Source organism: Prinia subflava, chromosome 4, assembly GCF_021018805.1.
Source record: "Prinia subflava isolate CZ2003 ecotype Zambia chromosome 4, Cam_Psub_1.2, whole genome shotgun sequence".
NCBI classification, from domain to species: Eukaryota; Metazoa; Chordata; class Aves; order Passeriformes; family Cisticolidae; genus Prinia; species Prinia subflava.
The window spans coordinates 8,949,810-9,006,208 of NC_086250.1; the positions used below are offsets into that span (position 1 = coordinate 8,949,810).

Consider the following 56,399-nt stretch of genomic DNA (forward strand, 5'->3'; position numbering starts at 1 on the left):
ACTCCTAGCAGGATACCTTTTTAGCTCCTCTTCTGGGATGCATCAAATGTTGGTGACCAAATTATGACCCTTTCCACCTCCCTTACTGAAAGCATAGCATTTTTGCCAACAGCCATCAGCCAAGGTTTTGAAAAATATAAAGCACAGGATTATGCCTAAGTTACTGAAGCAGCTTCTCCACTATCAGGCAGGTGGGTTTTTAGCAGTTTAATGTGACCTCAAAGCTGTCAGGTACCTGTTACCTTAAAAACAAGATATGACTGAGGCATTTGTATGGTTTGAGTAGCTTGGTGTCACCATCCCTCTCTCTGAAAACTTCAGGCTGGTGGCCTGAGCTCTGACACCCTTCACTTTCCTTACAGAGAGGTAGTGGCTTCTTAAAGTAAGTAAGCACCCCATTTTCAACAGCATTTAATCTGTACAGGAATTGTAGTGTCAAATTTTAATGTTGTTATGGCACAGAGAGAATCTTGAGCAATTTAGTCTACTTTCCTAATCATGGTTTATGCTCATGGCTTTATCCAGTGATACACTCAATATTCCTTGAAGGAAAATGAGGCAGTATGTGTCACTAAGGCCCACATAATTTCAGCTGAGCCACTGGGATCTATTTCATTCTGTTCTTCTAAGTGGGCAAAGAGTGATAATGAATGACCTGACAAAGATTCATAGGTAGAGCTTAAGAACCATTGAAACATTTGTTTCAACAACTTTACAGTTTATCCAAGGCTTTCAGCCTTTCTTGTTCTGCATAATTGAGTGGGATGGTTTATGGGAGTAAATTTCCTTGTGAGATGAGGGTCAAATTCTCCAGTAGCTACTCCAGAAAAATCATCAAACTTTCTTTGTCCCTCCACTTTTAAAAATAGGCTGGACTAAGGAGCAGGACAGAGGTGGAAGGATGCAACATAAACCTTCCTGAAAAGAAAAGCACAGGGGGATTTTTTTCAACAATCTTTTCTCCCACTTGTTCTGCTCCAGTCAGTCGTGAGAGCATCTGCAAATCTAATTTTGTCTTCTCAAAAAGTAGATTAAGTTGTATTGGGAACCAGATATGTGATTGCTGAAAGAGAAGGTCTCTGAAGCACTTCAGAGGAGTGCAATTTAGATCATGGGGCAAAACCTGGAGTCCAGTAAAGTCAACAGGCTCTTGACCATTATCTTCAGTACAGTTTCACTGCTGACACCTTGATACACTTTCCCTTTACTTCTAACTTTCCCAGAACAAAACACAGAAGGAAAGCACTTCCCACCCCAGGGACCTTTTGCAACAACTAGGTAGGAAGAAAATGAAGCAAACAAGTGTTTTGTGTCTGGGTAGTGCAAACACTATTTTTAAATTAGACTTTAATGTAGGCTGCTTTTTTCACTTTTGACCACTTCTGCATCTGAGCAAAACCAGTAAGGATAACAGCAAAATTTGACCAGCCACTATCATGAGGTGAATTTCCATGAATGCCACCAATGTGGCTACCAAAAACTTACTCATTAAAATGACTCGATGATATACAGAATCAGTCAAAGGATTTTGGAGTTATTCTTGATGAAATGGTTAATAATTTTTTTTCACCCTCAGCTGCTCTGTAACAGCTCTTGGGAATCCTAAAACTGAAAAGTCTGTGTCTCATTTATGAATATATTTTTATTTCAGTGGGGCATACACACTGCTCCAGAAATAGTGAGTTGTTCCCAGCTGAGGTGCTGTTCAAGGGCTGCTGTAACACAGTTCGTGTGTGCCACAGTGTGAAGATCAGTTTGCTTTAGGGACTGGTTACATCTGCTGAGATACATGACACACTGGCTGGCACTGGTTTTGATTTTAAAATCATAACAGAAAAACCACTAACAACCTTTAAGCAATGCCTCAACTATTAAGGCTGCATAATAAGAAATTACAGAAAATTTGTAAACTACATAAAACCCCAGTAAAATGTCAAAATTTATTACAGCTGCGGGACTAGGAGCCAACTAGTTGAACTGAAGGGACTTAAATTAACATGTTTTAATTAAGTTTAGATAAACTATTGACTTAAAAGCAGAAATCTATGATGATGAACCAATAAACTATCTGAAATAAATGTCAGCACAACCACCTTAAAGAGATTTTTTTTCCTTAGTATTCATATCATTAGCATAAAAGATGGTGTTAAGAAATCTGAAGAGAAAGTGCAAGAATAAATGGATAACATCTTAGCTACAGTCTTTCCATTGGAGGAAGGCTCACAGCTCACAGGGGAAACAAATTGCACAACAGCATCCCCCATGGTGCAGTTGAAAAATTAATGCCTGATTGATTGCCCTGTCAATCAGATGTCTATCACTGGATCATCTAACCAGCTTCCTTACCAGGCACTATACTGCTTTCTTCAAACATATTTATTTAAAATAATTTGACACCTCCTACCCCTGTGATGTGTCCTCCTTTTGAGCGTAGTGTGTGGTTCCTTGCTTTGCATGGTCAGACAAAATTTCTTCTTTAATACATCCAGAGACTGCAGATTGACATTGATCTTGTTTTACTTCAGTACACTGAAAATGATTAAAAAGAGTGAAAAAAATGGACTGAGCTACCGTCATCTTCAGTTCTGCTGTAGAGAAATGTAATATCAAATCCTTTTATGAGAATGTATGACAGATTCAAGAAACTCAACAAACAGGCTATGGCCTAAAACTAGTGTAGTCTGCTGTAATCAGGGGATAAACACAGCATAGAGCAGTGGATCCGTCCTCTCTTTGGAGGATTTTATGGAAAACTATGGCAAATTCCATTCCTTTCCGTAGGAGCTCACACAGACATAAGTGAATATCTTCTGGGAAATTTTTGGACAGCTGAGCTATTTGACTCATGATATAAAAATTTCTGTGGCCCCCCTCCCACTCTCGTCTCATCCTCTCTTCTACTCCACTTCCCTGTTTGCAAAATGGCATGTTGAACCACCTTCTGAAATGAAAGGCTACCTCTTAGTGAAAGGCTGCAAAAGCAGAAAAGGTCCCTACAGGATCAGGAGTACAGTAAATTATTCCAGGCTGCTGTTGCCCAATTCATTTTGTTTGCTTAGAAGGTGGTGCAAATACTTGTAAGCTTTTCCTCAGGTGCAAACAGAAGGAAAATAACTATTCACTCAAAATCTGATTAAGGATATAAAGTCATCCACTCATCCCACGCTAGACTGACTCAGCCTGGTCTGTAAAATCCATGTATGAGCTTAAGGAAGCCACAGACTTACTAACACCCTGGTCTAACAGCTTTATCTAAAGAGAATGTTGTTTGGGTTTTTCAGAGCTGTTTCATCTTTTTTCCTATTCCCTGTGAAGTATGAGTTTCAGAGAAGGCATTTAAGGGTAAGTGCTTGATCTAAAGGCCAGATCTAAAAGGCATTTAGTCCCCTAACATGATTTTGAATAGTCTGTTTCCACTGGGAAATTACTGTTCTACATGCTCCGAGTGGCATGCCAGTAAGAATACCAGCAGAAGAATTTCAAGTGACTTTTGTATGCACAGTTAGAACCTTGTATTGTTGTTTGTGGTTTTTGTTTTTCTGTTTTTTGCTAAGCCAATCTTCAGTAGTCAGCTTCCTTTTCTCCTAATCTGCAGCTGCTTCACTGACTATCCATCATCTTTATTACAGTGTCATTTCTATACGTCATTCTCTTACACTAATCAGAAGCAGACCAAGTGGGAAAGAAATTGCTCCACAGGGATGAGGTCTGGTGCTGTAAACGATATGTTGAACAAGAGTGGAATTCAATGCAAGGGACGCTAGGCTTGTTTACACATGTTGGACTGATGTCTTTTATCTGTGGGACACGGCGCAGCTCTTTGTTGCGGTCACTTGTGGCCACCCTCCAGCACCCCTCTGCAGCAAGCCTGTAAGCAGTGAACAGTCCCACTGCTGCCACTATTGTCATTAAGTTGCATAAAACAAATCACCCACCATGGCGTGGTGATGAACTGGGGCCCAGCAGCCTGGAAACAGAAGCTGGTCTATCAGCAGTAGGACTAAAGCAGCCTAAATTCTTATTAATACATACCCAGTGTGCCCTATAGCCTGTAGGAACCTTCCCCACTGCCTGGAAGAACTCACAAAAGTGACAGTAACTCATTCCACCTTGCCCAAGCTACCCAGTCCCAGGTCATCTTCAGCCCTTTTCACCTCCTACCCATTTTTGGGAGCCTTGCTATCTCAGCAGGAGATGGGCAGCACGGTGAGAGTGCCATGCTATGGTTTTCCTTGTCATTTGACTGACTGCTGTTTCTTTTTTGTGACATCCAACACAGGCAGTGAGTGAAGGTTGAGTCCTCCCTTTGGGGTTCTGTCAGGGTGTCTTCCTTCCTCTGTCCCCAGCTTTTTTCCCAAGTAATAACAGCTTACTGTTCCACTATGTCCATCATGAGAACATTATCCCTCTGCCAGGTTTATTTGATGGATTCAGCCCTGGGTTCAAAAGTTGTCAGAAAGATGAAGATGATCCAACAGGTATGATGGATAAAGAAGTCCATTTCCTTAGAAAACCAGGCTAATTTATATTCTTGAGATAAGACAGCCTTCACTGTACTTGCTGCACCACTTTTGCCTTTGGAGCAAACTTTGTCACCTTATCAAATGCCTATTTTGCAAGACAGGTGTTATTAATTAAGTGCTCTAAATATGTAGCCACTCTGTGCAGCAATACTTGGAGTCAGGAGGATTTTGAGAACATCATTTCTTCACTTTTAAGCCATGGTGTTAGTAAAAACATGATCAGCATGACCATATAGAATATTACTGAGGAACAGAAAGAAAAATGAATAAGGTTAAGGAAGTCAACTAAAAAGAAGTTAAAATCAATATAAACAGAAGAACAACCTTGAAAAAAAAAGAAACTAATTCTTTAGATCATGGTTTCCCCTTGGGCCAGTTCATCTCTCATGTTTTAAGTATTAATTAGAATATTAAAAACAAGTAGGAGGTTAATATATATAAACACCAAATATAAATGTTCTTCATGGTTTGAATGAAATTGTCCGCTGCACACCAAATATAATGGCAATGTTTGCAGCATGTCCCTTTAGTGTCTAAAGGAAAGATATTCTGTATGAACTTCCAGATGGTATTAGAACTTTTATATCCTTATCAATGAGTGTGTGACTTCAAAAGTGCAGAAGTGGTTATGGGAAACTCCCAGCCACAAATGTAAACAAAGGTATGTAATTATATATAATTACACAAGTCTAATTTATATGGTTATGAATACACATATAAACACAGATAAAATACAGAATCAAACACAATATGCAATGCTGCTGAAAGGCATGCTGTGATCTATGAATTAATTATGTGTGTTTTGCCACCCACTACAGATGCCAAACCTTTGAAGGCTTTTCACATACTCAGGCTTTAATTTTTCAGTAACTACCCAGCTGTTAAATGCTGATCTTGTATTCATAAAGTCCACTGGAAATCTGGATTGTTGATGTAGTTCAGCAGTTTAGTCCTGAAAAGCTGGATGTATCAGCAGTGATATCACTGAGATGCTCTCACTTTGTCACAAGGCTCTGATTTTGTCAGCCAGTTGCCTGGGATAATTCCACATAAATAGGAAGACATTGGAAGGGGAAAAGAACTCAGAAATAAAAAGTGCACTGCTTTTCCAGTTGCCTAAAGTCAAAGCTTTTCCTTGGGTACGAGTCTCATTCAAGGTCATGTTGGGCACTTTGTCCAAAGCTATAAGGAAAGATACAGTTTGCCATTCTTTCCCAGGAGCAAAAGTAGAGAAGGAAGGGCTGAGTAAAGAGAAACTGATAACACATCTGCTGAGGGAAGGAGGCTGAGAAACACCACGCCCTGAAGCATGGGAGGCAGGACATTAGGCTTCTGATGGTGAAGAGAAGGGGAAATTACAGGTGTGAAACTCAATGAAGCAAACCAAGAGGAAAATAAGGGAGGATTTGCTTTCCTCCCATTTAGATGATTCTGTCTTATTTGCACCAGAACCCCGGTAGATTTCTAGACATCTCCAAACCCATTTTATTCCTAAACTTTGCCATCCTAGAGAATCATTTTAGTATTGATCTCATTGATATACATTGTTCTGAACTATCTAAAATATATTGAAAAAGCCTTACTTATCTTTCATTATGAAGCTGAACAAAACCCCCATGATGCCAGAAGTCAGATCTGTGTAGTGTCATTTGACACTTTTGTCTCTAGTACAATAGCGCTCGCTCCAAATTTCATGAGTCCACAACAGACTCTCCAAAGGAGCAGGCCACCTCCGTGGTTCCCATTTTCCTAGCAAAACCAGGCTGTTGTCTATGGAGCCCAGATGTTTTTGTAATGGTGACTGACCAGCAGCACAACAAGCTCGCCCTCTTCTCCTCCCCACTTCCATTCCTGGACTCCTACGGAGTGACTCGCCTGAAGTGCTGAGAGTGCGCGTCAGTCCTCGCGCTGCAGCTGCCAAGAAGCCTGTGAATGGTGCTTGTGGTTTCTGTAACGTGGACACCTGCCCCATAAAGTCTGGCTTGAGACCACCAGCTAATCCTGTGCTGGCCACCTGACAGAAACATGCAGCCATTCTCCCTCTTTTCAGAGCGTGTGCACGTGTGTGTCCGTGTGCGTGTGTGAAAGGCCGCATTTCTTCTCTTTTATTGGTCTTTTTTGCACCTGCTGCCAGATAAACTGCATGGGATAAGAGTCTGCTTCATGCCTGACATAATTTTGGGTTTATTAACTTGCCATTCTTTTTACTCTTGATAGAACCTGACAGGCAAGCAGACAAGTACCTAAATTAACTTAGCTCCCAACTGGCACCTAGACCGGCCAAGAATAACACGGAGATAAAATGGAGGGGTTGAGGATGGCGATGGAGTCAAAAAGGAGAGAGGGGGGCAGAGCATGAGAGAAGGGGAAAAAATGAACTTCAGACCAGAGAATTTTCTAAAAAAAATAATTATTCAAAGCATAACAACATGATAGAAGGCTGCCAGAAAACCTCATCTTTGTGAGGAGGGCAGCACACACGCAGTGGGAAAAATTCAGACGCACATTTGCCTCTGGGACAACATAGATTTAATCGCAAGACAACTTCGTAAATGGAAATGAATGCAATGACCTCAGCTCAGGTCGCAAGAGAGTAGAAGCCCACCAGGTTATGAAACTACTGCAGAAATCCGGCATGTTTGGCAGCACGAGCTTTTGGGAGAGGCCCAAGGATGAGCAAGTTCTGAGGATTTGATCTCATTTCAAAGGAGGGTGGTCTTTCCATTTCAGGGTCAGCAGCAGGACAGCGCAGTGGGTGTAGAGGTGGAAAGGGAAGCACAAAATTTGGCTGACTGTCACGACCTCTGGATAATTGGAGATTTAACTTTCCATGTCTCAACACTCCCTGAATCTTCCCACACAGGCCAAATCACCAAAAAAATAGATGGAGGAAAATCATCCTAGGTGGAGGAAGGTACATAAGAGGCATGTTATGACATTCTTCCTTGTCACATGCCCTGTCACAACAGGCACCAGCTATTAAAGTCTGTAATACAAGGTGGGGGATTGTTGTTCACAACTGAAGCTGTATCTCTATACATATATATATATATATATATATATAAGATGTCAAACTGGAAGTACTTGGAGAGTGTGGGAAGAGGGTGCAGTGAGATTTGGTTAGGCCTGTAAAGAACAATGAGTTATGTCTGGAGCAAAGGGGTGTGTGCACACGCACACGTACTTGGAGCCACAAGTTGTGTTTCAAATGCATCACAGATCCTTTGCAGCAATCATTACGACTCCATCCCATGACCTTTCATGATAAGGGGAGGCAAAAGCAGTGAGGGAAAGCAAAATCAGCTGCAGCTGCACAGCTGCAATTACAGGGTATATGTGCCTACATCTAAAGTAAAGAGAATGAAAAGCTTGTCATGCCGAGCAGAAGCATAACTGCCTCAAAAGCTCACACAGGTTTGTCAAACAGGTTCAAGACTAGGATGAAAAGAAGGTTTCAGAACTGTTCTCTTTTGCTTCACAAAAATTGTAATTCAGTAAGGTGGCTAGTGAGAAGCAATAAACTTTGAAAATGCAGATATATATGAAATAAGAGGTGGAATTTTACTTCTATGAAGAATAAGAGAAAAATATCCTGGCCAAGCTTGTGAGTTTGCATTTGCAGGAATCGTATAAAGTACTACCACTTTAAATGTTTTCTCAGGAGAAGTAAATATTTAATGTTATACTTAAATATCCTAAGTAATTACCCCTGTTCCTCTCAAAAAGTGCCCCACAGGGTGTCTCAAGGCTGTTTCTTTCTGATAGACAGTAGCTCTGCAGAGAGGCAACTCATGCTGACATCCTGTTTCAGGATCTGCCAGTGAGCTGAAGGGAGGAGCATGATTGCTACAGCAACAGCACGTCCAGCTGCAAATGTACGTGCTACCATGAGTTTAAGCAGAGGACACATAGGTAGGCAAAAATACCTGTGGTGATAAATTACGCATGAAAAAATAAGTGGCCTCCTTCCTGCGGATGCTATCAAACCTGCTTTGCCTGTGCCAGGGGCATATCGGGTATTTTAACATGCACAGAAGCAAAAATTACCAGCTGGACACATGGTACTTGGCCTTGGTTACTTGCTGAAGTGTGGAACCAGTCTTAAAAGACTTCATTGTGTTGTGTCAATGTTTCATGTCACTTGAACTGAAAAAGTGGTATCACTGTTAAGGTAGAGTTTATAAGCAAGGCATTTCCCAAAAGTACTAATCTGTTTTGCACTAAATGCACTTTTGGGCTGTTTTGTTGCCCCATCTTTGCCCTCTTTCTTTCCCTACCAAAGAAATAAAAAAGAAAAATAAACTTCTAGCTCTACTCTTTGCAAACTGGTTCACAGCACTGAAGTACAAGAAAACCATCAGTGTTAGAGGTCACCATGGCTGGAATGATAGAATGAAACCCATATTTTAGAGTATTTGCTTCCTTGCCTTCTGTCTCCCCATTCCCAGGACACGGCTGTGCCTCAGATATAGGCTGCCCACTGGTACCACATGGTTATTTTCTGTTCCAAGCACAGCACCTACAATACATCCCCTTCTAATTCCTCAGTGTGATTTCCAAAAAGACAAACAAATGATTGCCCCTCAAGAGAATTCCTCTCAACTTTTCTACCAATTAAGTTCAAGGCCTGCTTGGGCAGGTCTTTGAGAGTTTAATCGTTGCCGTGTAAGAAATGATGCCGTGCAGGCAGAATCATTTAATGATTATGAGGAAGCACCCACTACTCTATATCTTTGTTTTGATTTAATGAGCTCTAAATAATCTAGGATGTGTATAACGCAGGAGGGTTGGGGAATTTCACTTTATTCTTTAATAGCAAAATTTCTTCCTTATACCCCTGGATATGAAAGAGACAACAATAAATTATCTGCTCTCCATTAGGTTCACCATCATATATAGAAGACTGGGGGGGGAAGCTGATAATACTTTGTCTATTATATCAAAGGTTTTAAAACTGTTGCCTTTTTATTGTTTATATCTGGATAAATGATCCTTTGGGAGGAAAACACATTTCACAGCAGTGATACATCCAGCTCCTAAAACAAGAGGACTGGATAGATAATAGATAACCTTTAGGTTTTAACTTCTGATCTAGACAACAGATAAGGAAATCACATTGTTTTTTCATTATATTCTCTAATTCTTTCCCTTTTCTTTCAGAGAAGGAATTAGAGAAAACAACGTTTTAGCGAATGAGGCTTAGTGGGCCTGATACAGCCACTGGTGTATCATGACAGTTGTTCTTGATTTTAAAGACCATGAAAAGACACCAAGAGTGATCATTGACTGGTAAGGAGCTTGGCTTGTCTAAGAAATAGAGTCCAGCTGGTCAGACAGATGATGTTTGGCCATTCACACATTGTCATCCTAAGGTTCTGGATCAAGGTGGGCCTAAGCAAAGGTTTGTGTGCATCCAGGTTCCTACAACAGCTTGTTGGGACACCTAAGATCCTGTTAAGTATTGTTTTGCATATTGGGCAGTAGAAGCCAAAGTGTTCTTGGCACTGGAGGAATAAGGAGACATACATTCTCCTTGCCCTCCCCAAATCCATCTGGGTCTGGTGTAAAGTTCCTAGGAAATGATCCCAGTATGACTGGAGATTGAATGTGCCCTTCCTTAAAAAGCCAATGGACAGAAATGAGTAATAAAGTTTGGCTTTTTCTTATTTCTGCAACTGATACATTAAAATGTTTTGAGCAAAGTTATGAATATAGGTAAATTAAATTAAATTAAATCTGACTGTGCATCCTAGACTGAAGTGTCATCTTTTCTGCTGCTCACCTCACTAAAACTTTTGCCTCACACTTAACAGCCACCTCAGCCATGCCCTGAAAACTGCTCACCCCCAAATCAGGACAGAGCTGTCTGAGTTTTGGCTTGATCTCAAGGATTCTCAGTTTCAAGTTCAGGCAGTTGTTTTGCCATCAAGCATATATATAGGAACATACCTAGTTTTCTTCCTCAGGAACACTTACCTTCATTCACACTTGACTAAAACGATTACATTTTAATCACTAAAACATTTAATAGAGTCTCTTTTGCATTTTATAGACATGGCTGGCTGAACTTACAAGTTCAGGTAACAATATAAACCTGTGTTAGAAAGATCCTGCCATCATTACTCAGACATTTCCATTAATTTACAAGAGTTTTACTCCAGATGTCGACTTTCTCTGTTTCAATATAGACACATAACAAGTGAAGCTTGGAACATGAAACACCTTTCTCCCCATATCTGCTAAGTTACAATTTAGTCCTGGACTATTCAGGCAGGCAGGGTATCACCCAGATTTGAAATTTTCCATGACTCTTCCATCAGGAGACAAGTTTCTATAACTGAAGAACACGAACCTATGCAGTGTTCCACTTTGTAAGTCCACTGACCAATCCTTCACTTGCCTTTGGTCTAGTTTTCATTTGCAAAAGACAATAAAAATTTCTCCCTATTCTGGGACATTGTAAAATAGAGGAAAACCATGATGCAGTTAAAGCACTGTTTAGGCAGGAAGAGGAAGTATAACCTTTATATGTTTGAAATATGTGTGTGAGTACATCAGCTCACATCATCAGTGAAGGTGCAGAAAAGACAGCATAAGATCCAGAATGGCTAGAGAAAGCATCAATTACTGCATGTATGAATATGCAAAAAATTTTAAACCTCTCACAGTAGAACTAAGAGATGCACACAGGCTCAACTATTTCTCACTTTTTTTTTTTCCCCATCCTCTACCTCCCCAAATTTTATGTATTTTGTACGCTGTAGGGAAAGACATCTGTTTTCTCTTCCTTCTTTCACTTGGTGCTCACTTGCACCAGGGTGCCTGGGGAGCTGTGGTGCATCACTGTCGCTTCTGCTGGCAGTCTCTGCAGGTCAAGCTGGGAGCTGCTGCATTCCCCACTGCCTCTGGCTCAGGAAACCTCTGTGCCACAAATTGCTGGAGACGTGGGAGGGTATTCTGAAGAAGTGTCACTGCTTTGAGCTATTTTGCTTTTTCTTTCTACCATCCAGTGTGACTGCTGGCTGAAACAAGATACAGGGCCAGTTGGCTGAGCTGCTGTGCCTGCTCTATTTTTCATCACACTTCACAGAGGCTCTTGGTTTACTTGATATTGCACAGGGTAATGAACAAAGGGGTAGACCACCCTGGCCATCAACATATCCAGGGGTATGTATTCATGAAAAACATGATTTCTGCTTGTCCCCTGAGACCATCACTGTAGAGGGACTAATAAAGGGACAACAGCAGCCATAACAGCGCAGCTGCCCAGCTGAAAAAGGGGCTGTGGCACAGATAGATGGATTACAAAACCCTGGGGCAAGCAGAAGAGAAATCATGCAAGGTACTTACTCCATGTCTGATGCATGTTTGAAAATATTTAGACCACAGAGCCTTTTTTGTGCGAGGTAAGAGATGGATACCGGCCAATGTTTTTCCACAGAGGGATTGACAGGCAAATGTGCCATGTGTAAAGGCTGGATGATGAAGCAAACCTGGATGATGTAGCAATTGCACAACAGCAGGACAGTAGCCTGACTGTGAGAAAGAAAGAGGCCTTGAATCTCTTCATTTCAATGTGGGTCTCCATAATTATAATAAAGGCTGTATAAGAAAATCAGACAATCGATTTAAAATGGCTTTATACTGTACATTTAGTAACACTTTTGTCCAGAGCAGTTTGTAAATGTCGTTTTAGTGACAGCAATATTTTTTTTATTTCTCATCAGTTTTTCCCAGATGAATTTAATCCTATTACTGCACGGTGTAAACCCCCTAAGTAATTTCTTTCTCTTCTAGTGTTTATATTTTTCAAGCTTCTGTAGGGTCTTACCTTTTTTTCCCTGGGCCCCCTCCTTCCTCTGACTTACTTATTACTAAGCCAGGTTGCAGACAAATGGTTGGTGGAATCCCTAAAGCAAGTTATGACAGACATGCATAAAACAAACACATGTACACACACCCTGAACTGCCCAGAGCGTAGACAGGATGCAGCCAAGGCTCAGCAATTACTGCTTCTCACTGCTCCAAACTTTGACACATAATAAGATGCTGTGACCTAGCTGGGAGTGTCCTGCTAATCCCAGAAATTTTTTTCATCTTTAAATTGCACAAGTGCAAGAAGCTGCCACATCTCCAGGCTGTATTAAAATCTGGAGGAAACTAACTTAGGAAAAAAAAAAAAACACACACACACCTCTTAAAACTATTTTAAAATATATGTTTTGAATCTCACTGGGTCTGATTATTTCTTTGAGCAACCAGTCAGATCTATAAAGTACGGCAGAGATGTTTTTGACTTAGTACTTTCTAGAGAGGGTTTTATAAATTGATAATGCTGACATTGACAAAAGCAGGCATACAGATACACGTGCACAAAGGTTTTTTAATGTTCTGCTTCTTTGACAAATACAGTGTCAGGAAAGACTTGTCAGTGTCAGGAAAATGTCTGGTTGCAGACTTTGGAGACAGTTTTCTTTGCCTTGTTCTGCAAAAGATTTTCTTCACAATGGTAGTCAATTCACTTCAAAAGAAGTTGGGGGGTATTTATGATACAGATTCACATAAATGTGCACAGATTTATGATATTTATGATACTCTGTATTTATGATACAGAGTCACATAAATGTGCACAGATTTATGATATTTATGATACTTTGTATTTATGATACAGAATCACATAAATGTGCACAGATGGCCCAGAAATCTTTTCAAAGATGCCAATCTATCTAAATTTCAAAGCCGAGCACTTCTTAAAGATTCTATGCAAAATCTGGTCTGAATGTCTTTTAGGGGCATTCTCCTTTCTCCCAACTAGAAAATAGGAATCATAAATTCTTCAGAATGTTGGGAGGGTGATGCAGAAATTAAATGAGAAAGGTCACTGAGATTGGAATCAAAAAAGAACAGCTTCTAATAATTAACTAGTATGGAGAGATCTCGTATCAAAAGTATTCTCTGTTATACTGGGACATCACAGAGTGCTCTTAATATTCTCCGTTTAAATTTCCATACAATTATGATGTGTTCATCTTTTTAATTAAAATGTCTCTCACTTCTTCAGCTGCAAGAATAAATCATGTGACAGCAAAGGCCACCAGTGAAAGCTATGTACAGTGATGTACATGATGTGATGCTTTGCTGAGTTAGAAGTCCGTGGGGAAGTGGGTCTGGGGCCGTGTTTGTGCAATGAAAAAGCATTTCTGCCCATGGCCATCCTTTCTCTATAAACTGGAATTCACAGAACCCTCAGCCAACCACAGAATGGGTTGGAAGGGACCTTAAGAGTCATCTAGTCCCACTCCCTGCCATGGGAAAGCACCCCTTCCACTATCCCAGGCTACTCCAAGCCCCATCCAGGCTGGCCTGGAACACTTCCAGGGATGGGGCAGCCACAGCCTCTCTGGGCAGCCTGTGCTAGGGCCTCACCACCCTCTTAGTAAATAATTTCTTCCTGATATCCAACCTAAACCTAATATCTGTCATGTTGAAGCCATTTCACCTTGTTCTACCTCTGTATTGAACATCCCTGCTTGATATTTTGTCTATTCATGAAACAAGTTCCATTCCTCTTTTCTGAGTCCAGACTGCTCAGAGAAAGCAATGTAGCTGTCCCTGTTCAGATACAAAATCAGGTTCACCTCAAACCTTTCATCCACCATGGAAAATAGTCCCTGTAAGAATTAAACTATCTTAAAATTGCTAGATTGTTCAATTTCCCTGTTTGGGCCTGGCTGGCTGAGTACTGTCCTCAGAACTACTACTAGTGGTAACAGAGAACACAACTTTGAGCTGTCTTAGTAGCAAGACCTTTTAATAAATAGTATTCAGCTACTAGGTTAAAAGGAGGTTCTAGATTTCAAATTCTCTTATCAAACAGATAAAGCGTGGAAGCAACAGGAATAAAAACTGCTGCTGGGTTAAGGAGGTCCCTGAAGAAGAACTCAGTGCCATGCTCTGGTTGATGCGGTGATGTTGATTCCGTGTTTCTGTGTCCTGCAGAAAGCTTCTAAGGTAAACATGGCCCTGATAAGGTTTATCAGCAAAAATGCCATCAAACATCACTTGGTGTGAGTTTACCCAGAGACACTGTGGGTAATCCTGGCTCAGAGCTTGCTCTTGAACTGTAAAGCTTGCTCTGCAGCATGGCCCAATGCTCTGTGCACTCTCAGGGCCCTCTGATGTGAACGTGAGTCTTGCCCAAGGCTAAATCTGCCCGTGCCTGCCCAAATATACATGTTGGAGATGTACACAGTCGTAGTTGCACGTATGCTCTAGCTTCTTGCTAGAGATAACTCCTCTCTTGTGAAAAGTGGGGATAAAATAGAAGTTTGTTGTTGTTGTTTTCTCAGAAAATTTTAAGATGTTTTCAGCAAACATCCCAGAAGCCTTTGTTGAGTTACATTTTTAAAGAAATGTATTAACAAATGTTATTGTGACTTTATGATGAACAATTTTATTTACTTGACATAAAGTTTTCCTTAAAATGGCCTCGGTGGAAAATATGTGATTTGTTCCACTCACTGAAGGCAAAGAGCTGTGAAAATACTGACTAATCATCTGCTCTCTCCATCACCAGGCAAAAAAATCCTATGATCAGAATTCTCCTATTTTTCTCCCGCTAGGCATTCTTTCCAATATTCTATCAAGACCTAGAAAAGAGCTGATGAAAATATAACATTTATTTAGACCTCATAGAAAGTGGGGGGTTGTTTAAAAAAAAAAAAAAAAAACCAAACCAAAAACAATCAGTCTTTGTTGCTCTGGAACTAAGAACCTATGACTTACATAGTCTTTTACAGGTATGAAATTGCCCTGCACAATCTTTCAAAATGACCAAATCAAACTGGAGCAAAATATACGTTGAAAATTTGAGATCTGAGCATAGCTGCTGACAAGAAAAGCTGAAGTCATAACAGCATCAAAGATAATGGGAATTCTGCCACTGACTTCCCAAAGATTGAATTTAAGCTTTCTGCCCAACAGCACTACCTTTTTACAGGCTCCATGGGCCACTTTTGACTGGCACCCACAAATCTGCTGCTCTCTACTTCCTCTTTTCTCCTACATTTGCAATGCCACAGAATAATCTCTGAAGAGAAGCAGGAGGTAAACACAGTATTTTAAAATGAATCTTGTTTTGTTAAATATAACGAGAGAAGAGAATGTCTGCTCTGGTCAAGTTCCAACTCATTTTTTATTATTTTTCATATGCTCATACATTTATTTTATGAAACTGAAATTTTCATAAATTTTACTCATGCATAAAGAAATGTGTTTCCATTCCCTCATTCTTGAGTTCTCTCTCACACACACACAAAAAAAAAAGGATAAAAAGAGATTATCCTTTCTCTGTGAAGAAGTTTGAGAATGATTGGAGTGCAAATCTTCAAGGTATGTTACTTTCTAAAGTCGAGCTTTATAAATAATGCCAAGTTTGAGATAATAGTTCAGCTATTATCAAATTAAGAGAGTTAACTACCTGCATGCATAGAGTAAGACATTTCTGTTCTTTATCCTTGATGCACTTTCTGAGGATTTTCATTAAGGGATACAAGCACTGAAGATTTGTTTTGTTTCTTCACATAACTGTGAAGTAATTGAGACAACTCTTTCCAAACAATCTGATTTTTAAATCTCATTAACACCAATGAGCCAGACAGGCCAAGTTGTTCAGTTTTGTTGGTTTTGAGTTTTACCTTTCTAAATGAGCCCGTAACAGCCACAGCAAAGACACCCACCATAAGGATACACGGATACCTGCAAAGCAAACACAGACTGGGAGTCTCAGTGTCTGAGCTGCAGTTCTTCTTGTGTGCTAGAGCCTCCCACAGCTGCTTCCAAAAATTTCACACTGATGCTTTGTGGCGGTGGAGTGTCCTCACATGCTCCTATCCAGGGAGGATGCCACAAAAGCAGTAACTAACAATCAGATTGAACATTAAATGATTTCCAGATTGTTTCTGCCACTCAAGTCAATGACCAAGGAGTAGTGTTTCAGTAATTCCTGCAGTACCAACCTTCTGTATGCCTTCAGGTCTCCCTCAGGCATGGATATCACCTTTGTCCAACAGAAGCAGTTATATTTATGAATTCTTTTTTGGGCTGTTCAGCTTTGGAAATATACCCAGGTAGTTTTGCTTTTGTTCTTTACCTCCACAGTGCCTCAGGAGTGCTGTCCAAAAGTGGAACTTATTGTCTGCACAGGTGGATGCTCTGTTTTTCAGAGAACAGTCGTGGGCATATAAAGGCACAGAAGACAAGAAAATACTTGGACTGAGGCTCACCTCCAAACACATGAAGAGAACTGCATTCTTAGGCTATTTGTGTCTTCTCTACCAGTTTGTGTATCTGTTCTGTAAATTCTTCCATCATTTGCTAATCCCCAGAAAATTACTTTACCTGCAGCACTACCTTCTTTATATCTCCTTTACACTCACAAAAGCATAGTATGGGACATCTGAGTTCTCTCTTGTCCACACTTTTCAAAGAAAACCTTCCCTGTCCTACTTCAGTAAATTCACCCCCATTCAAAGAAAAAAATAAAAAAAACACTACCATCACTAGAAAAAAACCAACAAAAATTTAAAAAAAAGCCACAAACAACAACAAACAAAAACCCCCACTCAAATCCCAGAAGTTTTCCATTCCTTTTTTTTGAACTTATCATTGATTTTTTTCCCCCCAAGAGGTATCAGAAATCCTTTTTTTTTTCATGATGTTACCTAATTTTAGTTTATAATCTTCAGTGTGGGTTACCTATAATTTATATATACGTCTATCGTTTCACCTATGTAATTTCTATTACCTTGCTCTATTTTATTACAAAGATAAAACAGCTTTTGTGGTATGAACCATAAAAAAATACTGCATTTGCAGACTCGTAGTCAATTCTGGCTGTGAACAATTTGTCTGATAGTTGGGAATCTTTGAGAGTCAAATCTCTCCAAATTCTCTTGTCTTTCTCCAAATACTGATCATTGCCTTGGAGTATTATGTGTGCCACAGATCTGTTTACAGATTTTTGTGACTTCTGACAAGCTCTGCAAGACATTCTGACAAAATCACTGTTTCAACACTCCCCCAGGCCCAATTTTTTACAGCTTTGGAGCTTTCCTTAGAAGAGTGGAGCAACAAGTTTTATAGCTTTGTTTTTAAAACTTTTTGATTGTCCTACTCTTTCTCATGTGTTAATACTGTTCTGGAATGAAATAGCCAGAAACTACTGAAAACAGCAAGTACATTAAAATAATCACTGTAAAAAATCAATTATCATCTTGGGGTGTCTCTCTGGTTGGTGTCTTTTGTTCACATATACAGACTAATGTGCTGTTCCAAATATTATCTGTTATTCTCCTAGGTGAGTTTGACTTGACCAGAGTCGCTCTCTTTTTCAATTACTCAGCTAATTTTACTGGTGATATTATACATTTTACACAGCACTGAGATGTGTTTCAAGTGCTATCTTACTGGCAGCACAAAACATAACTAAAAAATACAGGTAGAGTCTGAAGAAATGTGGATCCCTGTGGCTGCTTGCTTGAACGGTGAATGTTGAAGGTTACAGCAGCAATGTTGAGAAACGGTAAGAAGTGAATGGTGAAAAGTCTTAAAAAGAGTAGAACTGGGTTCCATGGTGTCTGAAATGCCTGTAGCAGAATTAAAAAAGGGGAGATTTCCAAAAGGTTTGGGTAGATTTGTCAAAAGACACGGAATTGAAGTGACTGAAATAGGGAAACAGGAGATTCTTGCCTTTGCAGCCTCCATTCTGTGTCCATTGCTTCAGCTTCCAGGAAAAGGGATAGATAGGGATGAGTCACTGCCACTCTCCAGGAGAGCCCTTGCCATGCCAATTCTGACTTTCCAGAGCTCCATTTGGAGGCCAAAGGAACTGGCAAAGAACTTTCCTGCCTTTGCTCTCCTCTCCCTTCAGACGAACCACCATGAAATCAATAAACAGCAAGTTTGGTGAGTTCCATGCTAAACTGCCTAAGGAGAAGAAAGAAGTTTTTTATGCCTTTAGAGCAGCTTGAAGTGATGTATTAAAGAGGTTGCTCTTGGGTGATTTCACCCCCTTGGGTGTATGTACCAAAGCATGAGAAGCTCACATATTCTGTAAAGAAAATAATGGAACAAGCCTTAATCTCACTGACGGGCTCTATGCAGGACAGAAGCTCAGGATTCATCCAAGCTTTAAAAATGCTGTAGGAATAATTTCTTTTACTGTTTGGGGGAAGAAGGAGGTGAGGAAAGATGAGTTTAAATATATAATTTAAACAGCTTCCAAGAAGAAATGGAGCCTTTCAGTGATGTTTGAGATGGCAACTGCTTTTTTAATGCTATACTGGCATAGCAGTAATGGAAAATATGTCTCAGTGGAAAAAAAAAAGAAGGTGGTTTCATCATTAAAGGTGTGGCAAAAGGTTTTGTAAATTAAATCATAAATCAGTCAACTTTTAGTTCAATTAGCCCGGCCAAAAATACTCCTATTAAAAAAAAGTCACTTCAGAGTTTAAGGAAAGCCATAAATCATTGCCTAATCACAGTTTTTAGTACCTTAGAATAAAGTACCCTCCCAGAACTGCCCACCATGCTGGCGTGTGAGTGGAGTTAATAGGGAGCTTGCCAAAAGTTTTGAAGTGAAAACCATAGGGGTTTTACTCTTTCATTCAAAAAACACATTAGAGACCTTGGCTATAAATCTTAGCATGACCTGTGGCACTGTTTAATCAATTTACTTCATGCCCTCAAGGGAGATGGTGTGTATCTTAGCCTGTGGTCCATTTCTGAACATACACAGCAGACCCTACCACCTCCCTGACAAATCCAACTGCTAATTATTGAACAAATTCACTCTAGTGTTTTAATTAAAGCAGTATTTCTTATTTTAATTTGTGACACTGTGTCAGGTTACTCAGGGCTCTGTTTATAGTGTAGGGAACATGTGGAACAAGTCAAGATGTTATGGCAGGCGGCGAGCTCTAAGAAATAAAAGTTGGCTTCCTATCCAATTTGCAGTAATGTTGTGTACTATGGACATCAGCCTTGTGCATCTGATTCAGGGTAAAACTTACATGCCATTTTTCAGAGAAAGTCATCCCCACCTGAGGTGGACTCTTGGAAGAGGACAATGGATGCGTGCCAGATAACATAAAACATCCTTTTTCTGACTCCACCTAGTCCAGAGAGCAGGAAGTCATAGAAACACTGCAGAAAAAGGGACTCTGCTGTGTCCTGGACATCTGATTAGTGACAGAGAGGAGCATTTTGAGCCTTTTACTGGCATTGAGTGTCAGCTCCTCATGCAGGGAAGGAAGCCTGACACAGCTGCAGCTGCTCCTCGTCCTCCACAGTACCCAACAATTACCTGCTGCTCGTTATCACCCAGCACTGAACTGCTGCTCTGCAATCACTTCATAGCTGAACCATGGTCATGTCCACTCCAGCTCAGCACAAATGAAGGGTGAACAGGAATGGGAGTCACATCATGGTGTCTACGTGGCTGAGATTTTCTTCAGCATTTTGTACAGGATTTATGCTGGCCTTCTTCAGGTGAATAGATTTTGATCAGGCTGATTCAAGGGGGGTGGTTCTGGGTTATTTATGTCTTTTTTTTGAATTATAGTAAGCAAACTCTCTTTTTCCCCCAAGCCCTTGGGAAGCATGTATGTAATCCCATCACCCTGCTCTAAAGTTAGAGGGTGTTCCTTATGGCAGCAGTAATGCAAAGATCCACTATTCCCTATTGCTTTCACAGCAAACATGAATAATTATCTACCTCTAAGCTATCAAGAGGTTTAGCTGATATTCATCTGAGCTCAGCAATTTTATAGGGTGAATATGTTTAGGGGAAAAGAAGCTCTCTCTTTGAGACAAAAAACTGTCTCAAATTTGATCTCAAAATTTTGTGACTATCGGCAACTTTTCCTTCTGAAAGCCAAATATTTATGACACCTCCAAAACAAACAAACAAAACCCCCCAAAACCCACATCTTTTCCATTTGCAACTAGGGAAAAAAATACCTAAGGCCAGCCTAATGGATTCAGGATTAGTCATTATGATTCACCTCATAAATGGCAGTTCAGACTGTTGTACATTTCCTATATCTAGCTAATTTCCTTCAGGAAACCTATAGTTAGTTGAAAACAGAACAAATCTAAGGCCTCAGTCTTTATATCTTGGGCTTCATATTGAGTGACATTTTGTGGCCTCTTGCTGGCTGAAGATGCATGACTTATTATCTGTGGAAAGTCCAGCAAGCTCCTTCTGACTTTAACAATCATTTATCTTCAAAGCCCTCTATTGTTCTGCATTCCCACTGGGCACAGAGCACTGTGGTCAGGACAAGCTCTGTGCTAGAAGAGAAGACTGCAAAGTTATTGTTTGGTTTTGGTTTAATTTCTCTTCTAACTTGTATGGTTTTCAGCATGCAGCCTCCTTTTCTTTCAGCTCTAGGGTTGGGTTTTCTTTTAGTCATTAATAACCTAATTCAGTTTTCCTCATTTTTCTTATACTTTTCCCTGTTTATGATACTGTTGCCTCCTTCAAAGGGAATTAAATTTCTTTTGTGGTATGTTTCTACTGCTAGAATTCATTCATAGTATATTTTCTAAGTTTATCAGCTCTGACTTTTTATTCTTTATAGTGGTTTGAAAAATGTATTTGCTGCTCATGAAGGTACCAGACCATGACGGCACCAGAGACAGAAATTTTCTCTTTCTGCTACCCTTCAGAATTCACCCTTATTGAATTCTACAGCACAAGGCACTTCTAGAAACTTTTCCATCTTCACAACTACCTCAAATAACATAACCTTCCATGTGATAAAAAATAATAGTTTATTTTACCTTCATGAACAGAGTGTCTTGATTCAAGACAAAGAATCATCCAAAGTCTGTGTATAATCATTAAAGTTTTACTAGTGCTCTCTCAGGAAAGGCAATGAAGTGGAAAGGAAAGAAATGGGGAAAGAGAGGCCATATCCAAGTACTTTTCTGGCAGCAAAGGGGGAACCACTGCTGTAGCCACAATGTGCAGTCAAAAGGATTTTTCTTGTCTTCTCAGGTAGGCATAGAGGACAGGACTAGATAAGCTTTGCCTAGTAAACAGCTCTTCTCATTTTTCCACATGTAACTTGGAAGAACTTAAGTTCTTCCAGTAAGTTCTCAAAGCTGTGATTACAGATCTCTGAGACCAGGCTGGGAGAACTCAAGGAGAAAAGACAACAAATGGCCATACAGTGGAACACAGCATGCTTGTGTTCAGAGACCTATGTCATTTTTCCGGCCAACATGTGCTCCTTGTACCTGCTGTGTCATTGCTCAGCAGAAAGAGTTTTCCTTTCAGGGGGGCTGAGACCACCCAGAGGTTTAGGAAAGTACCTTGGGATACATGGCCACCTCAGGCTGAACAGGAGATTCCCTACTGCTGCTGAGAATTGAGTTCATACTCATAAAAGAGACCCAAGCAGCCAAGATGGGGAGACAGCCTTTCCAGGAGTTTCTTAGGACTCTTGTATAATTCAAGTTTCTGCTTACATACCACTGGTGAGAGTAAAGAGCAGCTGTTAAATTTTTTCCTCCTGCGTGTGAGCAATAAAAACTCCTGGTCTGTCTTGAAGCCTCCCTAACACTGTCAGTGAATCCCAGATAAACCTGCATTCTGCCTGCTTGAAAGTCAGCAGCAGCTTCAAGCATTGCAAGGCTTTCCAAGTCTGTGCGGTCACCCCATTCATTACTCATGAAAGAGACAGTGAAAGACCCAAATCTCAGTGGACCCTCTCATCTTTACTTTACTCTGTTTGTTTGTTTGCTTTGCCACAACACAAGCAGTAGCCCAGGCAGTCTCAGAGGAGCCCACGGCTCTTAAGACCAGGTTTTCTAGAAAGAGCATTCAAACTTTGGGTTGCCATGAGCCTTGTTTTGGAATTAGTTCAGCGAAGATTTTTATCCCCTCTACCACACCTTCTTTCTTAACATGAGATCCAGTAGAGGCAAAGTAAAATTGTCTCCATTTATTTGTTTATTATATAAAAATAACAACAAATATATACATAAATGAAAATGAAAAATACTTCCTGTAAGTTTCTGAAAGCTCCCAAAAATAGTCTGTGGACTCAGACAAAATTAATACAGTTATGTAGCCAGAGTTTCCATGAAAGCATCTGTACCTGGGTGTCCGTACAAGTAAAATTGTGCAAATAACTACAGGCTCATTTCTGGCCAAAATCCTTTAACATCTCAACAAATGTGAACTCTTTTTCTTACTGGAAACATGGCAATAACCTTGTCTGGTTTTCCCAAAAAGCTCTTCAAAGCAGTGCTGGTGTGGAGAGAAGCGTGTTGTTCCATTAGGGCTCTGTGGCTGTCGTGGGGTCCTCGGCACAGCAGCCAGCTGCCTCTGCTTGGATACCCAAGGCACAGCCTCTCGTGCATCGTGGCTTTCCCAGGCCAGGGCCATCTGGCAGGATTGGCTGCCAAGCAGAGGGAGTGGTGGGACAGGACATATGTCTCTGGCTCAGGCTGTTCATTTTAGGGGCCAATTAATTCAAGCTTTCCTTCTCCTGGGTGCAATAGATTATCGGTGGAGAGGATGCGAGGCAACTTGTAGCTCGTTCTTTTATCTCTGCCACAGAGCAGCAGTGCCCTGTGTTGGGATGGGTCATCTGTGGGAGAAATAACCTCTCAAATTGCCAGAGCTTATGCCCAGGGGAATTTTCTGTCAGTGTCCATAGACAGATGGGATATTAAATCATTACAGCACGATATGAAACACTCAAGATTCACAAACAGAGCCTGTGGCTCCCAGAATACTGAAAAAGCAAAAGTACAGTACTGTAGCTGGTGATGTGCTGCTCTAGAATGTGCTTTCTATTTAAAAGTCCTGCCAGGTGCTCTTTCTGCAGCCACTGTCCCCTGAAACTCCCCTCCATCCTCTGAACTGCCATGGTGCCTCACCATCAAACAACTTGACATCAGATAGAGCCTCTGAAAGCACATCAGCTTTCCAGGGTGCTCTCCTCACTGTCCTCAGCCTGGGGAGGTCCTGCATATTCCTGCTTCCAGTCTTCCCCAGGATTCTGCTGATGAGCATCCTGGAAGCCTGATTAAGCTTAGCTTTTGTCTTGGGAAAAAGAATATTATGACCTCAGGGCAAAAGAAGCAGAAAGGGCAAATTTGTAAAGGTAACTCAGCAGAAACAAATAGTGGTGGGTTATGTTTTGCAGGGAATTTTTGGTGTTGCCAGTGATCTTTGAAAGACTGTTTTGGTAACTTCTGTCACCAGAAGAGTGGCATTTTTTCATTTCTTTTGTACTTATTTTTATAAATATGAGCAATTAAATAAATAAATCTCTCCAGCCAAATAGAAGCTCTTCCTCCCAACTGCTTTCATAAAAATGTTAAGTAAATAGATGGGCCTCCTGGCATGTCTGAAGGGGATGCTGGATCATATTTCAGACCATGGCTCTCTCTATCATCCAGCCCGGATTCACAGCTTTGATGTACGGAAGACAGCACTTAAGCTAAATCTCTGGGTAGCCCTGAAATCACACACAGTTGGCTCAAAAATAGAGGCTGGGCTAACTACTTCCTCTCACACTGTACTGGCAGGTTTACGTTCAGGAGCCCCTCCTCAGTTCCCTGTGCATCGTCCAGGTCAAGCACATCTGGCAGCGTTCAACCCCCAGGAATTAGGAGCCCCAGCCTCGGTGTTCAAAGACAATTACTGCTCCTTTCCAGCTGAGAGATCAACAGATTCTTGTGGCAATGCTATCTCTCCCTTTACCACACAAGAAGAAAAAACCTCAAACATCCTAAAAATATCTTTGAAAATCTTCTGGGAAGAGCAGGCCTCTTGTGATTCACCTTTGAAGGTGCTCTCAGGCAGGCTTCAGGCAGGAATGCAGGTGCCACAGCTTGTCATTGCAATTTTCCATCTAACACTGGAGACAACAACACAGACACTGGCATAATTTTCTCACTTGAAGAACTTTCCAATATATAAAACATTTACCAGGCAGTTACCCTGCAAAAGACACTTAGAGCAGGGTATATAGGTTGGAGTCTGAAGGAAGCAAGAGGGGACACCAAGCTGTATTCTCTAAAGAACATGTTGTTTTAAAAGAACAAAAAATAAAGATTTTTTTTTCTGTCTTGCAGCAGGAAGCTTCTGGTTTTGTCTGTTGGCAACTTATTATTTCTGAGTGCAAGGCAGTCTTCCTTGGGGTGTATATTTTAGATGGAGTGGTTGGGCAATAGAAAGGAGAGCTGCCTCTTTTCCTTGCCCTGACTGCTGGACAAGAGGGAAAGTGGGAATATTGCTTCTTCCCTGAGAGAATCTGAACAGATAAACCCTGGGGTAGGGGGACAGCAAACATCAGCTCTGAGTCAGGGAGAAAATCATGGGCTGCTGAGAACAGCAGGCACAGAGCCAGGCCTCCCAGGTGATGGGAGGAGAGGAGCTGTTCCAGGGACCCAGAGGAGCCTGTGCAGAGCTGCTGTATCCCAGGAAGCAGGAGGGGCACATCAAAATCCTGTCATGCTCTGAGCTAACCTGAGCAAAATTATCACCTCCTCCAATGGGCACAGAGAATTATTGTCAATTTCCTGTATTTTCATACTTGTTAACCTGAACATTTTCATTCTCTATGTTGTAAAAAGATATCTACTTTAATTCAGGTTCTCATAAACCCCAGCTTTGGAGTTTTGGAACTCCTTTTGGTGTTCTAGGGGAATTCTTGTTTTAAGGAAAATATACAAGCAAGTCTCCCCCAAACTTCTGACTGCTTCAAGGTCCTGTAATAACCATTTTAATCCCAGCTTTGGTCAGGACTAAGTCTAATGTAAAAGATTGTGGCATTTTTTACTAAAAGGGTGGTAAGAAATTGCTATCCTCCAAAAACACGTCAGCGAAAATATATGGCACTGTATATCTTAGTTTCAATTCCTTCTCCTTTTATGAAGGCTGCCCTGAAAATTCACTTCTCTACTTTTAACTGTTCAAAGAGAAGTCTCCTGTGTAGGCCATTCCTGAAGGTGGTAAATAGTGCTCTACAAATATATAAAAAGTAGTTATCTTTTCTTTTATAATATTTATTTATAAAATTTTATAATTTTTATTTTAAAATATTTTATTTTGTATTTTATTTTAATGTAAATTTGCAATATTTGAAAATTGTGTGAATGAAATACATGTCTAATAACCAAAAAAAAAAAAAGGAACTGACAGAAAAGTATTTTGCTGTAAAATAAACAACCCGCAACCCACCTCGCAAAAACCCAAAGAAATAAAACCAAAACCAAAATGAAACAACACATACAGAGACACACACTATGATTTTGTAGCTTTGGCAATAAGGAAATGAGGCTGGCAAAAAGGGTTCCTCAGACCTCATATCATGTCTCTGGCAGTGGAAATCATTATCTACTTACCAAAAAAACCATAAGAAACAGGTGTCTATTTCTTCTAGGTGTGATCTTTCCCTTTGTAGGCTGTCTCAGTCTCGGGAAGCCAATGGCTTGGAGATTTCCTGATCAGAGGATGAAGTGTTGGATAAATATCAGATTCATACCATGGCTTTCTCCCACAGTTTGTTCTGTCAACATTTTATTCACTCTGATGCCATAATTTCTAGATAAGTGCCACCAAGTACTACTGCCTGTTCAGATACTGGATCAATTTAGAAGGAAATTACTGTATCATAAAAAGAAAAAGTGTGAGAAAGCTGTCATGCAAATTTGACCTCCAGAAATAGTTTTGCCTGATAGATTTGCCCCCCTTCCCTTTGGTTTTGTTATTGTTCTAATCTCAGGTTGCAAATACATCCCTGAAATGCATCAACTTGGAGAGTCAGTGAAAGATAACTCTCTGCTGAGAGGAAATACTTCTCTGGCAGGTAAGCCAGTGACAACTGGAAAATATTTCTGGAGTATAATAGATTTGTTCCCCAAATTCCTTGGGAACTTGTAAATATGCTTTGAACACAGGAACCGCAGCTATTGGGCAAGAGTATTTCACTTAACAGCAATCAGTGGTTGTGCTTCAGAGAATACAGAACGTTCCCATAATGAATCTGTGGAGTGGGAAAAAAGAGAAAAAGGCCAACTTCTTATTTAGTTTCCTTCTTTTACCACACATGGCCTGAGTTTATTCTGGGAGGAAAAATGGGACATTCTGGGTACTTAGCTTGAAAAATAAATACAGCCAGTTCGTCAAGCATTTGTCTTAAGAATTCCTGAACACATAATTAAACTACTTTTTCCTTTACTATCGCTTATTGAACCCAAAGACCACCCCAAATTTTGTAGGAGTAGCAGAAAACAGATTGCATCTTTCAACTGCTTTCTAGGCCCAAAGCTAAAAAGGGAGATGTAGGTTTTTGTGAAGCATATGTTTGTTAATTTCTTTCTTGATGCTATACTTGAAACAAGGAGGAAGAGGAGAAAGTGGGAAATGTGCCAGATGGACCCAAGCAAGGGAGTATCAAGTGAAGGAGTGGACACCCACAGTTACAAGCTGAAAAGAGATCCAGTTTTTTCTCCCTGTTCCTCTGAATTTCAGTACTAGTGTGAGGTCCTGGATTGACGAGCCCAGAGACTTGGGTCTTCTGTTTAGCCACAGAAACATTAGACTGTGGGTTAACTTTCTGGGGTATTTAAAGAAAAACAAAAACACAACAAAAACCAAAAACAAAACAGCCACAACACTAGAAATACTTGAAAAGACTGGGATGGGGGGGAGGAAGGAGGGGTGAAGAAGGAGTTGTGCATCAAAAGATTAACTAGACAGCATGAAGTAATGGAAACCAAAGGAGGCAAGAGCAATCCCGTGCAATATTCCCAGCAACAGGATGAGAAAGGGGAGCAGCTGGAGTGTGTTCACCAAGGTGTTGAGCAGGCAGGAGGGCAGCCCAGGCTGCAGGGAGGCAGGGTGGGCTGCAGGGCAAGGTGGGGGTCTGTGCCAGCACTCGCTCCAGCACTGTGTGAGACAGGTAGGAGGGAGGCAGGGGGCCTTTCAGGAGAGTGATCTCACCTGGGATTTTGTGGGAAAGGGATCGAGAGACGGGCTTCTCCCTGCCCTTGGTGGTACTGCACTTTCTCAGCCCAGTTGACGGAAAGGAGCAGTTACACAGGAGACAGGCTGGTCTTTGGAGCAGAGCTACAAGTGATTAATTGTATCAAGAAAAAGAAACAGTGTCTCCTTGCTGAGCTTTGTAACGGGCTTCATATAAATTTGCGTGAAATATTATGTGGGATTACTGCAGCCAGCCAGGAGTTTGGCTGCAGGAGCCAAGAGGAGGATGGGAGCCCGGCCAACAGGAGAAGCAGGAGATGAAGTGGATCGTGTTTGCCAAGGCCAGGAGGACAGCCAAACCATAGCTACAGTAGCATAGTAATGAGAAATGGGAATTGCATCCAGCATTGGTTCTTATCAGGATCGTTAATGCTCTGCATCTCATTGTCCTGCCCTCCTCCTGGCCTTACTGGCGGGATGTGGGACAACAATAGAAGGTAAAGAAAACAGCACAGAGGTGTTTAAACATAATCCTGCTGGAGCCCACAGCTGGTGCTACATGAAACCATTTACCACACCCACTAGTGCAGACCAGATGCTGTAACAGATGCTCCCTTCTTGAGCAGCAGAAAGGTGAGCAGGACAGAGGTGACACAAAATGTCATTATTCAGGTGTTTTACTCACAGCAGCATGTTAAAGACAGCTAGTGAGAACTGGGCATCTGTTCAATCCTCCCGCTTTCTCCCACTCCTGCACAGTTTGTGCTCACTTTGGTTCCCATCTTCTTCCCATCTGAGTTCCCACTCCTCTCCAAAGCAGATCCTGTCCTTCAAAGCTGGAGAGGGCTGCAAGGCCAGCTGGACTGCTGGCTCTTGTCCTATGCCTGCACCTGGGGAGTCCCTGGTTGATTTAAGCAGAGATGTCTCACCTGGAGCTTCACATTTATAAACACAAAAGGTGTGGCAAAATTTGAACTGCATATCTCACCCTTATTTCCTTTGGGGAAGGGATTGCACTCTCACATGTGAGCTTTTCTCATGAAATCTGTGTCTGGGTCCAGACTTGGCATCCTCCATCCATAACAGCCTACACTCAGCCTCTTCCCTCAGAAATAGTTCAGATTTTGAACAACTTTGTGCTTTGGGACTCTTTCTAGGATTTCTGATTCTGCGCAAAAATGCCTTGGCCTTCATGAAGCCAATAACCGGCGACGAAAGCCCCGAGCAGGCTTTCCCAACATTCTCACAGCTGGGCCACACACTGAAGGTGCTCTGCAGGCAGCAGCCCCTCCTGGCAAGCCAAAGGGGAACCTTGTCATCAGCTGTGCCAAATGAAGTGGCACAAAGCCTGTCTCAGCCCCTCCTCATGTTTTGCCCACCTCTGAGGCCTTCACACCCAAGGATGTGCTGCTTTCCCCTGGGATCAAGACTTTCTTGGCAGGGCTGGGAAGTGGGGCATACTCAAACCATTGTGGAATAACCTACAGTCCCAGTCTGTGTGTGCAGACAACCTCCAGCCTGGCTAAGGAAAGGGTGTGTTTTTTCTCTGTTTCCCTCCAGCTGGAATCAAATGTGAAATCTTCTCATAAACGCAAACTGAGAGATTCTTGTTTTCTCGAAGGACACAGGGCAAAGACCTGAATTTCTTCTCCCAGCCAACACTGAGGGAGTTCCCCTCCTGGAGGGAGGGTGCCTGCCAGCCTCGTGGGGCATCAGAGTGCCTGGAAAAGGGCAGTGCTGACCAGGAGCACCGTGTGCCACCAACTCAGGATCCATGCCTTTCCTCTCCAGCAAATGTCACCGCTGCTTCCCACTGTGTCACCTGGTCAGTGTGGCTTCTCACTGGTCCTTATTTGTGAGGAAAGTGACATCTGGTGTATTGTGCCAATGCAAGTGCTAGCTCTAGGTTTTGAGATTGCCACTGTCCAGAGAAGCTTTGCAAAGGTCATCATACACAGCTTCCATTAAATGATTCAGGAATCGTTACGTTCCCATGTGCATAGAAATATATATTTAAAAATCGCACATGTAGTCTCACTGCAAGACATAAACTAAAGACCGTATGTTTAGAAGAAAAACCCACCACTAAAGTAGCTCCTCTTCGAAAAAAAAGATTTGAAAATGAACTGTTTTGAGGTTAAGGAGAAAGGTTCCCTGTAGAAGTAGACATCCTGAAAGAGTAGAATACACACAGCTGGGATATCTCTCTTGTTTTGTTTTCATTTCCTTTTGCAGTCTTTTTGTATTTTAACAAGTTCATTTGGGCACTGCGATCCAATGCTGGCTGTGCATCTACATTCACTAGACTGCCTGGGGCTCTCCCCTTACAGAGGTCAGGTCAGTACCAAGCTCTGTGCAGAACCACCCACAATCCCAGAGTGGTAGTTTTGCTTTGTTTTGTTGATCATGCACTGTCCCTGTCACAGAAAAGCATTTCTTAACTCGGTCTGAACTGAGAGAGACTGAAAAGTAAATTGTTTGTTCTTTCTCTTGAGGCTGAGCCCAGAGTTCTGTTTTCTTTAAGTGTTAAATCAGCTTCAGGTTTTGTGTTATGGCCAAATACCATGATCTGTATTTCTCTTCTTCAACAAAAGCAAATTTTCTTTCACTGCTCATACCTCTTACTTCTGCTCAAGATAAACAGATGTATTTCTGTCGGTCAGCTGATGAACTTTGTTTCTATTTCCCTAAGCACCTTCTGAGCAGCCATCCAGCCTTCCTCTCTTTGTCATCATATTTTACAATCACATATGTAGGGTGTCAAGCAGAAGCCAGCACCTCTAGGCTACTCAGGTCCTTTATTTCACAGCTGGATTACAAGTAGCAAAGATCAACTCCCCTATGTTTGGTATTACCTCACCCTTCCAGCTTTCTCCAAGAAGCAAAACTCTTCCAATTGCACCCATGAAGGTACCTTTGCATTTGCCTATAAAAAAAAAAAAAAAAAAAAAAAAAAAAAAAAAAAAAAAAAAAAAAAAAAAAAAAGTGATCCTGTTTAGTTGGTTCTGCTGCCTTTTTTCACTCTGCATAGAGTGTCCTGATAAATAAACAGACATGTACAGACTCCACACCCTAGTAGGGAGGGGAGTCTTTAGTCCTGGCAGGCAACAGCCTGATACAAGGTGAGATTAAGCAGCAGTAGGAACGTAGCAGGGAGTTGATCTGAGCTAGAGAGAATTGGAGTTGAAAGCTGAGAAATAAGCCAGTTTATCTGGGCTCCTCCATAAAAGAGCTGCTGCTGTGACAGATACGTAGCCTAATGGCACTTGAAGGGGTTAATACACCTGGAAAGTGAGTTTTCAAATGAACTGCTTTTCCTCTTGGCCTCAGCATAAGGCAGTGCTCTATTAGACTTGACCTTTCCTAATGTGAATTAGCAGCTCAGTGGAACAGGATCCAGAAGCCAGAATCCCTTCCCTCTTCACATCCATGCATTAATGTAACAAAAGCAAAAAGGTGTCAGGAAGGCTAAGAATAACTGAACAGATCTTGTGCCAATTTGGAATAAAATATAGGACCCTCCAGAAGTGGAAGTAACTTGGTTGCTTCTGAACTCTAGGTGAGGCAGGCATTTTAACTCACCCACCTCGAAACCGCAAAAGAAAATGAAACATGGGCAAATTCAGGTACTGAATTTAAAATAAAAAATAAATAAAATAAAATGAAACTAGTCAGTTCATCATTTTGGTAGGACAAACAAGAGGAAATGCCAAATTATGTCTCTAGAATATAAATTACCTTTTCTTTCCTGAAACAGATTTGCTCAATGCCTTTCAATAAAAGTACTCCTTTGCCCTATTTCCACTGATTTCCTGGGAGAGTTTCCTCACCCATTCCCCTCGTTCAAGACGTTTCATCAATCTTGTCACCCTGGTTCTACCCTGTCTCATGAGGAAATGGATGGAGCCCAGCTAGACACGAAGATGTGCCATCCAGGAAACCAGACCAAAACTGGTATGTTTAAAAACGTGTTTGAAGAGAGCACAGGATGACGGGGGGAGGGGGTGGAAAGGGAGCAGGGGATGTTTTTCAGCCAATGCTTTACTTTCCCCCTTCTTCTCACAGACACTTGCTGTTGTGCAGCTGCCCAGGGAAAGAAATACTTTTTTTTTTCTTTTTATTTGGTGGGGGTGGGAATAAGCAATGATAACCAGATCCTCATGGCACAGCTGTCTTTAGGTCCCTATGGGAGCCCCAGCTGTGCAAAGAGGGGAGAGTGAGGTGAAAGAGATGGAAGGGGGTGGTGTCCAACTTCAACTTTCTAGAGATGGAGTTATTTTAAGCAATATCTTTGAAACAAAAACCCGTGTGTTCTCCGTTCTGCAATGCGCTGGGCAAGGCTCAAACACCGGGCTGGGTTGCCCGGGGTCGCAGGCCCCGCCAAAAAAAACAGAGCTCTGAGGTGGGTCTGAGGCAAAGCTGGTCACCGGCGAGGAGGGGCGGTGTGGCCCAGCCGAGGGAGCGTGCCCTGGTTGGTAAACAGGGCCGGCAGTATTGACGGCCCCTCCGGCATTTCCCTTGCACTGCTCCCAGCAAATGTTCCGTGAGGCGTGGATGAGGGATGGGGGCTCGCGCTCTGGGCACGAGCTTTGTGTGCCTTTCAGCCCGGGCTTGCTTTTGGTTTGTTTCTTGGGTTTTGATCCACCCAGGCCCAGCCGGACGTTTTGCCAGAGAGGGGAGTGTCAGGCCGGCCCTCATGCCCGGCCGGCCTCACTGAGGCCACGTCCGGCCACGCGCTGCTCCCTCAGCAGCAGCTCCCACCATCACACCTCGGCCCTCCGCACCTATGAAATCCCCACTCTGCACCTATGAAATCCCACTTGGCACCTATAAAATCCCACACACACTCAAAGGAAAGACTTTATCTACGATTCCACACCGAGCTCAGGTCTGGGTGTAAACTTCCTCAAAGGCGACATGTTTTGAGACAGGGAACCATCGGTTCAAACACATCCTCAAAAGCCAAGTGTTACTGTTAATTGAGTTTTAAAAGCTGTCTCAAATCAGAAAGGAATTAAACTCCGTTTTCAGGTAGAAATAAACCAGCTGCTTTTCCAAGCAACTCAAAGCTGTCACATTGGTTTTGACCAAGTGGAAAATCGCATTCTTCTCTCCACATCTTATGAAGGAAAATGGGTGCAATGGAGAAGGATTCCAATCTGCCAGTGGGTTTTGGTGTGTGCTTACAAGCTGCTGAAGCTTTGGGACTCCAGGATTCATATGAGAGAGAAGGAGAAACCCAAGGCCATCTTGAGAAAATAATGGTGAAATCCTCACCCTATTCTCTTCCCTGGCTGCCTTCTTTGGAGCCACACAAAGACATTTTCATGGGTTGGGGGAACAATCAGAGAGGGAGAAAAGAGATAATCAGTACCGGTTTAGTATTTTAAAATACAGATCTCCAAGCATGCAGATGCTACAGCAGTTAAGCTTTGTGGAACTTCTTATGGTTAAGGGCTTTTGCATTTGTGAAAATGCACAGGTTGAGGAATAAAACTTAATTCAAGTGCCCTTTGTTCACTAAATTATTCTTTTCCATCTGAATCTGCTGAATGCCAACAACTCATAGTCAGTGGGGAGCAGAGGGTACTCAGCATTCCTGAGAACTAGCCCCAGGATGTATAAGTATTGCATTAAGTCTCCTTAACATTTCACAGATTTGGCTGATTTTCAAGACCTTTAAAGCATGACACCATACATTTGTCCCCTTTTTTCTCCCTTTGGTGTGGGTGTGTGCCCATGGTGGGAGTGCTGGTGTAGGAATTTATCTCAAAAGCAATCTTTAAATCCAGCCTCTTGTTTTCCCAGGGGTATTTGTTTACATAAAAGATTTTGTTGTGCCAGCAAGCACTAATGTGTTTGAAAATCTGTCACAGAGTAATTAATTTATCCCCATTGCACCAAGCTGTTGGATAAGTTAGCATTATCCCCATACTGCAAAAAGAGAAGCGAGAAACAGAAATTAACCCATGAGGGGCCTAAGGAGGCTGTCAGAGAGCCAGAAAAGGAACACAAATCTCAAGAATTAACTGGCTAATGCCTTAACCACATGAATATCCTTTCTAAGGTTTGATTTCTTGCCATATCCTTTTTCTGCATAATCACTTAGGACAAAATGACCTGTCCCCAGATAACATTTTATATGCTGGAACTAAAAATAGGAATTCTCTTCTCCTACTCCTAAATCGTAGCATTGTAAGTATACAGCATAGAAACCTGTGGGAAAAGAAAATTTCTAGGGTTCAAGAGGAAAAACAGATAGAGACCAAGTGAAGGAGAAGAAGAACAATACGGAGGGAAAGAACCTTTGGTAGAGTGTGCAGGGGCTCCACCTCCAAATACTTCTCACACTTGAGGATTTCCTTGCTGCTTCCCTCCATGCCCTTTAGAGAAATAAACATAATATTGAAAAACATTGGTATTAATCCTCACAGGTGATGCATGTATGTGCAAAGGTTTGCCATGCTACTTCTTTAATAGGAATTCAGCCACCTAGTGGGAGAGGCACAGACCAAAAGGAAAACAATCAAATATCCTTCAATCACTTCCTTAGGTTTTTGCCCTTACCTTGAAACACAGCTTTGCTGGAATTTACAAATGACTGTAAAGTTAAAGAAAGCCTGAGGGTGGTGATTTTTCTGTTGCCTTTTTAAGTACAAAAAAATACAAGATTCTTTAAACACAACGCTGTCACCTCAAGCTAGTTTTGCAACAGCTTTGCAGCGCCAGCCCCAGACTTGCCAAGTCTCACAATCTCTGGCTGAAAATTCCCTCAGCTGTCTCCTGTCTCACAGTCCATCAGTGCAGGGCTGGCACTTCACTTGGTGAGACATCACAGCTTCTCTCTGGTTCTGGGACCATCTCCTACTGCCTGGCACCAAATCGTCTGCCACCCATCCACTCTGGAACTGGGGTTTCCAGATAAGAGGTGATGCATCTACTGTCTCCTGTTGAGTCTACCACCCTATTTTCTTCTGAGGAAGTCTGCACAGGGAAAAACCCTTTCAGTGCAGGATGCCTTTAGCCATGGCAAGAAAATCCTCCCCTACAACTCTGTTTCTGTTGTGGGCACCTGGGTAGTGTTAAGCTGTTTTATTAAGCATTGCTTACTGCCATTGCCTGGTTTTGTTAAATTAGAGCTCCACAGAAGAACATGTTCAAGCTAGAGTTATGTTCCTTAGTAAAAGTATGTAGTTCCAAGTTACCTTTGGGTCTTGAGGAAAAAGCTGCAACATGTTTAGAGTGAGGGTTCCCAAAAGCACTTGGCTCTGATAGAACAGGCAGCAGCTGTCACCCATGTGCACGAGCCAAAGGACACCTTAACCTGCTCACAGAGTAAGAATGTGCCACATCTTTGGGAAGCTCAGCTCCAGAGCAAACTCCCTGCCATGTGCCACACACTTCCTCCTTCCTACCAGCATGGCTCTGGTGTAAGGCCTTTGCAGAGCAGCCCCAGAGAAGCTGAGACATTCTGCAGTGGTGTAACTTGGGTAGAAATTTCTGACTAGTCATGCAACCAAAAAAAGCCAGGTGTTACCTCAATAAGGTCCTGTCCACACAGCCACAGAGTCACAGAATCACTTAGATTTGAAAAGACTTTAAAGGCTGAGTTCAACCTCTGACCAAACACCACCACATCAACTAGACCAAAGCACTAAGTCCAGTCGTTTCTTGAGCACCTCCACGGATGGGTTCTCTATCACCTCCCTGGGCAGCCTGTTGCAATGTTTGACAACCCTTTCCAGGAAAAAATGTCCCCTGATGTCCAACCTGAACCTCCTCTGGTGTAGTTTGATGCCATTTCCCCTTGTCTTGCTGCTGGTGGTCTAGGAGAAGAGACCAGCTCTCCTGTCAGGAGAGTGATAAGGTTCCTCCTGAACCTCCTTTTCTCCAGGCTGAGCCCCACCTCCAGTTCCTTCAACCAATCCTCATCAGGTTTGTGCTCCAAATCATTCCCCAGCTCCATTCCCTTCTCTGGACACACTCCATCCCTTCAATGTCCATCTTGCAGTGACAGGCTCAGAACTGGACACAGGATTTGAGGTGTGGCCTCACCAGTGTCCAGTACAGGGGGACAATCACTGCTCTGATCCTGCTGGCCACACCTTTGCTGATCCAAGACAAGTGCCATTGACCTTCTTGGCCATCTGACCACACCTGGCTCATCTTCAGCCACTGTTAACCAGCACCCCTAGGGCCTTTCCCACCAGGCACTTTCCAACCACTCTGTCCCCAGCCCGGAGCTGCAGGGGGTTGTGACCACAGCAGGCAGACAGACTTGGTGCCTTCAGATGGCAGGACACTGGTTTCAGCCTGGAGATAACTGGCAGACAGCACACACAGGGTCATACCTGTGCCCTGCAAAATTAAGTGACAAAACTTCTTTTAATATCTGACCATGAGGCACAGTTGCTATCTTTGCTCAAGAAAAAAATGCTGTCTGTGGTTCTTGGACGTTATTGCTGTGCTAACAGCTGTGATGTCATGGTTAAAGGCAGCTACAACACATCTCATCCTGAAGACAAAATGCTAATACGAGTGTAAGCACAATTGAAATAATACCTAATTATAGGGTCCAGCTAAGCCTTAATAAGGATGTCTACATTTATCATTAAATTCAAGATAGACCTTTCTCTACCGTGCAGGAGGGAAATTATAGAAAAATGGCTAAATTAGATCATGGAAGATATTTGGTGTCCTTTATTAGACAGCACAGGATTTTTTATATTCAGAAATGTGGAAAATGCCTCCCTTGGACTATCAGACTCTAATTGAACTCTTCTGGCTATAGTCAAAATGTCACTTGATTTTTATGTGTGAATACCCAAGAAATGGCAAAGATGGACAGGTCTTGGGATCATGTTGCATCTGAACACTTTAAAGAAGAATCAGGAATCCATACATGTAGGTCCATGGTTATTTGGGAAAAGCCCAACCAAGAACCTTGTGTGTCATTAAATACAAACCCCCATGAGCTGCAAGCAATCTGAAGGAAGCAGGTAATACTGTCCTTCAGCAGGAACATAGTTAGCAAGATTGGAAAAATAGTTCATAATGAGTTTTTTGTGTCTGGGTGGATAATGAATACTTTTTTAATGTCTACAGGGCTTTTACAGGTGAAATTTGAGCCTGTATTATGCCAAACCCAGATCAGCTTCCCTCTAAAACTGGCTGCAAGGCATAATCATATTCTCTGTTCCTTCTCTCCCCTTTATCTCTTAAAAGGATAATTCCTGACAATTTACATTAACAGGCAGACCTGGGTAGGGGGGCTTGCTTGCTTACTTTCTGGAAAGTGCTTAAGGTGAGGTCTTCTGTCTCCTCTTAGGAGCCATTTGCTTGCACAAAGGGAGGTAGGATACAAAAGATCCTAATATTCCTTACTCTTTAATCTTCCTAAACTTAAGGCTTAATGCAGGGCTCAGCCCCTGCTGTGAGAGGCAGAGCTCTGTTTTGCAGAGTTCTCTAGATCCACTGCTGAGCAGATGACACCCTGGGCAGAGCCAGGCGTGGAAATGGTGATGTAGAAAAAGGGACTGTGCTTCCCAGTGTCACAGTTTCCAGCCAGTCAGTGACATTGTCAGCGCTCCTGGGTGATGTCACACTCCTGCTGGACATGCAGCCAGGAGCAGTTTCTCCCTGGGACAGTCTCAGAAGAGGCTGCAGGCACAGTCTGAGTAGGAGGATGGCACACTCACGAATTAATGCATCTTGTAGGATATATATGGCATTCTAGGCAGTGCTCCTGGTGTTCCCAGGGACTTGCAGGCTGTTAAAGAACAGACCTGGCAAGTGCATGTCTTGAGAAGGCACTGCTCTGTTCTTTGTTCCTCTGGGAGAGCCCGTGTGGGGGTGTGAAGGAGGTGTTTTCTTTCTGCCAGTGAGCAAAGAAGCCTCCTAGAAAACAACCCACTCACTGCCAGTGTTTCACAGTGAATGTTACCCACATTACACCTTGCACAGAGGCACAGCCAGCTTGGAAACAGACATTATGAAAGAAAAATAATGGCTCAGCATTTCAGCCCTGGTGGTACAATGGGTTTATTTTTACCGCGCCATGGAATGAGCGGGAGAGCTGAGGCTGCTCAGCTGTACTTTTGGACCTGATCTGGTATCACAGAAAGGCTTTGTGCCATGTGGATGTGCCAGCTTGACTGGAGCAACTTGGAACCTTCTGCCCTGTGCTGCTTTACCTGCTGCTGACATCAGTATTCACATACAGTTCTACTCAGAGTCTGCTCTATACCTCTGCCCTTCCACTGTTTCATCAGAGTAGTAGCTTCTCCTGGCATAACAGGAGATAAAAAAGGGGTACCTTGATCTGGATTCTTTCTTTTCTACCAGTAGTTTTGACTTTTGGAAGTCTCTGTCCCAAACTTCAACCTCAATTCCTCTTTCTTCTTTTACCAGAGGGTTTAAGCACCTCATAGCCACGTTTTATGAGATGGATGGGTTCTTTTGGGTTTTTTTTTTGGGGTTTTTTAGTTTGGTTGGTTGGTTGGTTTGTGTTTTTTGTTTGTTTGTTTGTTGGGTTTTTTTGGTTTTGTTTTTGTTTTTTTCTCCTTAGAATATCATTATAAATGGGACACAGAAAATGGTTGCTTTGAGACTGTTTCATTGCCAGGAAAATGAGCTGAACTTCCACCTCACATCAAAAAGTGAATATAACTAAGTTATTTTCTTCTTAGCTCCTTGTAGTTCTGTGTTTGTCAAAGAAATTAAAACCAGTTGGTAACCTCTGTTTAGGAAAGCTTCAGGCTTCAAAAACCAGGAGTTTTCTCATGCATTGGCAATGCTGAGTGCATCTCTGCACACAAGGTATCCCAGGACTTTGACTAACTGTTACACCAACCACTAATCCTATACTTTCCTGTCCTAACTAATAAAAATCAGGCAACCCTCATGCATGTCCACCTCTGGGAAGGATGGTCTGAAAGAATCAATTTGCTATCAATATGGAAGGCATTTTACACATATGAAAACTCTATTTCTGATTTCGTGTGCCTGATTCAGGAAGATTTTTGAACCAGGACCCCAGACAACCTGAAGCACAGCTCAGAATTAATTACCTTCTGAAGTGTGTTATAAGAAATTTTTATTTGGCCTCATTTGTCTCAGACCTCTGTGTCTCGCTGCTTGCATCAGATGTTTTGGGGTTTTCTTTTATTCCCAGGGTAACCAGGAGATACAGAGCAAGTAAAGGAGCCAGCAAAAGAGACATACAGAAATATCTGCTCACCTGTTGATTCACCATTTCCTGAATCCTATGGTGACTTTAGAAACCAGAGATGGAAAAGCTCTATTATCTTATCTATTCCACTGCCAAAGCAAGCTCAAGCATGGGACATTATTAGCGAAGCTACTTTTCAGTTTCCACTTCTGTCTTTTAAGTGAGTTGACCATATCTACATCAGATGGTGCTAGAGCAGAACAGTCTAATGTTGTAAAAGCTAAGGCACTTGCTTGGTTCTCCAGAGCCTTGTTTACTAAGTTCTGAGCAGAACTGAGCAGATGGTTGTGAATGATGAGCACTGCTCTTGTAAATAAGTGGTTCCCTGGACAGGGATCATAGAATCATAGAATAGTTTGGATCAGATGGAACATTTAAAGGTCAGCTACTCCTCCCTCCCCTGCAATGAGCAGGGATGTCTTCAACCACATCAGGCTGCTTAGAGCTCCATCCAACCTGACCTTGAATTTTTCCAGGGATGAGGCATCCACCACCGCTCTGGTCAACTTATTTCAGTGTTATCAGTCTCATTGTAAAGCATTTCTTCCTCAAATCTAATCTAAATTGACCTTCCTTCACTTTAAAAACATCCTCCCTTGTCCTGTTGCAAAAGGCCTTGATAAAAAGTTTACCTCCATCTTTGTCATAGTCTCCCTTTAATTACTGAAAGGTGCCCTGGAGCCTGTCCTTCTCCAGGCACAACAATCCAAATTCTCCCAGACTTTCCTCCCAGCAGAGCTGCTCCATCCCTCTGATCACCTTGGTGCCCCTCCTCTGGACTGGCTCCACATCCTTCCTGTGCTGGGATCCCAGGCCTGGAGGCAGCCCTGCAGGGTGATGGGGGTGGTCTCACCTGAGCAGGGCAGAGGGGCAGAATCCCCCCTCCCCTGCTGCCCACGCTGGGGGCTCAGCCCAGCACAGGGGGTTCTGGGTCCCAGCAGCCAGGGCATGGGCAGCTCTCAGCTGGCAGCACCCCCAGGTCCTTCTGCCAGGGCTGCTCCATCTGCTCAAACTCAGCCTGGATTGATCCAGGGGTTGTCCTGACCTGGGTGCAGCACCTGCCCTTGTTCTTGTTAAACCTCATGGGGTTCCAATGGGACACCTCTTAAGCTTGTCCAGGTTCCTCTGGATGTCCTTCAGGTGTGCCACTGCCCCCTCAGCTTGGTGTCACCTGCAGACCTGCTGAGGGTGCACTTGATCCCTTTGTCCATGCCATTAAGGAAGACATCGAGCAGTACTGGTCCCAGTGCAACAGTGACTACTGGTGAGTTTTACAGACAACTGGCTGAGTATGAAAACTGGAAATATTTTGAGAGGAGAAGTGAATAAGACACAAATACAATTTGATGACTGAGCAGAAGCCAAATATGATGCTATAAGGCTGTGTTTGTTTTTCACCAGCTGACCTTTGGGTTCAACCTGTCAGCAATACCATTCCCAGAAGTTTCAAAGCAGAGAAGATTGCACTGGGAAAACAACTGGCTTCAAGGTCTAGAGATATTCAACTCAGCAGCTTTGTCTACATCATTCTCATCAGTTTTGTTCCACTCCTGGTGTTTGCCAATGGGACTGAGTCTTTTCTGCTTGACACAATTCTATTTCACATGAATTTGAGCTGTTGAAAGGCATAGGCCCTTCTGTGTTAGATGCAGGCTTCTCTGTATACCTATGAGCTAGGCAGCAGCTTGGGGAGCTTTCCCTGGTTGTCCTACCAGGACATCCTAGTCCTGAGAACAGAATTCATTGCCCTTCTCATTCATACTCAAGCCTCCAAATCAAAGACATAATTTCACAGATCCTAGATGTAAGGCCCTGAAACAGTTGTCTGAACACTTATTTTTGTGTTTTCCATGCAGTATTGTAGTGAAATTATAAATGGGATATGACAACTTCTGCACAGGTAGGTAGGCAGGATTTCTCTGTTCCTTCCACTCTCAATTCCAGGCAGCAACAACAATTACAAAATAGTGCAGTGATATAATATAAACACTACTGAGAAACTGAATATAAACTTGATTGGTTATTGAAGATCACCACCAACCACAGCTCAGTTTCATTCCATGAGTGACAATAAGGCCATCATCAGGTACACCAGGGATGGAGACCTGACCACGTTTGAATCCACATAACATCTCCAGGAAGAGGAAAGCCTGTTGGACATAATCTGACACCAAATGTACAGAGAATGTGTGAGAAACCTTTGCAAGACCTGGTGCCTTTGCAAGTCAGAGGCACCTCAGGAGCACATGTATCCTCTGCATTGGCACTTCAGAGAAGGATGGATGGTCCCCAAGGGAAACCTTAAAGGCTTAACTGATTACAGCAGATCAAAACAGGCACTCTTTGAATGTCAGAGATAATTCCTAAACAGAACCTCATAAGCCTACTCAAGTCTTCTAAGCACCCCTGGGACAGAATACAGAAAGCTCTGGGTAGCCTTTTAAACTCACATAGGAAGACAATTAACATAAACAGTTCCCTTGGCAAAAAATAGAACATTTACACACATGGGAACACCAGAAGGGTTGCTATGTAATTAGTTGTTTACCTGCCTGCGTAGAGATGTTTGAAACATGCTGCGTCCCTTTCAAGACCTGTGTGATTTGCCATTCTACCTTTTCTTACAGGCTACACATGTAACTCTACTGACTTCAACAAAAAATTATTCCAAAACCTTTTGATGTAAGCATTAGAGTAGCCTAAGTCAGAAGCAGGCCTAGTTCTGATGGACACCCAGATTAGGCTGTAGCACATGTGGTTTACACCTCTCTGAAATGAAAAAAGTAGTCCTAATTCTAAGGGGCAAGGGGAAAAAACCCAAAACATTATGAACTGACTCTGTAAATCCCAAGACTTGTCTTCTTGTTTCTGGCAAGAAAAAATTATATTCCCTCCAGTGTTTCTCTGCCATTCATCTCAGTTTTCTTTTCATGCTTAGCCAGACATTATTTATATTATTTTTCTTTCTCTTTCTCCTGTTACATTTTGTCTTTTAGCCAGAAATAGTTGCCACCTGAAAATATAACAATGCTTAAAATTCATGTGCACTTAAATGAACGTACCACTTATATTCAAAAATGTGAATCAAAATGTATTTTATTCACTAACTGTTGTCAAAATCCAGGAATAAGAGAATATCTGAGATGCAACTGGCTCTCATGCAACCATTTCCAATTTTGCACCAAAGTGAGAAGTTATTTTCACTTATTTCCTTCTGAGCCTGGTCCTGGGCAACAAATTCTGTATGATTTAGGCTTTTGTGTGATGTATTGTACACTTTGATGATGGCAAATCGCAGTGGACATCAGTCCCTCAATAAAAGCAGGTATATAAAACCCTGACAAAGGATCTCCTAGGGAGCAAAGCATCTCCTGCATAGAATTACAGACTGATATGCTGCTGAGCGGATTTTATTATTAAAAATACATGGTAAATTATAGGCCACATATGCTCCTGATTTCACTGATTTCAAAAATAGAAAGTGAAAGCTCCCAGCTGGGGGCACAGCTGCTGCTGAACACTGGCAGAAATCATAGCCAGGAGTGTCACTTGCAAATGCAGCAGCCTGAAACTGAAGCGGTGGGAGAGTTTGGTTTCTCCTCAGCCTGCAGCTGAATCTTGGGGGTGGGGTGGGTTTCCACAATGCTTGAAGGGTCAACTGTCTCTTCTCTAAGGCAGATGCAGACATGTTTAGCTGTAAGATTCTCAAATATTGACAGTGCTTAGCCAACACTGTACTTCCAGGAACTTGACATCATTGTTGCTATCTCCTTTTAAAATCATTCAAGTTTGAGCACTTAAAAAAATGCATCCATGTGGACTGTCAGGATAGAGCTGGGATACAGGCTTCATGACACCAGGTGCTGGTGAAGGAGAAGGACACCTATTGAGGACAGGTGATGGCAATTTTCATCTTTTACAGAAACAGTGAAGGGAAGAAGGGAAGGGAAGAGAGGCATGGAAAGTGGCTGTGTTGTGCCTTTTGTGCCAGCATCTCCTCAAGGATATTAATCCTGCTGCCTTTTAAATGGAAGGCTCTGCAGGAAGGAGGATATCATGTGCAGGTTATTGGGCTGGACAGCTGCAGAGATCAAGCATCTCCTCTTCCAGCACTGAGTCATTTCTGCCAATGTGAGAGTAGAAAAACCTATCCCGTGCTTGATTGTACTTTATTTGGTTTGTTTAAAATGCACCTAGTTGTAAAGTCTTATAAATATCAGGTGCAGCTTCTTTCCAATATTCAGTACAAAGAGGAAGGCTTTTGTATAAATGGACTTTAAAGTGCAAATGTAAACAGTCCTTTGGCTTCTTCCCTTTCAAAGGAATGAAAGAATGAAACTGTGAAAAGTGGTTTTAGCCTGTTGGTGAGGTTCTGTGCAGGGTCTGTGTAATGAGAGACTCCAAGGAGAGCAGCTGCTGCCTCCTGATCTTTAATGTCTGCAGCGCTCTTGACTTGCACAGCAGAGAAAATAAGTAATGTTATCTTGTTTAATCATGCTGTCTTCTACCTTGCTTAGCATTTACTAACTGGACTGGACCACCTAACTTGAAGACCTGCTTTAAAGGCAACCCTTTGACAGAAGAAACCCCAGACGGGAATTTTTGAAACAAGGGCACCCTCTATAGGAAACAGGAATGACGAAGCAACCACAAGCATTTAGGGTAGGGAACATACATTTTCTCTTCTCTGGGTATTTATGCTAAGCTTATGCAAGAATCAATCCCTCTCCTACTCTCAAAGGAATGGCTAGATATTCTGCTTTTTAAATGTAAAATGAAAAGGGTTTTTTTTTTCCATTACAGATCAAAGCGTACAAAAAAAATAACCACTTTCTGCATAGAACCCAAAACCGCTTTACCAACCTGAAGACTAAAAAGCATCTTGGCAACTGGTGGTCCAAGCTGTAAATTAACACAGGAGCTCTGGCCACTGAGGTCAAAGTCCACTTTGTTTAGATTGCTTCTGTTTAAGTTAACTATTTTTCCTGCTTCAAACTGCATCAGCAGCAAATGGGTTTCTCCTGAGCTGCTGCTGGTATTATAAGAGAGCAACAATCATTCCATAGCATGGAAGGACACAGTAATTGCTATTCTACGAGCACTTTTTCTTGCACAATTAGGCTTCAGGGTTCTTCCATATGAAGCAGTGTGAGCTGCAATCCAGTGGCTAAGGCTGTGTTAGCAAACCCTCTCTTACCTATTAGCAGAAGTTCTTCACAGAGGGTGAAAAGCAAAATGGGAAGGCTACCTCACACATCCAGGCTGATTTTGCTGCCTGCCCCCACAAGCAAGTTCTCTCCTGATTCTCATACAGAAGATGAACGAAGGTGTCCCTGCAGAGGATTAAATTCCATGAGTGCTTACCAAGTTTCTTGCCTTAGATTTCCTCCTTCTCACCCTCTGCACCATCATGTGGTTTCAGGGAGTGAACTGAGAGGTGAGTTTGTCACCCAGGGTCTGCTTTGTATGTTCTAAGAGTATCAGAGGATTTTTGGAGGGTGCCACCGTATTTGCCTGCCATTTAATCATCAGCCAATTTCATTTTGCCCTGAGCGCCCACAAGCCCGTGTGATACAAAGGATGTGCAAGCCCTAGGAACCACATCAAACAGAGGAGGGCTGCTCTGTCCAGGCTTGCCGGCTGTACCTACTGAATGAAACACGCTCAAGCATTTCCTGAGAAAGTCTGGTGAGTCAAATCAGGCCAGAAGCACTACCCAGCTGTGTGCATCTTCTGTTTTTCTTGTGTTACTGGTCCATAAAATAACTAACACTGATTGCCTCAGCTTCAAAACTCGCGTGTGTAAATCAATGCAATGTCTGTACCATAGCACCCACATGGGTGTTGACGTAGTATTGTAGTTAAGGCTTCAAAACAGTTTTTGTTCCAAGTCCAGTGTTTTCCCTTGCTCCTGAGTTTCTGAAAGGTTCTACTTTCTAGGCTGAAATTTTCCATCACTGTGCTCAGCCAATGGCTTCCGGGAGAAACTCCGAGGAAAATCCATTCGACCATTCTGTGAAACTGGAAAACAAAACAAAACTTCTCTGGAAAATTATTTAGGAATATATTAACTTGCACATCCAGTGAGAAAAACACAGCAGAAATCACAGCTGGGCTTTGACAAGGAAGCTGATAGGATTTTTTTAAGGATGTGACTCCCTGTAGATTTGCTCTGATGCATCTCTCCTGATTTCACCCTTTGCTTGTACTGAGTTGGGTGACAATGGAGTTAGATAGCATTTTACCACAGCACCAGAGTTATCCTTTTGGAATGTGCTGGGGACACGAGTGTGTTGTTACTCAGAGGAATGTAAGGGTCACCACTGCGTAAGCAACACGTACAGGCCCTACCCTGTGGCTGTGCTGTGAGGGGCAGGAGCTGCCCCACGTCAGGACAGACACCACAGCTCTGCTGTACAAACTATCCTCCTGCAAATGGCATTGAGAACCTGGAAATCTAGAGAAGACACAAGGGGAAAGAAAAAAAATTAATTCACCTTGGGTGAATTACATCCACTCCAGAGTTCTCACACATGATTAAGTAAATATCATGTGGTATGTACTCCCTCTGTTGACGTTTCTTGTGCGTGCTTTTGTTGTTTCTAGTAGTGTGGGACACAAAAGGCAAAGAGATATTCCTACAGGACAATACTATTATCAACACATTTCTACAAATCTCAATAACAGGCATACAAACATGTCCCCTTCTTTTTATCTGTATCTGACTCCTAGCAAAAATTTAATCTTCAGATGACCCTAAGCATACAGGATGAGTTTCTCCCACTTTTGTTTGCACACAGTGCCTCTCTGGTTACCCACAAAACAAGGCCAGCAAGTGGCTGTGGATCAGATCCTCAGTGAAATTTGACAGGGTAATGCTGATGAATTGCATCAGCTGGAAGTCTGGCTTGCTGGTGTTTGGGAACTGTGGTGAGGGAGGTGACTAATGTGTTGCAGTGTTTCTTAAGCTTTGAGGCTGAACATCCTGAGGAAACTCTGATCTCAGAGCAAACCTTAAGGAAGTGCCTTGTGTATGTTGTGGGAGAGGAAGGTTAGGAGGATGGATGAGAAGGAAAGGATTTTTAGGGGATTTCTAATGCTCAAGACTTGGCAAAACCAGATCTTGGGACAAGCCCATATTAATAAATGGAGCTTGTTTTGCTGAGTCTAGAGAAAAACTGACTTAGTGAGAAAGAAATGGGAAAGATTTTGTGTTAGAAGTTTAAAGACGTGCTAGAAATTTTCATACAAAAAAAGAAGGAGAAAAAAAAAAAGATAGTAGTTCACATTTCCACATCTCTTTTTTTTCTGCTCTTTATCTTCTAGAATTTTCCAAAGAAGGCATTTAGTGTTTGCATCTTTGGACAGGAAATTATTTCATGAAACCAATCTGAGGAACTAAACCTTTCTGTGAGGATCCTAGGCCAGAGCCTTTGCCATAGCTGAGCTCTCTTACCCCATGGACAAACTGAATAGACCAGTGGGCTGTAGCATTCCTGGAACTCCTTTCTGATTCACTCAGCTGCTTCAGGGTGATCCAGCAGGATCAGTCCTATCTGACAAGAAGACCAGGAAGACAGAGCTATTGCATTTGGTTAAGCTGGAGCAGAGAAGTTGTTTCAGCCGGTGAAAGTGAATTAGGCAAATTCATTTTACAGGCCTCCATCCTGTGGTTCTTTAAGAATACCATCCAGATACCACACCAGGATTTTAAGTTTGGAAATATTAGGAAATGGTGAAGGCCAGGAGAACAGTGATACAATGGGACAGACATGGAAGGTGAGCTGAGCTATGAACATAGCCTGGTCATAGCAGCCACTGTGAGTGGCTCAAAGTACAACAGTTTGTTCCCTGACATGTGTGAGCCAGACCTCCCTAGTGCTGAAGGGAGGAGTGAAAGGGAATAAAGCCCTTTGCATGTTCTGCCAATGTGCTTGTATCTGGAAACCTTAAACACGGGAGCCCTCCTGTGGCAGCTCTTCAGGAGTGTGGTTTTCGTCAGAATAAAACTGTCACCAGGAAAAGTGCTGAAGTACAAGCAGAGAGAAACACAGCTATAAAAGAAATCTGTATCCCGTGCATAGTGGGTGTGACTGCGGGTGTATACAGAGTACTAAGTGTTAGTGGGCAAGCCAACCACATGTTGTTTGTGTTGGGCACATCACAAAACTTAACCTGACCAGGCCAGTGACAACCCAGCAAATTAAGCCTAGCCTTGAACACTGGAGCTGTTTGCACCTGTGAGATGCTGACAGGCTGCCTGCAAGCACAGAGCCTCTGCTCCTGCTTGTTTGGAAGGTTTGAGGGTAAGGTGTATCCTCTGTGCACCCAGAGTGCCAAAGTGAGCCAGCCTGCAGAAGGCTGAATGCTATACACGACATTCCCTTCACACAGCAGTGTGGCCTGAAGGTGATGAGTGACTTACAGGACTTATTTAAAGCCTCTAAGAGATGCAGATGGCCTGACTGGGCCTGAAGCCATCCCACACTGCTGATTGTGAGCTTGTAGATGAGGCTGAGCACCCAGGGCAAGATCCACCAGCAGCAGTCATCCATCCAACAGGTCCCTGCCACAGGGTATCCGTGCAGGGAGGTTCATGTGGTCACACATGACAAAGGACAGCGGGTACAGACAAAGCAGAAGTCCCTCTGGGGTTCGGGGAATCATCACCCACCCACACCCATTTCACTCAGCACCCACTGGATTTACAGCTGGGATTAGTACCCATGAGGGATCCGGCGGGTGCTCGTGGCAGTTTCATTCTCTGCTGACCCCACAGTGGCTGTTTCTGTCACAGCCTCGGGTATTCTGAGCTGCCTTGGGGACTTATGGGCCATTCCCAGCAGATCACATTTGTCCACAGAGGATGAGGAAAGAAATGCCACAATAAGGACTCTTTTCTCGGTATTTGTGAGTAGAGGGAGGACAGGACTAACACTTTTGGGAGCATTACACACTTAAAACCACATCAGCTGATCATAAATTCACTCTTAAAGGGTGATGGCTTCATGCCTGCTTTGGTATGCACTAATTGCTATAATGGCTGTACCCTGTTAACAGAAACGCTCAAACTGAAAAAGACATTTATTAATTACTGGCACTTCACTAAGGGGAAGACTTCACAAGCATTTCCCCAGTGTCAGAAAAGACAGCAAACTAGCATTATTTTGTTCAAAAGTACAAAACTTAACGGACAAACAAAAAGCCTTTTGAACAGAAGTAACACATGTTGCAATATACTGCAAATTGTACCCCCTGGCTAACCAACACCTACTCTTATGCAGGTTCCAGACCATGTTCTGAACCTCATTTGGTTAAACCAGCGCTTAAACAAACTTCAGTTTGCTTATTCAAAGTAGCAGCACCCAAAGACTAAACCTCAGTGTAATTATTGTGTAAGAGGTGGTGTCCAGGAATTTTAATGCAAAGCACCTGCTTTTATCTTATGGGCTAGAATGTAACTCTGGTGTGCAGCACTAGTAGGTAATAGTTTCTCTAATCTTAGGGGCTATTAAAAAGGCTATAAATTTTAATTCAGCCATAAAGAAACATTTGTAGAATACATTTTAATCTCTCTGGGTTAATGAATTTGCATATTTGGTAATCATGAAAGTCAGTGAAGTTAAGAAGGTAAGCCTGTTGTTGAGGATAAACACATATCCCCACGGACATATTAGTACAGATGCATAAATAAAAATCTCTCTAATGCTCTTTCCTTTTAATTATATTTTAATTATATTTCTTTACATATCTCTTTGCTGTGATGTTGACCTGTCTGGAAGAGGAGAACACATGGAGAAGGCCCAGGGATCACAGATGTTTCACTGTCAGAGGCTCAGTGAGACCTAACTAACACCTGAGTGCCCACGGCTGGGGAATGGCTCTGACCATGGTGAACTGCTATGGTAAATCTTGGTATTTTGAGACTGGCAAGAGCTGGCAAGTTAACAGTCACCTACTGTGCAAGCCCAGGACGTTTTTTTCCCAAGCAAAGTTTCACAGGGCATCCTATTCTGAATTCACACATGCTAATAATGCAATCGCACATCTTGTTTATTGCTCCTGCCTAATTATAAAATATACTTTTTCCTCTCCTAGAGGAAAGTATAAATATTTTTATAAACATAAATCTTGATCACGGAGGTGGATATTTATAAAACTAAAGCTCCTGCTGCTCTTGTGGAAGGACAATTTTCCATCACAAAACAAGCAGTAGACTAAAGTGGAAGATTGGGATGTGCTGTAACATTATGAAAATAAAATAAACCCTTTGAAGAGACCACTGATTCTGAATGGGTAAGGCACAAGTCTGACCAGGAGTGGTCCTGATTTCCTGGTCCCAATAATTTTTTTCTGGAAAGGATTTTTGCTGTATATGCTGTTTTTAAAAGTCTTCTTAAACTGGTCTTGGCTTTGGGGGGTTTAGTTTGTTGGTTTTGATGGAGTTTTTCTGTCAAGTTTTTTTGGTTTCAAAATTAAAATTAAATCAATTTAAAAATGAAAAGCACAAGTCTTTAAAAATCTAAGCCAGTTTTCCCTTTGACACAATATATTGTAGTGATTGACATTTGCCAAATGCTCTTTCTGATTTATACAACATCACCTCATTCGCTCTGTTCATGGATAATTGTAAAATGAAGCCTTGCCTTATAATTTTATCAGGGAATAATTACTTTATTACTCTACTGTAACCAGACATCATCTTGTCAACTGCAGAATAAAACCAGAAAAAGTCGTCTGGCTTTCAGAAGAAGTTGTGTCGCTCATGGAAGTATCTTCAATAATATTTACTCAGAAATGTACATACTGGCAAAGAGAAATGTAAAATGTTTTCCTTTCTGCATGTTTGTCCTAACATGAAAGTCCCTTTTTAATTACTTGCTACAGCTGCCAATAAATGGTGGGGAGGGAGGGGGAGCAGGCACACAGGGAAGAGCTATTTTAAGAAGCAAGGAGAAGTTTTCAAGGCTCTTTTCCTATTGTTGTTCTGCTGTGATTTTGCTCCTTGAGAGATTTTTAGGTCAGAGGGGCTCTTTGCCCTTCTGTGTGAGTTGGGTTTGTGGAGCAAGGAGGAGACTCAGCCCAGCTTTAGCCTTGTGCTTCCTTCTCTTTCCTTGCTCCTGGAGATTTCGGAAATCTCTCTAGGTCCTGGCAGGTCTTTCTCCTACAGCCAGTGTGAAATTCCCAAAGCTGGGCAGATCCTGCAAAGCCCCTCAGTGCCACCAAAATTACAGGATCATGAGGCTCCTTGGATCTGTCTGAGTTTCAGTAATGCTCTGTTCCTTTTAACGTGGCATTGACAGGCTGTCTCTTGCTTCTTTTTGCACAACCTGTACTTTTAGAAGTAGTTAGGTATTTGTGGGTGTCTGGCAAAGGGATTGCAAAATCTCTGCCAGAATGTAAACAAAATACAGCTCTTCAATAAAATTCAATAAATATTGGCCAATATAAACCTGCAAAAAAAATCAGACTGTGCCACGCAACATTAAACCTTGTGAGCTGCTGAAATCCCTCACCTTGGGCCTTTTTTCAAAAGCACCAGAAAAAGTACAGTCTAATGTACACAAATACAGAAGGACTGTGTCAGGACAGTATGCAGAGGCCAGTTTGTGTATTTACTCTATATTTTAGGGAGCAGCTTTTGAACGTCTCTATGCATCCAGAAGATCCAGTCTGCAAACTTCAATTCTATTGTCAACAGTATTTTCTCTGGAAAAGAAACTGCCTTGGCTGAAGTTGGACCTGCTCCCAAAGCCAACTTAGTGCTCACTTCCTGATAAATGACATAGAAAATTTAGACCAGCTAACATAAGCATTAGCATCTGTGTCCATAAAGAGGAGGTTTGTATAATAATAGTGGGTGGGTGGACATCACTCAAGTAATTCTGCAAGCTATTTAAATACTAGAATCCACTGGTCTTTATTTATATACCTCTGAAAGATGGCTCATACAAAATATCCAGCTAGGCTATACAGCAGTGCTGCACCAGTGGTACTCGCCTATTTCCAGACCAAAAGTATAATTTTTCCCCAAGGAGGTCTTACAAATGTGATCCATCCAAAATTCCTGTGGGAAGGCCTGCATTTCTGGTGATATTATTTTTTTTTTTTAAGGAGCAGCTTGCGGTGCACAGGTAAGGGTCCTAAGCTGGGGGGAATGTACAAAGATTCAGACAGAGGCAGGGATAATACCAAGAAAGCTTTAACAGCAGCTCCTGGATACTGAAAGGATTTCCCACCAGACAGTGCTCCTCTGGTGCTGAGGAACCATTTGCTAAATTTCATTTGCTAGAGTGAAATGTAGTCAGAAAATCAGAGCTGGAGTTCAAATTCTCAAACCAAATATAGACAGTTAATTCACATTGACTTCAAAATGGAATAATGAGGCCACTAAGTACCATAGACCTGTATCTGGGCTCTAATGTTTATTATTTGCATTTCCTTAACCATTGTATCTTTTTTATACAATTGAATACTAGGAGAATGAAAAGAAAAAAGCAATTTCTTCCCTATTTCTCTTTATTTTTTCTTTTATTATTTCCTGTTTATAACCAAGCAGATATTTTGTCTGTTTTTGTTTGTTTGTTTGTAAGGGAGGGCCAAAGTAATAAAAATTACTTAGGCAGATGTTCTTGCATATGCCTTTGCAGCTGGATTTTTCTTCCCTTTCCCACATCCTTCTCATGCATTTAAAACAGCAGCGATGATGCAATGCAGGACTCTGCTGAACAAAGGTAAAGATAAAATACACTGGTGTCTCTGCTCACTGTTCTCACTCACTTAATGGTGTTTGGATATGCAAATCAAGGATGGCTTCAAGCATGGCCAACTGGAATTGGGTAAACTGTGACATTTCCACACATGCTAGATGTCAGTCAGAATTGTTCTAGGCAAACTGACAGGCATCAGGCATGTCCCACGTGTCAGGCAGATCATGCACATGCAGAATTGGGACCACTCTCACCAAAACCAGCTGTGATACAATTTTTAATTTCCAGCACACAAATGTCTTGAATGTCTTTCAGTGCCTCCAGAATGGAATAAAGAGGAAGAGACCAGAAGAAAAAAGTGATCTCCCCATGGGAGGGATCAGCTGGTTTCAGTCTGAGGCAGTAAGTGGAATCAGGAGTCATCCACCCACACATTGTCCCCAGTCAAACAAATTTCTCCACACTGCACACTCGAGGGATTCCTTGAGCCTGCTGGCTGTTGTTGCCAGAGTTTTGGTTTCTGGGGGAGAGCATGCTCTGTCCATCATTTGGTTTATATCCTTCTTTAGGACAGCAACTCTTTCCCCAGCAATCTTCCATGCAGTGTACAAACCACTGCTTCATGTTCTGAAAGGCCTTGGAGATAAAAGAAGCAAGGATCAGATGTCAACATTTAGCTCCTCTTGCTTTGCAGTCCAAAAACTCCAGAGATTTTACAAGTGAACAAGAATAAATGCAATCTAGGAAAGGATGAAATGAGACTGCAAGAAGTCAAGGGTTATTTCAGAGACCAAGGAAAATACTATACTGAACATAATTCCTGCCCCTCCTTAACACAGCAAACACCAGCTTTCACAAGTTATAATGATGGGTCCAAAGCCACAGGCTGGATGGATCCTTTGGTATGTGAGTCTGAGCTCCTGGATGCCATTGACAGAGGTGCAGCTGATTCCCTGGCCCACCACTGAATTCATCAGGGAAATCAACTAAAATGACAAGGTAAGTATTAGCAAAATCTCACTAGCCAACACGCCAGTGGTGAAAATTTTCAATCACAGAGCTCATTCCTCATCATTCCAAACTGCTGTTCTGTATTTTCCCCTTAAGCTGCTCTGCACTGGCATGACTGTGAGATGATTTAAGCTTTTTCTTTCACACGGAATCAATAAAATTCCTTGAACCAATGCTGCTCATGAAATGGCCACTGAACTTGGTATTATAATTCATCATAAGTCTTTCCAGAGCTATTGGGTCTGGAAGCTGAGAAAGTTACAGAGTTGCAAGACTTGGCTTAAAACCAAAACAAGACTAAATGTATCATTTTTGAATAGGCTTCCTCATCTGTCAAAAGAGAAGCAGCAAGAGCAGCAGCTGAAGAAAACACAACAATTGTTTAACCTTCCTGTAAGAAGAACTGTGAGTGATCAACTGTGTGGTGGTTCTCTACTGAGGAGCAGAAATTCACTAAAAATATTTTATAAAGAAGGAAAGCTAACTCCTCTTTCTAGAGAAAATTGCAGTTTGCAGAGAGGTTGCAATCCAGATGGAATTGCAAAGGTCTCTCCGGTATGGGCATCTTGTTGTGAATAACTGAGCCTCAGAAATTTGTGCCAGTGTTCTTCGAGGAAGATTTGGTGTTCGATGACCTTTAAAGGACCCGTTCAAACCCAACCATTCTACAGTTCTTTGCTTCTAAGATTCCTGCTATCATGGAAGGGGCTTGGCAGCCAGCTGCCTACATGGCTTTGCACCCAAGAAATCAGGGAGGGGCTTTAATAGGGCGTGCTCTGCTCAAAGACATACATTTATTTACTATTTCTGCCACACAATTCTGTTTTTATCTCCTTCCTTCCAAAGTCTTTTTTTTCTAAAGTTCTTTGTTTCAAAGTGCAGACAGATGAGCCACTCAGTTGCAGCTAATTTACTAAAATGTTGAGTGGAGCTGAGAAGCCATTTGGTGATGATTGCTACAATGAGCTCTTGATGGTACCACATCACAACAGCTATAAATGAACTCCACACTTGTTTGTCTCTTGCAGAAACTTTGCCTACCAGCAAATAAATCTAAATAACATAATGAGAGAACTACTAACACTGGGATATATCTCTGGAGACTGCCTAGTCCAAACCCCTCTTCAAAGCAGGGTCAGCCAAGCCAGGTTGACACACTGAATCCTGTTTCAAATAGCCCTAAGGAAGGAGACTCCATGACCTCTCTGGGAAATCTGTGCCTGTGCTCAATCACTCATGGAGTAAAAGCACTTTCATCTTCTGTTGAAATGCATTTTATTTTTTTCTTTTTCTTGCAGTTTGTGCTGATTGTCTCCTGCCCATCGCTGTTCAGCCCTGAGAAGAGCCTGGTTCTCAGCTGCCTCGCCCTGCTGGCAGAACTCCCCCTAACGCAGCCCAGGGAATCTTTGCCCTGCATGGCTGCAAGTGCTCATTGCTGTCTGACGTTGATCTTGCCAAGCGTGACCTCCAAAGGTTTTCTGCAAAGCTGCTGCTCCTGTGAAAGCTTTCCATCAGTTCTGTAGTTCCAGCTGGCCTCCTGAAAAACTCCAAACTTTATGCAAACAAAATTTCATCTGACTCTAACCTTTCATTTTAAGGCATCTCTGAGGGCATTGCTTGGGGTTTAATTTCTATGAGAGAAGATTCCCATGACTTTAATGCTGCTGATGGATGATGTCCCCAGGCTGGAAGGGAGGGGATTTGGGGTGGCTGGGACATCCCTGGGGGTGTGCAGGAGCTCCGGGGGGTCGGCACTGGGAATTGCTGTCTGAGCCCCTCTACAAGCGCACTGCGCCAGCATTCCCAGGTAATGCCAGCTGTTCCCTGGGGTAATTTTGGGCTGTGGGTGGGCTCTGTCCAGGCTGAGGCAGCTCTGGGTGCCTGTTCAGAGCAGCCCCCGGCTGCGCTCCGTGTCCGCCAGGCGGCGCTGAGGGAGCGGCCTCGGGGGGTCCCGGGGCCGGCCCGGGCCGTGCCCGCGCCCCGCCCCGGGGAACCGCCGCCCTCCTCCGGCATGGCCACAGCGGGACCGTGCCCGGAGCCCCGGCGGGACCCCTGCCCCGCCCCGGCCGCAGCAGGAGCGGCATTGCCGGGCCCGAGCCCAGCGCCCGACCCGGAGCGGCTCCTCCCGCCCGCGGCCATCCCGGGCCCCATCCCGGGCCCCGCCCGCCGAGAAAAAAGAGTTATTCTCTTGCTGGCTGCACTAGTAGTGATTGTGAGAAGCACAGAAAGTGTTGTTATTTGTGGATCAAGGTTTCAGCTCCCAATTCCGATGCAAACAGTAAGATTTTGTGCTTTAAATCCCATGAAAGAACCGGTTCCCTTTTCCGCGGAGCTCCGTCCCGCTGAGTGTGACTGAGGGAACTTGCGGAACTCGCGGTTACGCCGATTGCGTAAATTACGTCATTTGCGTAATTGCGTCATGTACGTCAATTGCGTAACCGGCGTGACCCGCGTAACCGGGGCTACGGACGGAACCCAGGAACCTGTATTATAGAATATATATAATACATAATACACCAGATAATAATAGAGCTTGTATATATCGATATATACACATTTAGTATAAATTATATCTTTTATTATATATTATATGTATATATTTGCCTCATACACACTTCAATATTAGATCTACTCACTGTAATTCTTTATCTTGTCTTTTGGCAGAAAGAAACTGCTTTGATGAGCAGTTCTATTTTTAGCAAGAAATGTTTGGACTGCCTCACTGCCTGATGGAACTCCTCAGCTAGTATTTCAAACTCTCTGATGAATGGTCAGAAGGGGATTCCCTCAGAGCATCACTGGAGTTCTGTAAGAGTAAAGGAGAACCCAATAACTTTGGGATGTAGGGGGGGATGGGTGGTTGTTTTGTTTTGTTTTTTTTATCTCTAGCTGGTTCTGTTTTTATTGTGATGACACAAACCCTTGGCCATGACAACATTTTCTGTCATGCACACCAGAGTTAACCTTCCGTCAGGAAAGAGAGAATTTGGCCAATAGACTGCCCTGGGAGATGACACCAACCTGGTCCCAGCTAGCACAGTCTCAGGAAAAACACAGACAGCAGCAGCTTTAGAGACAGACATCCTGCGTTTGGTGTTCAGAGCTCTGTGGTTTAAAGCTGTGGTGTGTAAAGCTCTTTCCACTGTAAGGCAATCAAAAGTTAGAGATTCTATGTGTCAGCATGGTTAAGTGCGGTGGGTGTGAATTTGTGCACATTTTGTGCACATTTTGTGCACCCTGGGGTCACCCGGAGGTGAATTCCAGCTGCCCCCGGGCCGGGAGCAGGGCAGGGCTGCAGCTCAGCCCCGGCAGGAACCTCTGGCAGGGGAGATGCGCTCACAGTGCCCAGGTCAGCGGTGGCTGCCCTCAGGGCACAGCTGGGCAGGAATTCGGGATTCCTCAGCTGGAACGGGCTGCCAGGGAGCAGAGAGCTCCGCCTGATCCCCAGGGAAAGGTGGGGCTCGATCACTCTCCAGGGGCTGCAGCGAGAGCAGCAGTCGCTCTTCTCCCTGAGGCTCTGCCGCAGCAGAGTCGAGCTGTGCTCAGGAACCGCGGGTTCAACCCAGTCCTGGCTAAAACCCTTCTGAGCAGGGCTTTAGGAAGCGTGAGGGCACTGGTGTTGCATCCCTGAGTGTGAGTGTGTGCTGTGGCTGTGAGAATGGCTCAGCGCTTCAGTTTGATGTCTTAAATTAATGGAACAGAAACACAGACCTGAATGTGGGAGCGACCTGATCTCCCCTGTCCCCACCTCCTGCAGAGTTTTTCTTATTTGAAGCTCGAAGCACAAAACTGGCTCTTAGAGTGTACGAGGGAGATTTCACCTGCAACAGGAGTAGCAGGAAAACCCAGCAGTAAAATGTGGTTACTAAACAATCACGGGAACCCTGAGGAGGGAAGAGACACACCTGGGGTGA

General features: G+C 42.7%; 1 long non-coding RNA gene across 1 annotated transcript; it reads right to left on the bottom strand.

The window, feature by feature from the left end:
* Positions 1–22,539: 22,539 nt before the first annotated feature.
* LOC134549615 (uncharacterized) lies at positions 22,540–32,366 on the bottom strand. The gene is made up of 3 exons (XR_010080148.1): positions 27,553–32,366; positions 25,953–26,050; positions 22,540–24,463 (listed from the first exon to the last, which is right to left on the bottom strand). It is a non-coding gene; the product is annotated as an uncharacterized LOC134549615 (long non-coding RNA).
* Between the last annotated feature and the right edge of the window lie 24,033 nt (positions 32,367–56,399).